The sequence below is a fragment of the Sceloporus occidentalis genome, unplaced genomic scaffold (assembly GCF_023333645.1).
Source record: "Sceloporus occidentalis isolate IW3139 unplaced genomic scaffold, rSceOcc1.0.p SCAF_138, whole genome shotgun sequence".
In the NCBI taxonomy this organism is placed as follows: Eukaryota; Metazoa; Chordata; class Lepidosauria; order Squamata; family Phrynosomatidae; genus Sceloporus; species Sceloporus occidentalis.
Genome location: NW_028317118.1, coordinates 2,503,328 through 2,575,061, shown reverse-complemented (window position 1 = coordinate 2,575,061; position 71,734 = coordinate 2,503,328). Strand labels below are relative to the sequence as shown.

The following is a 71,734-nucleotide window of genomic DNA, read 5'->3' as shown; positions in this document are numbered from 1 at the left end:
CATTAAGAGGAGAGATGCCATCCCTAGTTACTGCATCAGTCGGAGACACAGAGAAAACTATTTGGGTGTCATCAGCGTACTGATAACACCGCACCCCGTGTCTCCGGATGATCTCTCCCAGCAGCTTCATGTAAATGTTAAATAGCATAGGGGACAAAATCGCTCCCTGAGGGACCCCAGATGTCAGGGCCCTCCTATCGGAGCGACAGTCCCCCAGCTCCACCATCTGGAATCTGCCCGAGAGGTAGGAACGGAACCACTGCAAAGCAGAGCCCCCGATACCCAACTCCCTCAGGCGACCCAGAAGGATACCATGGTCGATGGTATTGAAGGCCGCTGAGATGTCCAAGAGCACTAACAGGGACACGCTCCCCCTGTCCATACCCAGACGGAGATCATCAACTAAGGCGACCATAGCAGTCTCAACTCCATAGCCCACCCAGAAGCCGGTTTGAAATGGGTCCAGATAATCCGTCTCATCCAAGATCCCTTGAAGCTGAAAAGCAACTGCCCTCTCGATCACCTTCCCTAAAAATGGCAGCAGCGAGGCAGGCCGATAATTGTTCCGAATTAGGGGGTCAAGGGAGGGCTTTTTCAACAAAGGTTTAACAATGGCCGTCTTCAAAGTTGATGGAAACTGCCCATCATTGAAGGATGTATTAATAATACGGTGCAACATATTAGTCACAACCATTCCCCCTTGAGCTGTCAGCCATGAAGGACAGGGATCGAGAGAGCAAGTCGTCTTCCTAACACTTCGAAGAATCTTGTCCACATCCTCAGTACAGACAGACTCAAAGTGATCCAGTTTAACCAAGTCCATGGAGGCTCTGGACACCTCTTCTCTAGATTCTGAACTAATAATGGAGTCGAGATCAACCCTTATCCGAGAGATTTTATCCGCGAAGAAGTTGTTAAACTCGTCACAGCAGGCTTTCAATGGTTCCAAAATAGGGTTCAGGGGAGGAGGGAGTTGAGTAAGCTCCCTCACTACCCTGAACAGCTCTGCCGGATGCGACTCCGCAGACGCGATACGTGCAGAAAAGAACGAGTTCTTTGCTGCGATTATCGCCACCCCGTAGTCCTTCAAAAGAGAGTCCAGGAGTGTCTTGTCGGCTAAGGCCTGATGTCTCCGCCATTTGCACTCTAGTTGTCGCAAAACCCGCTTCCTGGCCCGAAGATCTTCCGTATACCAAGGCCGTTTTTTGGAAGCAGGTCTGAGAGGACGCTTGGGAGCGATACTGTATATAGCCCTGGAGAGATCAATATCCCAGATGTTAGTCAGGGCATCAACAGAATCGCAGTCAGTTCCAACCATAAACCCCTCTAGGGCTTCTTGGAACCTTTTGGGTTCCATCAGCCTTCGAGGGTGGACCATCCGAATAGGTCCGCCATCCCTGGGAGGGATCCGGGTAGAAGCCTTGATATTAGCCTCGACCAGGAAATGGTCCGTCCATGACAAGGGAGAGACATTAGAAACCTCTGACCACGGCGTCTCCATATCCGTACAGAAGAAAACATCAAGTGTATTACCAGCCGAATGTGTAGGTTCTGAGAGTAATTGGGACAGGCCCATGGCTGTCATGGTAGCCATGAACTCCCAAGCCGCACCAGTTGGATCACGACTGGTCTCGAAAGGGATGCTGAGGTCCCCCAAGACTAAAAGTCTAGGGGACTCCAACACCAGTTCCGAGACCAGCTGTGTCAGCTCGGTCAGGGAGTCTGTTAGCGCATGGGGTGGCCGGTAGACAAACAAAATCCCCAAACTGTCCTTGTCCTTCAGGGTCAGGTAAATACACTCAATGTAATCTGTCTGACGTAAATGGTTCCTGGTCAAGGAAAGGGTGTTCTTATGGATCAAGGCAACACCCCCCCTCGCCCACCTAACCTGCACTGATCCTTAACTGAGTACCCAGCTGGGAGGGCCTGAGTCCACACTGCTTCGCTTTCAGGCCCAAGCCAGGTCTCAGTAATGCATGCCAGGTCACAACACTTTTCCTCCAACAAATCATACAAGATATGAGTCTTGTTCTTTACAGACCTGGCATTGCACAGGAGCAGAGACAGGGTTTGTGGTACAGTTGGACTGACCCACAGATCTTTTTGGCTAGGAGAGAGAACATGGCTACAGAGCCCGAAAAACCCACAAGAAAATCTATGGATGCCGGCCATGAAAGCCTTCGACTTCTTATAGGTTAGTCTAAGCAAGGAAGCGAGAAAAGGCCAGTCAGTCTACAAGGTGAACAGGGGCGAGCCGAAAAGGTTAGGCGCCTGACCAAATAATGTGATGGCATTTATTTGCACTGTTCATTTGGAAATGGCCTATGAGCTAGACAGAATAAAAATCCTTGTCCTCAGTCCAATTGCTGGTCCCAGCTAGAATAGACCTGTTGAATCCTTTGCTGAGTGGTAAACCAACATTTACATACATCCCATTGCTTTTGTGCATCTACTCTAGTTAGGACCAGCAATTTGATGGGGGTTAGGTGTTCAACTCAACTTCAACTTCATATTTCTGAAGCAAAACTCAAAGCTGGGCAGAATACAGTAGCCTTTCTTATTGGCCCCTGGACATTTGTTTCCATGCTTCTGCATCCTCCAATCCCTCCATAAATTACCAAGAAATCTTCAAGATGTATTCTTATTATTTTAGGAATGAACATAACAGGTCGACTAGAGGGTTGCTCGGGAAGCTCCGTTCCTGGGTGCGTGTTTAGCAAGGATGGGTACCATATATCCCATGAGCCACATATGGCTCTGTGGGAAAGCTGGTGGCGGCCATACCAGTGGGACAACGAATTCACTCCCAGGTTTTTAGCTGAACGTTGAAGGATCTCTCTAGCCAGAGAACTTGGGAGGAAAAGCCAAAGGACAGTCTTTGCTGTCCGTCCTTCCATACTGCCTGAAGGTAACTGTCTTATGGCAAAGTCTGATGGAGATCAGATTTGCTTTCACAGGGATAAGCTTCACTTTTGAGCCGGGGGACGGTGGGGGAAGAAGGCTGGACCAGGACACCTGTCTTGGGACAATGCAGAGCTCGGGTTTAGTCCTACAACCCTGAGGCTAGAATTCCCTTGGTGGTTTATGAAGGTGTAATGAGAACCAGTGGTTTTGAGTGCTGAGTCTAAGGCTCTGGGGGAAGAAGCATTTGAATCCACACTAGGCCATGGAAACTCGGGGCCTGAACAGACAGGCCAAAATAAAGCTGCTTTGGGTCACTTTGGAGGTATGCTGTTTAAACAACACACGCATCTGAAGAGTTCAGAAGCTGCGCCAAAGCTGCGCTCCAGTCCTTAGGACTGGAGTGTGGCTTTGGCATGGCTTAGGACCTCTTAGGACGTGTGCATCATTTAAACAGCACACTTCCAGTGGCCCATAGCAGCTTTATTTTGGCCTGTCTGTTTGGGCCCTCGGTGACCCTGGGCAAGTTCCGCTCTCTCAACTTCAGAGGAAGGCAAAGGCAAACCCCCTCGGAACCAATCTTACCAAGAAAACCTTGTTTTGGGTTCCTCCCCTCAATGACTCGAAGGCCAATAACAACAACCCCCTGGTGAGCACATTAAGAGATGCTGCCGAAGGAGGTATGCTGTACCGGCTTGTGCAATCCTGTTACCCCTGTGGGGACATAGACAGCCAAAGCCTCCCAGACACAACGGTTTCCTTTCAACCAGTGGCCAATGTGGGAGTCTTTGGCTGCCAACAACCAGCAGAAGCGGTGATGGCTTCAGCATTCATCGAAGTACGGCTTCGGAGAAGATGCTGCCATCCCTTGGACTACCAGTGGAGCTTTACCAGCAGAGTTTGAGATGTGCACTAGGCACTTCTTCTGTTGCAATGAACTAAAGTGAATATGGCTGCTCCTCTCCTGGTTGGAATATGTTGGCTCTTGTTCTGGTAAAATATAAAAAATCAAACCTTCCGCAAAGGGGGACAAGCCCTAGCCCCCTTCCCCAACTGAGTCATAAGGTTTGGGAGGCCTTGACTCTTTTCTGTCTGGTTGCCAAAATGCCAAAAGGAGAAGGAGAAGGGATGAAGCAAGAAGTGGCTGCGTTATTTTTCCCCTCAAAGGCTTTCACACACATAAATTCATTAATGAATTATAATGGGCTGTGGGGGGGGGGGGAGGAAAGGGAGTGAAAGTGTGAGGCAAGGCGCAGAGGAGCGCTGTCTGCGTGAAGACATATTACTACTGTTTTCCTCGAAAATCAAGTCCTAACAAGACATAGCTTTGATACAGGGACTGAGAAGCAGCCAGGGATGGGGTGTCTGCATTGCAAAGTACTCCTCTGAACTGCTTTCACCATCGCTTGCTACCTATGGCAGTTTTGCACACCATCGTTCAATTAGCTTGGCCATACGATATGCTGCTGGATATTAGGAATGAGGCAAGGCGAGTGCACCGCATTTTTAAAAAGGCAGCGGCTTGCAGGAATTTTTGTTGCGTGGCAATGTGGTAATATGTGAACCCTATCTCCCAGAATCCCTCAGTGACATGGTGATGCTTGCGGAGGGATGCGGGGACCTGGCGTCCAAGCATGAGACTTTTGCCAGCTCTAAGGAGGCCCAGTCTTCCTTACATAAGGGAACGGTCCATTTATTGCTGTAGTGTAGGCTGTTTGTTTGGGTTTTTAAAAGCTTCAGCAAGTGATGAATTCAAACCCCTGGGAAATGCTACTATCAGCGCTCCTACATTGAGGAGATAGAATGTGACTCTGCTCTTTACATGTGGAAGACCACCTTGTGAGTGAATTGCAATGTTATCCAACTGCATGCACCGCCAAATGTGGGCATGCTGCACAGGGAATGCTGTTTTCACATCTTTGGACTGAATACGGCCATTCTGCCCCAGGAAAAAAAATCCATTCTCTTCCATAAGGAAACTTATGCATATGTAAGATACCAATAGGATTGTGGCTATTGTTCCTGGAAGAGGGACATAAGGACGCGGTTAATTTAACCATGGTCACCTCTGGTTTATAATAACATGCCACCTGTGTTCCAGGCCTTGTTTATTGATGCAAGCAGTCGCAGGCGACTGTAGCGAGCACCAAAGAGGCCAGAGCTGTGAGAACACAAAAACAAGAGAAGTTCAAGAACAACCTTAGATCCTGCTAAACCAAGAGCAGGACATGTCTAGATGTTGTTGCACTGAAACTCCCATCAGCCTTAGCAGCATGGTCTTGTGACATCTGGAGGGCCGCTGTTTCCTGTGCCTGGTCTAAATATGATTGCAAAGGGCAGATTTATGCTTGAGAAGCTTTGCATGGCAGCGTGAAGCAACTCCAAACTAGTTTTTATTGGAAGAGATAATAGTTTTCTATTAATAATACGGTGCGGGTGCCTGAGTGTCTGTGAAGGCCATAGCCACCAATGTTATTGCTAATTGAAAAACAGAGCTAATATATGTGTGATAAATAGTTATTTCTCTCAAAATATATGCACCCTTTAATTGAGGAGCACTGCTTTATCCATGATGACTTGGCAATAACATAATATGCCATGGAATCCCTTCTTGTCTTCTACGCTTGTCGCCTATGCTCTTTAACATCTACATTAAACCACTGGGAGAGGTGGTCTGGAGTTTTAGAGTCAGGTGTCACCAGTATGCCAATGATATCCACCTCTATCAGTCCTTTCCACCTAATTCCAAGGAAGCTCTTCCTGTCCTAAACCAGTGTCTGGCAGCTTTGATTGACTGGATGAGGGCAAACAAGATGACACTTAATCCAAACAAGGCAGAGGTGCTCCTGGTCAGTTGAAAGGCAGATTTGGGATTAGAGATTCAGCCTGTGTTAGATGGGGATATACTCCCCCTGAAAACCCAGGTTAGCAGTTTGGGGGTACTCCTGAATTCAGCACTGAGCCTGAAGGCCCAGGTATCAGTGGTGACCAGGAGTGCTTTTGCACAGCTCATTAGTGCGGCAACAGCACCCATTCCTGGAGACATCAGATCTGGTCATGCCTTGGTTGCATCCCGTTTGGATTACTGTAATGCATTCTATGTGGGGCTGCCTTTGGAAAGTGATCAGAAACTTCAGTTAGTCCAAAGAGATGCAGCCACATTGTCAACCGAATGAGACAGATTATCTAGATCCATGTCAGTCTGGTTTTAGGCCTGGCTATGGGACAGAAACAGCTTTGGCCCCCTTACTTGACCTGTGCAGAGAACTAAATGGGGGAGTGTGTTCCTGTTGGTTTTGCTCTACCTCTCAGCAGCTTTCGATACCATCGATCATGGTATCATTCTAGGTCGCCGCTCTGGGATGAGGCTTGGAGGTACTGTTCTACAGTGGCTCTTCTTTCCTGGAGGGGCGCTCTGAGAAGGTGTTGCTGGGGGATTCCTGTTTGACTCAACTGTAGCTGGAGAAAAGTAAAGACGCTCCTGCAGTGGTCATCTGGTTGTCTCTGGGAAGCCCACAAGTAAGTTAAACAATCCTCCAGCATTGGAGATAAGGCATAGTCATCATGACTTTTAATCATTCGTAGTGTATGAAGTTCTCAAGATGTTTAATGAGAGATGGCCTCTGATGTGATGCACTCTGGTCTGCAGAAGCTTGATACAATCAAAATACTCCTGACAGATGGCCATCCAGCCACTGTTTCAAAACCTCCAAAGAAGGTGCTCCACTATTGAACAGCTCTTATCATCAAGACATTCTTCCTAATGTTTGAACCCATTGCTCCGGGTGCTATTCTCCGGAGCAGCAGAAAACAAGCTTGCTCCATCCTCAATATGACATCCCTTCAAATATTTAAATACTGTATTTTCCAGCGTATAAGACGACTGGGCGTATAAGATGACCCCCAACTTTTCCTTTTAAAATATAGAGTTTGGGATATACTCGCCATATAAGACTACCCCTCTTCCAACGCACACCAAATAAAAATTTTAAAAAACATCAGATTTGATTTCAATATGGTAATTTTAATTCAAATGCTTATGACATGCAGGTACTTAGCAGGAAACCTTGTGGTATAGAAAGCCTGCTTGGACTGGTCAGCTCTCCCTGCCTGTCCAGCCCTCCCTGTCTCCAAGACTATCAGAGTGGTAGCTGCTTTCATACGATTGCCGCATATGGCAGGGATGTGCCCATGGCCGTTTTTGAGCTCCCCACACCATATGCGGCAACTGCAGATTCTCCAGTCTGCCCTATAAGATGACACCAGACGTATAAGACGACCCCCAACTTTTTAGATGATTTTCCTGGGTTAAAAAGTAGTCTTATACACCAGAAAATACAGTAGGTCTATCATATCACCTCTTAACCTTCTCTTCTCCAGGCTAAACATCCCCAGCTCCCTGAATCTCTCCACATAAGGCATAGTTTCCAGACCCTTCACCATTTTGGTCACCCTCTTCTGGATACACTCCAGTTTGTTGACATCCTTCTTGAATTTTGGTGCCCAGAAGTGAACACAATATTCCAGGTGAGGTCTGGCCAAAGCAGAATAGAGAGCCTTTGTATCAATGTGCCTTTGCATTGTGCATGGTTGCCCTTGTACATGAACATACATTGACTTTGTAGATGGCTGTATATTGCACTTGGGACTAACAATACGATTCAGTTATTTCCCTAACACTGCAGGCCTTTCCACACTGTTACAACTCTCATCATCAACACTTTTTTTCCCCTTCTCACCCTGAAACCAAAATTGCATCTCCTTGATTAATAGCGAATCATTTTATGAAATTAAACCCCAGGCCAGGATTTTATTTGCTTTCCCTATTAACTTATTTGCATGAGTGGCTTTGCTCAATTTGCATAAGTCTTCCGAAGCTATTTCTTTCCTTTCCAGGCTCCAGCTCTCTCCATTAGATCTGCTTTCTCAATCTCATGTATGCCAATCTGTCTTTGATGGCTGGTTCCTGACTTTGGGCAGGGGACAGGATTGCTAGGCTTGGCCAAGGATCTGAATTTCTGAACATTCATGGGGTATATTTGTACCACTGTAAGGCGCAAGTGGAGGAACATTCCAGATGTTGTCCGGTGGTTGGTCAAGCTCAATTCCTTTTTGCTTATATTAGGAGTCACAAATCTGTAGCCTTCCAGGTGTTGCTGAGCTATAACTCCTGTCCCTGTCATTATCATCACTATTATTATTCTTACCTGACTGTAGTACTCAGTGTTTCTTAAAAGAATCATAATTAATGACCATTCAGTTTCGATGGTGTGCCTAGCTCTTTGGATGTTCAGCTGTTCTTTACATTGCACATCAGTCTCAATTGCCCTTAGAAGAACTGGTGTCCCTTGATCAGCTAGCAAACACATTACTCTGTACGGATGAAAAAATAATTGAGGGGGGAAAGCTGTCATTCAGATATCATTGATCGATCTCTAAAACGAAAAACATTTTCAATGGTGATGCTGCCTAGAGTGCAAGAACATCTGGAAGCTCATGCGTTCTTCAGCTGGGATGCACATAATGCTGTCCTACCATAACCAAGAGTCTAATCCAGTGGCTTCAACCAACATCCCCTTAGCATAATGTAAATACCCGCGTGTGGACATGTACCACGGCAGCACTATGCAACCCCCCTGCAGAATAGCTACATTTGCAACACATGCCAATGACTGGGTGCCATGATGCAGTGCACAATACATGATGCACAACCGTGATGCAAAGTAGAGGCTGCACAACCACAGTGCAAAGAACAGGATGCACAGCCACAGTGCACAATGCACAACTTGCAAAGGCAAAGTACAGACGGACATGTTCTCTGCACAACTCCACTTCAGCTGCTATTAGCAGAATATGACCATTGTAGGATGGTGACTTTTGGGCCCCGCGAGTGTAGCGTGACTTACATGTGTATATATGTCCCTAAGTGAATTCCAGCCAACATGAAGCTTTCTGTGAAACCATTTGAGATTCCACCGCAACATTAGGAAGACCATCCTGACAATAAGAGCTGTTTGACAGTGGAATACACTCCTTTGGAGAGTGGTGGGGTCTCCTTCTTTGGAGGTTTTTAAATAGAGGATGGATGGCCATCTGTCAGGGGTGCTTTCACGGTGTATTCCTGCATGGTCACTTGGTGGCCCTTGAAATTTCCTCCAGCTCTATGGTTCTATGATGCTATGATTTTGGACCAACTGTGTGCATTACTGTCATTCAAAGTGCTGCTTTCTGCTCTCGGTGGGCGATTACTATGTATAACATTCAGACAGAAAGATGATAGACTCATCAGAAAGTGAGACAACCGAAGAAATGAATCAGATTGTCTCCGGGGCAAATTTTCACAATTGGGAGCTTGAGTATGGCAAGGACACAATGACCTGAGCGGTGTTTACAATCAGAACTGCTGATCAGTGAAGTTCAGCCTCTTTCTCAGCCGCATGAGGTTCATAAATCCCTGCCCCGCCCTTGCAAAGTGTGCTATAATCCATACATGAAAGAACTCTGGGAATGTATTAGTGATGCTATAGTCATATCGAAGGGGTTTTTTTTGGTTTGGTTTTTCGCCTTGACATGTTGAGGGGTAGGATGGGGATACCTCTTGGCACAGGCAGGGAAGTTTGTCTGGGAGAAATAAATATGTGGGATTCCCTCCGCTAGCTGTGCTCCAAAAGGATGGAACGGCAGTTTGCAAATGATAAGAATGCAAGAATTGCTTTCCTCCATCAGACCCAAAGCAGAGCTTGCAGAAAGTCATCTTATGGGCTACAGCTTCCTGAATCCCTCACTAGCTGTGTCTGTGTTGGTTGGGGGATTCTGGGAGTTACAGTGGCTAACCAGATGCCTATGGAAAGCCTCCAACCTGAATATGAGGGCCATGCCCTATATGAGCCTACTCAAGGTTTTAAATCCTCGGGGGAAGCCTTTCTCTTGGTCCCACCACCATCACAGACATGCTTGGTATAGGCATGGGAGAGGGCCTTCTGGGTGGTTGCTCCTGGGTTGTGGAACCTCCTCCAACAGGAGAGTAGCTCTTCTTCCACCTTCAGACAAAGACTGACCCTAAGAAGTCCAAACGTCTGCAAACGTATTGTGAGGAGATAGGAAACATGAGCCCTGTAAGCACAACTATTCTGGTCATATATATAAAAACATAGGTGAATAGGGTTTCTAATGGAGGAATGCAAAAGAGTGACTGTATGAATGCTACACAGCTAAGATCTGTAGCTTGGAAAACTAAGCAAGCTCAAATAAATTTCCTTCGAGTCACAAGCGCAACACATTTTTCTTTTCTCTCGTGTTGCACTTATCACAGTATCTCTGGGGTTGAACGATCTATATAATCTCATAATATGATCATTCTCATAATCATATTTGCTAGCTCCAAGCAGCAACTAGCAAGAAAGAACAGTATATTTTAAAAAGGTCCAGAAGTGAAGCACAACCAGCTAAGAATTTGGAGAGGACCAGAAGCTTGTTCCCTGATGCTCCACTAGATGGTGCTATATAGCCCCTGCAGGGAAAGCACAGTCTGTATTATGCGCCTAGCAGGAAAGGTTCACTACATATTCATGATGCCACCCTCTTTAATTTTTATCATTTTATATTTTAGAATTTTTAAAACCATCTAAAAGCAGTCAAAACAATGTTTTTAAAAAATCTAAACACATAGTTTTTTGTGGGTTTTTAGGGCTGTGGGGCTGGAAGACTTTATTCCTGATGTTCCCCCTGCAAGTGTGGCTGGCATCTTCAGAGGGTGGTGGCATGGAAGTGAGTGGGGTATATATATACCTGTAGGACTCTTGTTTGGGAGGAAGTTCAATGGTCCCGATTTGGCAGGGACAGTCCCAATTCATCCTCTGCCGTCCCAGGTTTTCAACCGTTTCTAAAATGTCCTGGTTTTTCTCACCACCTCCCACTTTCCCCTTTTGTCATTGGCTTACTTCCATTGGAACATACTATGTTCCAAGTGCAAAAGCAGTTTACATTCCATTAACTCAGCAAAAGGGAGAGTGGACAGTGCATTTTAACTCAGTTTGCAGCAACCAAATTAAGCTGACAACAAAAGGTGAAAGTGGGAGGAAGCAGGAGAAACTGGGACATTTTAAAAGTAGCCGGAAAAGTGGGAGGGCAAAGGCTTAGCCCAGACTGTCCCTGCCAAACTTGGACGATTGAGAGTGGTATGTTATCTCTCTCTGTGTGTGTGCCTTCAAGTCACCTGTTGACTTGTGGCAGCCCCATGAATTTCATTGGGTTTTCTTAGGCGAGGAATATTCAAATCTATGGCATGAAAATTTGCAAGTAATATACAGGAATTATTTCTGGCCCTGCACTCCTCCCTTAACTACGTCATGCTCTTCTCTTGTAAAATGGAAATATTAATTGAAATGCTGCTGACTTTGCACAGCTCTGCTGGGTGGTTTTTAGCCAGAGTACCTAGTAAGTCAGATATCAATGTCTTGCTGTGTAGACTTGTAGATGTAGATTTATAGTTGTTGTATGCTGTCAAGTCACATCTGACTTATGGCAACCTTAAGGTGAAATGATCATGGGGTCCCCTTGGCAAGTTGCTTCAGAGAGGGTTTGCCATGGCCATCCTTGGAGGCTGAGAGTGTGAGTTGTCCAAGGTCACCCAGTGGCTGAGCAGGGATTCGAACCCTGGTCTGCCCTAGTCCAAAACTCAACCTCTCTAGATCTTTTTAGGAAGAATCTGAAGACCTTTCTTTTCCGTCAAGCCTTCCCCCATGTGCCTTGATGTTATCATTTCTCTCCCCTGTGCATTTTGTTCGATCAAGCTAATTTGTTATACGGGTTTTAATTGGTTTTAGATTGAATGATTGTATGGAATGTTTTTAGAAGTTTTTTGTATTGCTTTTAAATGGTATGGGTGGGCTTTTGCATTGCTGGGCTATGGGTTGTCACTTTGTATTGTGTTCTGATGGTGCTTTTTGTAAACCACTGTGATTTGCAAGGAACAGCGGTCTAGAAATAAATTTTCGTTCATTCATTCATTCAACCCTTACACCATGCTGTCTCTCAGAGATGCAGATATATGCCGTTTATTCCATTGGGACCCAGTAGGGAGGAGGAGAGAGAAACGGGGACATCTGAAAAGCAACTGAAAAAAAATGGGGGAAGAGAGAATTAATTGGGACTATCCCTGCCAAATCCAGACAGTTGGACAGTATGGAGTAGATATGCTGGCCTTCGACATGGTCTAATGGATGATATGAGCTGGGACTTCCAGCCCCCAACCACTCCTCCCAACACGCAAAAAACTAACCAATTTGGGGACCTATCCAGGAACTCTTATCATCTCCTTTCTGGCTTCTGTATCCATTTAGATCAGTAGTTCTCAACCTTGCTAATGCCGCAACCCTATTATACAGTTCCCCATGTTGTGGTGACTCCCAACCATAAAATTGCAGCATCTCGGTTCCTAAGACCGTCGGAAATATGCCTTTCCCGATCATCTTGCTATTCAACCCCCAAAGGGGCCACGACCTACAGGTTGAGAAACGCTGCTTTAGAATCCTCGAATCCTTGAGTTGGAAGAGACCACAAAGGCCGTCCAGGAAGACCCAAAACCTTTAGGGGAAAGATGCCAGACTTCGTGCCAAGGGGGCCTAGTTTGCTAAATCTTGGGGAAGGTATCCTGGAGCTCAGGTTGGGAAACATCATGTGGCTGGCCTCTGTTCACCCCAGCAGGCCCCCGTGTTTTCACGGCCGCCCTGACCCCCTCTCACCCTTTGGACCGCTTTGCATTCAGCCCTCCTTGCTTCTTCCCCTAATTAATTTTCTTCCTGAAGAAGCCAGAGTCTGGCTCAAGTGGTTGTCGAGGGTGACCTCGCCTTCATAGGCCATGGCCCTCTTCTGAGCCCAGGCCTGGAATAATGGGCTTGGCTTTCTTCGGCAATTTCCGCTTGGCAAATAGCTTCTTCTCGAGGAGGAAGGGAGAATAAAAACACGGCCTCAGCCGCTCTTGGTTTTTCAGGGGCGCCTTTCCCTCTCCTTTGTTGGCCCCAAAGACCTGCCCAGCCTGGAGTGCTTCTTCTGCTCTCCTCATCTAATTAGCTGATGGCTCTGTGCAAAGGAAGCGGGCCTGGTTTCCCCCCCTTGGCAACCTCCTTTTCTTCCTTGACCTCAGCTCTTCATTTTTACAGACTCGATGGGGTGCAATTTGGGGACGGGGGGGGCATGGAAGGCGACGGGAGGCGAAGGGCGAACCAGGGGTGAGGAGAGAGCATGGGGGGAAATGGGGACATCAGTACCACCAAGGTGCCTAACCAAGGGTAGGAAGACCTAAAAGCAAAAGCACTAGTCTTTTCAAAGCTACCTAGAGGTCATATTGGCTCCTGATGCCACAATCACCCTTATCTCTGAGTTCCTTGCCTTCCTGCCCTTCTTAGGAGATAAGGGGCATTTTAGTTTGCTCCTCCAGCACATCCTGTTTTCTTCTCTCAAGATCACAGAATCATAGAGTTGGAAGAGACCCCAAGGGCCATCCAGTCCAACTCCCCACCATGCAAGAATACACAGTCAAAGCATCCTCAACAGATGGCCATCCAGCCTCTGCTTAAAGACCTCCAAAGAAGGAGAGTCCACCACTCTCCAAGGGAGTATCTTCCACCTTCAAACAGCTCTTACTGTCTGGAAGTTCCTCTAATGTTGAGGTGGAATCTCTTTTCCTGGAGCTTGGATCTATTGTTCTGGGTCCTGTTCTCTGGAACAGCGGAAAACAAGCTTGCTCCAGCCTCACTATGGCATCCCTTCGAATACTTATACAGGGCTATCATATCACCTCTTACTTAGTCTCTTCTCTAGGCTAAACATACCCAGCTCCCTAAGTCTCTCCACATAAGGCATGGTTTCCAGACCCTTCACCATTTTGGTCGCCCTCCTTTGGACATGCTCCAGCTTCTCCGCATCCTTTTTGAATTGTGGTGCCCAGAACTGGATGCAATATATTCCAGGTGAGGCCTGACCAAAGCCAAATAGAGTGGCACTATTACTTTCCTTGATCTAGACACTACGCTTCTATTGATGCAGCCTAAAATTGGTCCGATCAGGTCTGCTCAGCACCCAGAGAATTCCAAGCGGTGAGTTTGAGACACCTCCAGCTAATCTCTTGACTTTGGATGTCCTGCATTCCCTCTGAGGCTTCCCTGGGAAAGACCCTAACAAGGTTTGGGGAGAACAAATCTCTTTTTTGTGGGGGGACACAAGAAATCTGGCATCCTCTGCCTGCCTCCCGCGTCTTCTTCCCAAAAAAGTAAAATGCTGCACCGAGAGCATCTCTAACCCTTTCATCCGTAAAGAAAGAATGAAGGGGGATGGAATCGGGATCTTTCTAAGGCCTGCGGCATAGGTCTTGCCCCCCTGAAAAGCAGCAGTTTTCCCCTTTATGGTCCCCCCCCCCCCCCATTCCCACAAACAATCCCCTTAATGAGCGCATGCCCCTGTGCAACCAGAACAATGGGACTTTCTAGTGAATAACTGGGACAGGGGCAGTTGAGAGAAAGTAGGACAACTGTTTCCTTTTCGGATTCCCCTGGGCCCATCTTTGAACGGAGAAACTGCATGCGCTGTGACTCATGCCTCCTGCCTCCACAGTTTCTCTGGGCTTCCCACAGGTGTTTCAAGGGAGGCAGAAGGCGCTTTCTGCCTTAATTAATGCTCCTCTTTATTTGTGCGAGAACATGAGCGTGCATGCTGTTTTACAAGGGATCAGGAGACAGAGAGTGTGAGAGAGAGATTTGGAAGGTGTAAACAAACTAACCCCAAACACCATTGGAAACAATGGAAGGGAAGGTGTAGGGCTTAGGGAGATTGAAGTCGGTGTGGTTCAAGCTTGGCTTCTCCCAATGTTTTTGCATGGCTGTGGGCCATCGACATGTGCACACATGTCCAGGAGTGGTGCCTAAGATATTTTGCCACCTGGGGTTGCCAGAGCAAAAACAGGAGCAGCCTCCTGTACCTTTTAGGGCTGTGTAGAAGAGGGAGTTTGAGCAGGTGTTGCTGGTTACCTGATAACTTGAGAAACAGCACCTGCTGAAATGGCCTTTTTTTGTGTGCATGCATTCAATGCATAGGAGCCCTCTCCATTTTTAAATCTGGCAACTCTAGGCCTGAGCAATCCATTCTGAGTACAAATGTGAAGCAGGCCAACAGGTGAATGCTTCATTACTGATGATGGAACAGCATCCATGCAACCATTCCCAAAGACAGCAGGCTAACTGGAGCATCTACACCATTGGCTTTCAAACTCTGGTCCTCTGGGTGTTTTGGATTTCAGCCCCCAGAAGCCTCGGCCATCTTGGCCAATGATCTGGGATTTTGAGAGCTAAAGTCCAAAACACCAAGAAGGCCAGAGTTTGAGAAGCACTGATCTACACTGTAGAAATAATGCAATTTATACCCTGTGAATGTTGTTGTTGTTGTTATTATTATTATTATTAACCTTTATTTATGAAGCGCTGTAAATTTACATAGCGCTGTACATACAATCTTTTTAGTTAGACGGTTCCCTGCCCTCGGGCTTACAATCTAAAAAGACATGACACAGAAGGAGAAGGGAGTGGTGGAGGGAAAGGGTAAGAGGTCCAGCAGTTCCTCTCTACCTCCGAGGCCTGGACCAAGGCAGATGGACTGGAGGGAGGGCTTGGCTTCATAATGGAAGGTTAATCTTCTTCCAGGGAAAATACATACTCTCAAGTAGGATAATACATATACAGTACATAGCAGTACAGGAAATGGTTTGAAGGTTCCAGGAGTGAGGGGCAGCGAGTGAAAAGGGGCGAATCCGGGATGGGGCAGAGGAAATCCTGGGCTGAGACAGCAGACCTTGACTACCAGAATGGAGGGCCCGAGTGGCCGAGTGGGAAGGTGAGGAGAAAGAAGGTCTGATAAGTAAGAAGGGGCTCCCTTCTGTGGAATCCTGGGATTCGTAGTTTGGTGAGGCACCAGCACTCTATGGCAGAGATGGCTAAAAAGACATTGTAAAAACTACTCAGCGGTTGTTTGGTACATTTAGTCTAGCGCCTAAACAAAAGTCTGTCTGACACGGGAGATGCTACCAGCAGCACTGATGCCATCAGCATAACCTTTTGCATCACAGGAGCATCTAACCACCATAGGAAGGGTCATTGGTGGGTTGATGGTGATGACATTGTACATGGGCAAAATTGGAATGGTGCTGCGGTTTGCATCTGTGCACGTCAGGCTTACTATTGGCAACTTCGCTCTTGTGTCCAAAGACAGCCATGGGCCATGTAAATGGGGTCCAAGGCTCCACAGCTGAGTCACCTGAAATCTCCTGGTGGAAGGAGAGATGGGAGAGTGATGGTCTGCATTGATTTCCCAGTCTTTACATAGCATAGCCAGTAGGTGGCAATCGAAGAACACATTGCATGTGGCCATTGGTGGTGGGGGGCATCACTTGTGTTGTGCTGCACTTTACTTTTTTTGCGGCTGGAACAGTAGCACTGAGATTTTGGTGAACCTTGGCTATTTTGGAAGGGTACAAGGAGGCGAGATGTGCAATCCACTTCTATTCATTCTTTGGGGTAGGGATGAGGGGTAAGCACCATGTAGGGCTTTGGACCATCCTCTCTGAAGTACATTTCACAGGCTCCGTGCATTACACATAACTTCCAGGTCCTTTCCTAATCCCATTTCCCAATGCACCCGGAGGCCATAAGACTGGGAAAAGCTGTTCCTCTTCTGTCAAGTGGCAGTCCTCCTATCCCCAGTTACCCGAGATAGCCGATCCCATTTACTATAATGGGACTTACTTGTATACATGTACTGAATTGCTGTGCCATTCGGTATTCAGTTACTTGGACAGAAATACATTTAGAGTTACCTAGTGTGTTAGTGATGTTTCTTTCTCATCTTTTCTCCAGTGAGCTCATGGTAACATAAGACGCTCTCTACTATATACTTTATCTTCAGAACAACCCTGTGAGGCAGGTCAGTCTAGAGAGTGACTGATCCAGGGTTGCTCAGTGCATGCAATGGCTCAAAAGAGACTAGAACCTAGATCTCCCAGGTGTTAGCGCAGCATTGTAAGCCCTGCATCAGACTGGCTCTGTAGTACACCTACTATAACTACATACCCTCTATTCATTTCCAAGAATCGTAGAGTTGGACGGTGCTTGGAACAGGGACCGGACCTTTGCTTACATGACTCTGAAAGGATCCATCTACAGTGGGTGAATAAATATGACAAATAAGACTTCAACATTCCTTGTTTCTAAACATTTTGATGGGTTAAAAAGTTGCCCCGATTCATCAGCCAAAGGAGTTCTGTTGCAAGAGAAAATAATGGTTGTCATTACTTTTGACAGTGCTTGTTCTGAAAACTGGAGATAGCAAGCGCTGCCTCATAAGAGGCCTTCAGCCCTGCGGGAAAGAGCCAAAATAATTGTGTCATTATCAGTATTACTATCATTACGGCTATCGGTTTTTGATCTGGCTTTTCTCCTAAAAGTGGCACTTCGGAGAGATGGAGATTGTAATGATTATGATTTTGCTCTGCGTTTCGGAACTATTTTCTCGTACGCTGTTGTATAAGGAGTAGGTCTGCAAGCTTATGTATCGTATGTCAGCAACCCATGACCGCAACCCACCTTTAGAGGCCTTCACCTTGTGCCACCTTTGATAAAGCCCTCTTCCGGCACCCAGTATCTGCCCTTACAAATCATACAACCACAGTCCTACCAAAGAGCTGCAGAGTCATATAAGGGAGAAAACCCCATAGGGAGACGAATCCATGCACCCTAGTACACAATTCCCTAAGAGCAGATAAAGGTTGCATCTGCACTGTAGAAATCACACAGTTTGGCGCCACTTTAAGTGCTGTAGGCCCATCCTATGGAATCCTAGGATTTGCAGTTTTACAAAACCTTTCGCCTTCTCTGCCAAAGCGTGCTGCCGCCTCACGAAACTACAGATCCAAGGATTCTGGAAGATGGTGCCATGGCAGTTCAAGTGGTGTCAAACGGCATTTATTTCTACAATGTGGCTGCACCCATAGATAATACAATACTAGAGGAGACTATGGGCCCATACAGACAGGCCAAAATAAAGCTGCTTTGGGTCACTTTGGAGGTATGCTGTTTAAATAATGCATGCGTCCTAAGAGTCCAGAAGCCGTGCCAAAGCCAAGCGCATAATAATAATAAATAATAATAAAATCTTTATTTCTATACCGCTTTTCCAAAAAAGATCAAAGCGGTTTACAGCGTTTCATCAAATTACAAAACAATATACAATCAATAATACACTTACATAAAACATTATATAAAAACAGGTTAATAATAAGCATGGCTTATGCACAGCAGACTCTTAGGATGCATGCATCATTTAAACAGCATACCTCAAAGTGACCTGAAGCAGCTTTATTTTGGCCTGTCTGTATGGGACCTATAATATCTCACAGGTGGGAAATGAGTGGCCCACTCCCAGAAGGGACGGTTGTGAGGAACGCTGGGAGCTGCAGTTCAACAGCATCTGGAAGGCTACTCAGTTGTCTCCGCTAGAAACTTTCGCTCTTTCAGTCTTGATTTTTCTGCTAACCGGCCAACTGGCCAACCGTTCCCCATGCGCCAAGCTTTTGATGCATGACTGTCTCTGGGCCCAGTGAACACCGCAAGAGCCAATCTCCCATCAATTAGGCCTCTCTGCCCCACTAGCTTTGCCTTGTTGCCAGCTGAAAGCTACTTAAACCAAACTCAGGGCTCCGCAACCACTTGAGTCTCCTTTCGGAAGAGAAAAGTGGGGTGTAAGCTGCTTCCAATTGCCTCGCATCCCAGTAGGCCTTCTCTTTCTCCTCCTGCTTCAATGCCTTTCCTTCTTCTTTTCATCCAAAGGACTGGAGGCAATGTCTACCTTGAATGCAATGTTTTTGTCCCACCCAGGGCTTAGAAAGGTGGGCCTGAGCCTTTCTTCCTATGCTTTTGTTAAGAAGGTTGCCTTCCTCCCGCCCCAGATCTCAAGGCGGGCGTGCCACAAAATCCAATGCTACAAATAATCCAATAAAAATAAAATAGACATGTTAAAAGAGGATGCTTGGAAACAGCCTTCAATGGATTTGAGCCCAACTAAGGTCGAGGCACCAGATCCTGCCTGATCCTGGAAGCTAAGCAGCATCAGCCTTGGTTAGTACTTGGATGGTTGTCTGCAAACCAATACTGGGTGCTGGAGGCTCTATTTCAGAGGCTGGCAAAACCACCCCTGAGGAGTAGGCCTAAGAAAACCCTAGGAAACTCTGAGCCTAAGAAAACCCTAGGAAATGCATGGGGTTGCCCTAAGTCGACAGGCAACTTGAAGGTACATAGACACACAAAGGTAAGGCCTGGGTTTAGGTATAGGGTGGTAGTAAAATGGGAGTATTTCCCCCACCCCACAATAATTCTGCTTTTGCCGTGAAATTTTCCTTCATTTCCCCAACATTTCGGAGAATGAGACTTGGAAATGCCTTCACACTTCGAACCCCCTTCTATGTGCTGGGTTTGCATTTGCATTCCCTGGGTCTCTTTGCCTGCCCCTCTTCTCTGGGTTCCATAAAGTGGATTTCTAAAGACTCAGCTGAAGATTATTTAGTATTATTATGTAGAGAGGTCTTGTAGCACCTTTGAGACTCACAGAAATAAAGACATTGGCAGCAGGAGCTTTCCTAGACTTCAGCCTACTTCCTCAGATGCATTTGGTGGAGTATATGTCTGTATCTGGCTTGCACTCCACCAAATGCAATTGTTATGTTTTAAATTGATATGTTTTAAATTGCAAATATAAATATATATATTAAAAAAACACTCTTTTTGGAGGATGCAGGCGTTCCTTGCAAACATACAGAGGATCAGGGCAGCACACTCTCATGAATCTCAGTGGGACAGACAGGGACGTAGCTAGGATTTTAGGAAGGGGGGGGGTCCAGACTAAGTGCCATCATTATAATGGGGCTTGGGTGTGGCGGCGCAGCAGCACACACCATTCATTTTTCTAATGGAAGGGGGGGTCCGGACCCCAAGAACCCCCTCCTTGGCTAAGTCCCTGGGACAGAGCTATATAGGCTGCATCCTCACTGCAAAAATAATCCGGTTTGACACCACTTGAACTGCCCCCCAGCTCCATGCTTGGGAATCCTGGGAATTGTCATTTGTTGCTATTGTTGGTGGTGTTGTTGGTTCAGCTATTGAACCAGGAAATCAGCTGTTTAGCTGGGTTTTACTAAAGCTGGAGAAAAATATTGTTTCAACTTATTTTTTAAAAATAAATTATTTTAAAGAGATTTCTATATTTCAATTTAATTTTCTTTTTTAATAGTATTTTTTAAAAATAGTATTTTAAAAAATAGTATTTTAAAAATAGTATTTTAAAAATACTATTTTAAATAGTATTTTAAAAATTCTATTTTTAAAATACTATTTCAAAAATTCTATTTTTTAAAATACAATTTTAAAAATTCTATTTTTAAAATACTATTTCAAAAATTCTATTTTTAAAATACTATTTTTAAAATTCTATTTTTAAAAAAACAGTATTTTAAAAATTCTATTTTTAAAAAACAATATTTTAAAAATACTATTTAAAAATACTACTTTATAAATAGTGTTTAAAAATCCTATTTTAATAGTATTTAAAAATACTATTTTTGAAATAGTATTTTAAAAATACTATTTTAATAGTATTTAAAAATACAGTTTTTAAAACATCCTCAATCATCATCAGCAGCAGCACTCTTACCACCAATTAATAATAATAATAAATTTTATTTATATGCCGCCTCTTCCAGAGGATGGAGGTGGCTTACAATCACCATAAAAATACAAAGTAAATCGCAGTATACATTAAAATACAACCATTTAAAAGCACTCCCAAGCCAGAGGAGCATTAATCCCAAATAACTCGGCCTGGCCTCATGGCCCTTATTATGTACATATTACATTAGATTATATTAGTTTTGGTTATTAGAAGTAACAGCAGCAGTAGTTTCCCCTATAATTATTAACCTCAGCCTGACATAAATGATGCATTGCCTTGGTTGGCAATGGGAGCTGCAGAGTTTCAGTCTTTTGACTATGCCTTTCACTGAGCTAGGCATTATTTGCAACCAGACCTACTCCCTCTTCGTTCTCAGTATATGGTTTGTATGGTTTTCTGTGGACTATTGCTATTTCTGCGGACTATAACAATGGTTGTAAAAGGAATATGAGCATACACCCTTTTATTCTTCTAATATTTCCCATGGCCTTGATCACCATGGCTATTAGGATTATTAGTCCAAAGCGGCCTTTAAAATCGGAAGAGGAGAAGGCGTCTCCTGATAGGGAAGATCAATGAAAAAGAAGAGGAGCAAACAAAGTCCCATTTACTCAGGTTTCTTATCAGTTTGGGATGACCATTTCATGAAGGAAAAGAGGATGGGAAGGGAAAATATAGAGACAACCCACCTCCCAATAAAAATCAGGGTTTTTCTTCCCCTTTTTTAAAAATAGGGGACATACTAAAACAAATGACAGGACTTGCCCATAGGGAAACCATACTTACCCACAAAGAATCATTGCAGAATGCTTACCCATAGGCAAACATTGAATACTTGACCCTATGTTTCCCTATGATCAAGTATTCCTCAATGTATCCCTCTGGGCAAGCATTCCCCAATGATTCTCTATGGGCAACTATTCCCCAATGATTCCCTATGGGCAAGCATTCCCTGATGATTCCCTATGGGCAAGTCTTCCCCAATGTTTCCCTATGTGCAACGATTCCCCAATGATTCCCTATGGGCAACTATTCCCCAATGATTCCCTATGGGCAAGTATCTCCCAATGATTCCCTATGTGCAAGTCTTCTCCAAGGATTCCCTAGGGGCAAGTCTTCCCCAAGGATTCCCTATGGGCAAGTATCTCCCAATGATTCCCTATGGGCAAGTATCTCCCAATGATTCCCTATGGGCAAGTATCTCCCAATGATTCCCTAAGTGCAAGTCTTCTCCAAGGATTCCCTATGGGCAAGTCTTCCCCAAGGATTCCCTATGGGCAAGTATCTCCCAATGATTCCCTAAGTGCAAGTCTTCTCCAAGGATTCCCTATGGGCAAGTCTTCCCCAAGGATTCCCTATGGGCAAATCTTCCCCAATGCTTCCCTATGGGCAAGTCTTCCCCAATGCTTCCCTATGGGCAAGTCTTCCCCAATGTTTCCCTATGGGCAAGTCTTCCCCAATGCTTCCCTATGGGCATGTCTTCCCCAATGCTTCCCTATGGGCAAGTCTTCCCCAATGCTTCCTTATGGGCAAATCTTCCCCAATGCTTCCCTATGGGCAAGTCTTCCCCAATGCTTCCCTATGGGCAAGTCTTCCCCAATGCTTCCCTATGGGCAAGTCTTCCCCAATGCTTCCCTATGGGCAAGTCTTCCCCAATGCTTCCCTATGGGCAAATCTTCCCCAATGCTTCCCTATGGGCAAGTCTTCCCCAATGCTTCCCTATGGGCAAGTCTTCCCCAATGCTTCCCTATGGGCAAGTCTTCCCCAATGTTTCCCTATGGGCAAGTCTTCCCCAATGCTTCCCTATGGGCAAGTCTTCCCCAATGTTTCCCTATGGGCAAGTCTTCCCCAATGCTTCCCTATGGGCAAGTCTTCCCCAATGCTTCCCTATGGGCAAGTCTTCCCCAATGTTTCCCTATGGGCAAGTCTTCCCCAATGCTTCCCTATGGGCAAGTCTTCCCCAATGCTTCCCTATGGGCAAGTCTTCCCCAATGTTTCCCTATGGGCAAGTCTTCCCCAAGGCTTCCCTATGGGCAAGTCTTCCCCGATGCTTCCCTATGGGCAAGTCTTCCCCAATGCTTCCCTATGGGCAAGTCTTCCCCAAGGCTTCCCTATGGGCAAGTCTTCCCCAATGCTTCCCTATGGGCAAGTCTTCCCCAATGTTTCCCTATGGGCAAGTCTTCCCCAATGCTTCCCTATGGGCAAGTCTTCCCCAATGCTTCCCTATGGGCAAGTCTTCCCCAAGGCTTCCCTATGGGCAAGTCTTCCCCAATGCTTCCCTATGGGCAAGTCTTCCCCAATGTTTCCCTATGGGCAAGTCTTCCCCAATGCTTCCCTATGGGCAAGTCTTCCCCAATGCTTCCCTATGGGCAAGTCTTCCCCAATGTTTCCCTATGGGCAAGTCTTCCCCAATGCTTCCCTATGGGCAAGTCTTCCCCAATGCTTCCCTATGGGCAAGTCTTCCCCAATGTTACCCTATGGGCAAGTCTTCCCCAATGTTACCCTATGGGCAAGTCTTCCCCAATGTTTCCCTATGGGCAAGCATTCCCCTGTGGGCGAGTCCTGTCCTTTGTTTCAGCATGCCCTTTCATAGAGCACTGACCCAGTCCAGGAAGCCTTCCCTTCCCTTCCCTCGCCAGGGAAGCAAGGTGTGGTTGTTTTCTTGTGTGCCTGAGAAAGAAAAGAAGAAGAAGAAACCCATCGAGGACTTGCATTGTTTGCTCTTGGGCTGCAAAACCAACACACTCTTGTGGCGCCTTAAAGATTAACCGGTTTATGGAGTCAGGCGGAGAGTCTCCTTTCAAGGTGGACTCTGTTCCAGACCCCCAACCGGCAACAGAGACCCGCAGGGGGCACCAAAGCCCCCCCTCCAAAAGTCTTGTCTATAGAGAAAGGCCAGGAGAAGAAAGAACATGCAGAAAGGGCCGCTCTCTTTTGAATTGGAGCCCTTGCGTTCCCGGCGCGGGGCGCTAGGTGGCGCTGCTGCCTATGGGACTGGGCGAGGCTGCGCCCGCGCCGCCCAGGCCGCCTTGTCCCGGCTTGCAGAGCCATAAAACCATTGGGGATATCAACGGAGGCGCCAGGTGAGTAATAGACAGGATAATCCAGGGCGATTGCGAGCTGTTTGCCTCCCCCAACAAGCGCCCCAAGAGTTACTCATTAACCTCCCGATGATGGCAGAGAGGCAGCAGAAGCCAAGGCAGAGGCAGAGGCAGGCAGAGCGCCCGCTGCCGAGCTGCAGATGCTTGGCTTGCTTTGCCTTGCCTTGCCTTTGCATGGCTTGGCTTTCCTCTGCTGCTGCTTTGCTTTCCTGCAAAACACCACGACAGCACAACACTTGCCTTTGCAAACTTGGTTTGCCAAACTGTTTCCCCAAAGATCCCAGAGATGGCATGGATTGGGACAGGAGCATGGATGGATTTGGTGCCTGGGAATAGATGCGTATACATACATACATATATATCATATCCATCAGATATACATATATATATATTTGGCATATTCATCAAATGAAGATATAGATATAGATATGGCATATTCATCAGATATATATTTCACCTGCACCATCTCCATATATATATATATATATATATATATATAATTCTCATATTCATCATATATATATATATATATAAATAAATATTCACATGCACCACCTCCATATATATATATATATATATATGGAGGTGGTGCATGTGAGATATATATATATATATATTCATCTGATGAATATGACTATATATATATATATATATATGGAAGTGGTACATGTGACATGTATGAATGTGTGTGTATATATCTGATGACTATGACAATTATATATATATATATATATATATATATATATATATATGGAGATGGTGCAGGTGAAATATATTTCTGATGAATATGACAATATTATATATATATATATATATATATATATATACACACACACGCACCACATTCATCCGATGAAAATCTATATGGGGGGAGAGATATATAAGATAGATTAGATAGATAGATAGATAGATAGATAGATAGATAGATAGATGCATAGATTGATTGATTGATGGATGGATAGAGAGAGAGAGAGAGAGAGAAATAGACAGATGGATAGAAGATGGATGGGTGATACTTCAGTTCCTTGGAGAGGTGGACTCCTTAGGGCACCACTTTCTTCCCTGCCAGGGAGGTGGGCAGAAGGCCAGTCCCTATCTCAGCAAATCTCTGGGTGATTTACAGGAGACGGGTCAAGGTTTTTCGACCTTTTCGCCCCTTGGCATCAGGTTGCTTGAAGGGAAGAAACCTTGGGGTGACCAGGAAAACGTACTCAACACATATCCCTGGACTCACCATCTTCTTTTGCTCCTCCTTGGAGGCCCAGGTCTTTTTGTACCTGGCTGGGAATCTCATCTTGGGATGTGTGTGTGTGTACCATATACACTCGACTATAAGTTGACCTCATGTATAAGTCGAAGGCAGGTTTGGGGGCCAGAACAATGGATTTTGATACGACTCATGGATACGTCGAGGGTGAAACTTAGGGGCATGTCATGAATGATGCAAAGGAGGATGCAAAGGAAAACAATGCCAAACTTGGTGCTCCTCCTAAGGCTGGATGGGTGAGAGAGTAAGAGGCATCCATGCTTCTTTTTTGGTGCTCCCAGGATGGACTAAGCCAGTGATGGTGAACTTTTTAGAGGCCGAGTGCCCAAAGTGTAACCCAAAACCCACTTATTTATTGCAAAGCGCCATGTCCCTCTGGCTTTCTAGTAACAAACTCTGTGCTGGGGCAATGGCACATGTGCCCACAGAGAGGGGTCTGAGTGCCACCTCTGGCACACGTGCCATAGGTTCGCTATCACTGGACTAAGTTCTCGCCTTTTGCCACATCAGAGACAAGGGATGGCTCCGTGTGTGTGTGTGTGTGTGTGTGTGTGTGTGTGTGTGTGTGTGTATCCCCCTCGATAGATGGGTGTGAATTTGGCATGGGAGGGGAGAGAATGTGTGTTGTTGTTGTTGCTGTTGTTGTTGTTTTGCCTTCAAGTCCTTTCTGACTTAAAAGGAACCCGTCCCAGGGTTTTCTTAGCAAGTTTCTTCAGTGGGGACTCAGCCATGGCCACCCTCTGAGGCCGAGAGAGAGTGACCCTGGCCTCCAGAGGTGTAGTCCAAGGCTATGGGCCACAACAACCACGCTGGCTCTCCCTTGCGGTTGTGGTGGACCTTCGAGCGGTTTCCCATTTCGGGCGACCAAGCTATGCTGGGCTTTTCTTGGCCAGTTGCTTGGAAGTGGGGGTTTGCCATGGCCATCCTCTGAGGCTGAGAGAGTGTGACCCAGGAGGAGTCAATGCAGCTGGGCTTTGAAAGCCTGGGATCCTACAACTTTCTCTCTGAGCAGGCAACAGTTCTTTCCTCCTATTTCATGAATGAATCCCAAATGAATGAAAGAAGGAAGGAAAGGCCAAGGCTTTGCAAGGCTTGGCAAGAAGAAGAAGAGCAACCCCAAGCCCAACGCCAACCCCCCTCCTTGAAACTCCCAAGAGAGGGAAAGGGGCCAGGGATTCTATATAAACTTGGAACATTTTAGGGAAGGGGGAGTTGATTTTAATGACCAGATGTGCTTCAAAAGCACACCAAAAAACATGCCCCTAGAATTGGATTTCCCTTCCATCTCTCCCTCCCCTAAGTCTCCTCTCTGGGGACCCAAGCCTGGCTGGCTGGGAAGGGCTACAGAGATGTGTGTGTTGTGTGTGTGTGTGTGTGATTTGTTTTACATTGTGTTTTGCATTTTAACATGTTGCACCCCTCTTGGAGCCTTGAAGGGGGGGAGATAAATTATTATTATTATTATTATTATTATTATTATTATTATTATTATTTCTCCCCCCTTCAAGACTCCAGGAGGGGTTCAACATCATCAATAATGTCGGTAATGAAAGTATTATTATTATTATTGTTATTATTATTATTTCTTTCCCCCTTCAAGAGTCCAGGTGGGATGCAACAACATCAATATTCATGATGATATTATTATTGTTATTATTGTTATTGTTATTGTTATTTCTCCCCCTTCAAGGCTCCAGGCAGGAAGCAAGATCATCAATAATAATGATAATGTATGCTGATGATGTATATATAATGTTTTTAATCCGTGAGCCGCCTTGAGTCCTTTCTGGGAGCGATGAAATAAATAAACAAATAAATTTTAATCCCCAATTTTAATCGTATTATGTTTAATTCCGTGTTAAGAGCGGGGAGGGGGAATCTGAGATATGATATCGAATGTGGTTGTGAGCAGCTTTGCAGAAAAGCGGGATAAAAACATAAAAGTTTTCTTTCTTTTTATTATTCATAAATACATCGTTGGCCCCAGAAGCAGAAAGCGAGGGAAGGGGGCCACCGAGGCCATATAGTCCAGCCCCGGAGTTGGACAGCTTGCCTCCCTGAGGATCTCCTCTCTCCTGGACTCACAGGTTCCTTTTAGTTAGTCCCGAGAAGCCTTTTTATCTACAAGGGGAGTCAGATAGATCGATACATAGACAGACGAGTGGACAGATAGATGAATAGATGGATGGATGGATGGATGGATGGATGAATAGTTAGATGGACAGTTAGATTGATAGATGATAGATAGACAGACGAACAGACGGATGGATAGGTAGGCAGGCAGGCAGGCAGGCAGATAGATAGATAGATAGACAGACAGACAGGGGATAGATAGATGATAGAGGGATAGATGGGGGAGAGAGAGAGAGATGGTTAGATGGATGGACAGATGGGTAGATAGATGGATGGATGGATGGATGGATGGATGGATGGATGGATGGATGGATGGATGGACGGACGGACGGACGGACGGACGGACGGACGGACGGACGGACGGACGGACAGATGGGCGAACAGGTGAGTGGACAGATAGATGGATAAATATATAGATAGATGGATGGTTAGATGGATAGATAGGTAGGAAGATAGGTAGACGAACAGAGGGATGTGCAGATAGATGACAGATAGATGAATGGATAGATAGATAGATACTTAAATTGTTAAACGCTAAAAGCCTTCACGCTTCAAAAAACCACCAATATCAATAAAATACCCACAAACACAACCGATTTGTAGAGGGTGCGGTGGGATATTGACCCGCAGACCAGGCTTTTCTCCGTCTCGAAGGGGAACAAAAATGAAATGCATCTCCCCGCCTAGGGAGAGCTAAAGCCCACGGAGTTCAATGGGGTTGGTGATCCTGATATACGATTATTATTATTATTATTATTATTATTATTAATCGCCTTTCCCCCAGTCTGGGAGTCAAAATATCTCACCAAAGTTCCAGCACGGCCAGCTAAAAGATTTGCAGATACAGCGATAGATAGATAGATAGATAGATAGATAGATAGATAGATAGATAGAGATATACACACACACACACACACACACACACACACACATATTAAGCTGTATCTGCAAATCTTTTAGCCGGCCCTGTTGGAACTTTGGTGAGATGTTTCCAGTCCCAGACTGGGGGAAAGGCGAATAATAATAATAATAATAATAATAGAATACTATACAGGGTTCACTGGGAGCAAATCCCATTGAACAGTACTGCTACTCCCATGTATACTCACACACACATACACACATGCATAGAATATATATATATACACACACACACATGCACACACACACATATATACAGCATATATATATATATATATACACACACATACACACATGCATAGAATATATATATATATATACACGCATGCACACACACATATATAGAATATATATATATATATATACACACATGCACACATACATAATATCTATCTATCTATATAGACGTGCACACACATATATGTAGAATATATATATATATATATATACACATACATATATACACAGAGAGACAGACATGCACACACACACACACACACACGTATGTATATATATATATATATATAAACATACTCACTCACACACACACACACACATATATTATTCCACAGTCACAGACCCAACAAAACCCATAAAAGATGTAAAGACAGTTAAAAACATCGAATATATATGGTATTATTTTAATCTGTCTTATTAAAATAGACAGGAATGCCTATAAACGGCCGGCCTCTTATTGGTGAAGCCCTCCTTTAGGAGGGAAAGAAAAATTATTTTATTTATTTATTTAATAATAAACTAATAATCATAATAATAATAAATTATAAATAATAAAATTTAATAATAAACATTATTATTATTATTATTATTATTATTATTAAGCAGGTTTATTTATATAGCACTGTAAATGTACACAGCACTCTCCCTACAATCAATTAAAAGAGATAAATTGTTCCAAATTAGTCTAAATATAATTGCTTCCATAGGGTCTACCCTATATATTACTTTATTGCCCTGGAACAGGTCTGAAGCCAAACTTTCCAGTTTCTTTCCTCTGGGGAGGAGACTTGACTCCAAAACACACCGCAGATATAATCCAGTTTGAGACCGCTTTGAACTGCCCAGGCTCAGAGCTAGGGAATCCTGGGAACTGGAGTTGATCGTGGTCCCCAGAACTCTCTGCCAAAGAAAGCTCCATGCCTCCCTAAGCTATAGTTCCCAGAATCCCCTAGCATGGAGTCAGGCCAATTCAAGCATTCTGAAACTGGGTGATTTCTGCAGTGGGTTTGGAACCTTTGAGGAGCTGGCCAAGGAGAACTTCTCTTGAAGGCCAAGGCAAGCTGAAATCTCTCACCCAGAACCCTATATTGGCAAAGGAAGGGGACCCCCATGGAAACTGGAGGGCTGTTTCAAGGTATGGCTGTGTCAGTCTGTAGAGTCGAGGGTCTTGGTAGCACCTTTGAGACTGGAAGGAAGAAGATGGCAGCATAGTCAGATGCATATGGACTTTGCATAGATGCATATGGCCTTTCCATTGTCAGATGCATATGGCCTTTGCATAGTCAGATGCATATGGACTATGCATTTAGGGCTATGTTGTTCTTCTTTTTCTTGTTGCTGCTGCTGTTGCTGCAAAGAGGGACCCAGACCCCAGACTTTCCTTGTTGCTGTTGCCTTGTTTGCTGTGACCTTTTTGGGGAGGAACAAATCCCACTGGAGCCAAAGCTGGTCTTTCCTTAACATCTTTATTGAATCAATTTCTCCCCGTGGCGGCGGTAGCAGTACTCCAGAAGAAGGAAGAGGTGCCACAAGAACACAGTTATGGTACAGTCCTCGGATGGAGGTCCAGGTTGTCCCACACGACCCCAACCCCGGGTTGTCTTCTGCATGCTCGACCCCCCAAAACCCACCCTAGATCCCCCCCTCCAAAACACAATAAAACCCCAATGGAACGATATCTTATCCCCCTTTTCCTTTGCCCTGCGATGATACGGTGAACCAAAACAAAAACACAGAGGATGCCAATGCTATCTTTTTCCTTTTCCTTTTCCTTTTCCCCTTGTTTTCTTTTCAGGATGGAGTTCGGTTTTTGGAGGAGTCCTACGACTCTTTTTGGTCTTCCTTTTCCGAGGTTTCGCTCTTTTCGAAGAAGGGATCCGCAACTTTTGAAATGAAACTGACTTCAAAACCAGATGTCCTTATTTACAGACATATATATATATATATGTATAATATATACACACACACACATACACACAGAGGAATCAATAAATTAAAAACATTAATTTCGAGTATTCATACGTCCCTTATTTACAAGTCATCCATTCATTATATAAATACTTTCTTTTCTTAGAGGGTCCACTTTTTCTTTTCCTCTTTTTCTCCTTCTCTTGTTTCTCATAATACATAGCCAAAGAAAATCGAGAGTGGCGGGTTTTCTGGGCCGAAAACACACTGCAAGAAACCAGACTGGAGACTAGAGATATGTAGTTCCGCGAGGCGCACTACAACTCCCAAAGTCCCTCTGCCACGAAGCCCAGGCAGCGAAAGCGGTCTCAAGCTGGATTGTTTCTCTGGTGTGTTTTGGACCTGCGCTTCCGCAAAAATAAAATAGAAATAGAATTAGAAATAGAAATAATTAGAATAGAGTAGAATAGAATATAAATAAAATAAGATAAGATAAAAATAGAAATGGAAATAATAAGAATAGAATAGAATGGAAAAATAATAGAAATAATAAAATAGAATAGAATAGAATGAAATGAAATGAAATAGAAATAATAAAATAAAATAGAAATAGAAATAAAAAATAAAATAAAAATAAAATAGAAATAGAAATAAAATAAAATAAGATAAAATAAAAATAGAATAGAATAAAATAAAATAAAATGGAAATAGAACTAATAAAAATAAAATAAAATAGAAATAGAAATAAAAATAAAATAGAAATAGAATAGAATAGAATAGAATAAAATAAAATGAAATAGAAATGGGGGGAGAGAAGTGGAGCAGGAAGGTGGCCTGATGGATCTGTTTAAAATATATATCTATATATATCTATCTCTCTCTATATCTCTATATATCTATATATATGTACGTCCCTGTTCAGCAAGCTTTTCACAACGACGACAACGACGACGACAAACGACAGCCACAACCAAGTCCACACCAAAAACAGAAGGCGACTTCGACCAAACGTTTTAAAAAAGAGAGGCATGCAAAAGCCCAGCCTTCCTAGGGGCCCCACAGGAGCGTTACAAAAGACCCCCCAAAGACCCTTTCTTCCCCTCCAAAAAAACCCAAGAGTTTTCTCTCGCCTCTGCTTCGTTTTTGGGAGGAGAAGCCAAATTCAAGCCAAGAGCTTCCTCCTAAGAAAACCAGCCTCTTCTTGGGTTGGAAAGCAGGGCAAGGAGAGGAGGCCTGGCTTTTCCAGGACTGGTGGGGGGGTCCCCACTCTTCCAGTAGCCCCCCAAAGTCTAGTCAATAGCAGCTTCCAAGAAGACCCCACTTCTTTTCCCCCCTCTTCTCCTTTTCTTCCACTTGAAGGAGAAAGAGAGTTGGGGGTCACAAAAGGTGGTGAAGGGAGGAGACCCCTGTCCTTAAAGGAGGGAGAAGGTCAGGAAGGGGGTCCCCTTTTCATCCCATCATGGTTGGGATTTCTTTCTTTCTTTTTCTCTTTCTTTCTTTCTTTCTTTCTTTCTTCCTTAAGGCGACCCACTCCGGTCTCTGTCCTGCTTGGCTTCCAAGCCACTCACGAGGCGCTGGATGTTCTGGAGTTCGCTGGTTGCCTCCTTGTCGCCGGAGGGGACCTTGGGGGACAAGGTGGAACCGGTGGAAAGGGTCGAGGAGCGGCTGTTCAGCTCGGAACCGGAGTCCAAAGCCGCCGCGGCCGCTACAGCCACCGAGCTGGAGGTCAAGGCGGCTCCGGCTTTGCCTCCTTCTCCCATGGCCACCATCGAAGGCAAAGCGGTGGCCAAGAGGCTGCTGCTGCTGCTGTCCGGCAAAGGCACCGGGAGCGAGTAGGGGCTGTAACGGAGGCGCGGGCGGACGGCGCTGAGGAAGGGGTGCCGGTGGACCGGGCTGCTGCTGGCCGCGGCCGAGGAAGCGGCGGCCGCCGCGGCCATGTAAGTGTAAGGATACGGGAAAAGGCTTCCGAAGGGAGACATGGCCAAGCCCTGCGAGGCAAAGGAGAAGAAGGAAATCCATTACTATTATGATTATGATTAGTCTCATTACTGACTCTTGGGATCGCTTCGCTCGCTTTCCTTTGCAGGCCGCCTGTCCCAAAGCGGCCCGCAGAAGGAAACATTGACAATCCCAGGACAAGGCAAGGCAACTCAAAACATCGGTTTGCACCCCGCTTCGGTATCTATTTGCACCCCGCTTTGGTACCTATTTGCACCTCGATTTGATATCTGTTTGAACCCCGCTTTGATATCTGTTGGCACCCCACTTTTTATCTAGTTGCACTCCGCTTTTATATCTATTTGCATCCCGTTTTTATATCTTTTTGCACCCCCTTTAAAACTATTTGCACTCCACTTTGATATCCATTTGTACCTGGTTTTGATATCTGTGTTTGCACCCCACTTTGATATCTGTTTGCACCCCACTTTTAAATCTATTTGCACCCTGCTCTTATATCTATTTGCACCCCGTTTTGATATCCATTTGCACCCCACTTTAATATCTATTTGCACCCCACTTTTATATCTATTTGCACCCCACTTTAATACATATTTGCACACACACCCCCAAAAAAACCTGGGGACTCAAAGAGGTCTTCAAAAACGCAGCGCGATTCCAAACTTAGCAGAAACCGAGAACCCAGATGGAGGTCCTGTAGAAGGGTCCCAAACACACTGGAGGAACCATCCAGCCCTTCAGTGGACATAACCCCCAAAGTCTGGTCAAGGGCAGCTTCCAACAACAAGGACACCCCCTTTTGCCCCCTTCTTCTCCTTCCCTCCCACTTCTTGCTGAAGGAGAAAGAGGGAGACCTCTTGGCAAGGGGTCAGAAATGGGCAAAAGGAAGGCCTTCAGTGGCGACTGGGGTCGTGGGTTGTCTTAGGTTGGGACAAGACACCAGCCCTAAGGGTTTTAAACAAGTTCCTTTGCCTCCAGGAGGCCAGGCCTCCCAACTGGAGTGGACTGCACCTCCCAGGTTGGCCTAGCCAAGGCTGAAGAATGCTGGGAGTTGCAGTCCAACACCTGGCCGCTCCCCAGTCCCTCAATTCAGATAGACCCACCTAGGGATTAAATCAACACTTGGGGGGATTCTACAGGCCCCCATGGCCTAAGCCTTCCTAGGCTTAGCATGTTGAGAGATCTTGTAGCCCATTTGACTCACTGAAAGAAAGAAGTTGGCAGCAGGAGCTTTCCTAGACAGAAGTCTTGGAAAGCTGATGCTGCCAACTTCTTTCTTCCAGTGAGTCTCAAAGGTGCTACAAAATAAATAAACCATTTATCTCTCGAATCCCCAGATCAGCCTTCCACCTTCAAGTCAAGTGGCTTCAGAGGGGGTTTGCCCTTGCCATCCCCTGAGGCTGAGAGCCTGTCACTCGGCCAAGGTCACCCAGAGCCAGGATAGGATTCGAACTCTGGTCCCCTAGAGTCCTAGTCCAACGCTCAAACCAATGGCCACCAGATTGGAAAGGATCCTCTTTTGGACCCCATCTTCCAGCACTTTGGAGGCTGGTGGGAGAAAAGGTGGGAGAGAGGAGAAAGTAATTTCTCTGAGCTCTGCCTTTGGCCAAGAGCAGCCCAGAGGCTCCCTTCCCATTGGTTATGTGGACCAGCCTGGAAGCCTCAGGGTGCCAGCCAAAGCCTCTTGCATTCCCTTGGCATGGGAAGCCCCAGGGAGGCTCCCTTGCCAGCCCTTTCCATCATTCCATCTCAAGGTGCTGAGCACCCTCAGATGCCATTCCCACCGCAGCAGTCAACACCTCTCTTCTCTCTTGGCTTGGCTTGAGGCAAGCCAAGCTGATCCGGAGCAAGAGGGAGATAGGCTCCTCTGGGCAAGCCTTGGTCCAGGAGGCCTTCTCTTTGCCACCCCTCATGCCATGGTCCCATCCCTCCTTCATCCCAGCTGGACCTTTGCTATGAAAATACCCCCATGCTGGTATGCACTGATGCCAAAACAAAGGAACTTGATCTTGTAGCACCTTTGAGACTCACTGAAAGAAAGAAGTTGGCAGCAGGAGCTTTCCTAGAGAGGGTGTCACTGCTTCCATTTGCCAGCCCTAGCCTACCTTGCAAGGCTGTTGGAAGGTGCTAAGAAAAGACAGTAGATTCACTCCTGCTGCCCTGAGGAGGAGTGGTTTTTAAAAGATGCCAGAAAGAGAGAGGAGAAGACAACAACTGAAGGAGAAGGTGTCTCTTTGCTTCTCCCAAAACACTTCTGCTTACGTTTGAAACCTCTCTCTTGTTTTGTCCTTCCCTTGCATAAAGGAAGCAGTCAGGAGCAAGCAAAGCAAGAGGGAAAGGGAGCCTTTTCCAGTCTAACCAAGTAGCCCAAATCCAGTCTGGGAAATCAGGAGGCAAAGGGGACGTGGGTAGGGCCTTGGAGACAGGGTGACCAGAGGTCCTCCTTGGCCAGGACATGTCCTACATTCCCGGCTCCTGTCCAGGAGGAATGTCAAAATGTCCTCCATTTGGAGCAGAACTAAGGATTTGTATTTATACTGGAGGCTCAGGCGGGGGAAAGAAGGGTCCCAACCAAGGCCAGAGAGGAGGGGGCATTTCAGTACCAGTCCCAGAAGTCCCAGCAGTCCCAGTCCCACCAGTCCTAGCCTCAGAAGTCCCAGTAGTCTCCAGCGCCAGCAGTCCCAATCCCAGAAGTGCCAGCAGATCCAGTCCCAGAAGTCCTAGCAATCCCACTCCCAGCAGCCCCAGTCCCAGTTAACGGGTTATATTAGAAAACTTGGTCAGCACTGATGCCAGTCCCAGCAGTCGCCAGCCCCAGTCGTCCCCAGTCAGAGCAGACCCTAGTCCCAGTCCCAGTCCAAGGGTTATATGAGACAATTTGTTCTGCATACTCCAAGAGTCCCAGTTAGAGAGCTATATTAGAAACTTGGGTCTGCATTGATCCCATGCTCCAAGAGTGCCAGTCCCAGCAGTCCTAGTTAGAGAGCTATATTAGAAACTTGGGTCTGCATTGATGCCATGCTCCAAGAGTGCCAGTCCCAGCAGTCCCAGTTAGAGAGCTATATTAGAAACTTGGGTCTGCATTGATACCATGCTCCAAGAGTGCCAGTCCCAGCAGTCCCAGTTAGAGGGCTATATTAGAAACTTGGGTCTGCATTGATGCCATGCTCCAAGAGTGCCAGTCCCAGCAGTCCCAGTTAGAGAGCTATATTAGAAACTTGAGTCTGCATTGATGCCATGCTCCAAGAGTGCCAGTCCCAGCAGTCCCAGTTAGAGGGCTATATTAGAAACTTGGGTCTGCATTGATACCATGCTCCAAGAGTGCCAGTCCCAGCAGTCCCAGTTAGAGAGCTATATTAGAAACTTGGGTCTGCATTGATGCCATGCTCCAAGAGTGCCAGTCCCAGCAGTCCCAGTTAGAGAGCTATATTAGAAACTTGGGTCTGCATTGATGCCATGCTCCAAGAGTGCCAGTCCCAGCAGTCCCAGTTAGAGAGCTATATTAGAAACTTGGGTCTGCATTGATGCCATGCTCCAAGAGTGCCAGTCCCAGCAGTCCCAGTTAGAGAGCTATATTAGAAACTTGGGTCTGCATTGATGCGCTCCTCCAAGAGTCCCAGTCGGAGGGTCCGAGCAAGAGCTTTGCTCTGCCCGGATGCCCTCCTGCCAGAGTGCCAGCCGTGCCAGGGCCTTCTTACCTGGGAGGCGAGGACGTGCTGCTGGAGGTGGAAGGGCAGGGCAGCGGCTGCAGCGGCGGCGGCGGAGGCTCCGCTCAAGCCCTGGGCGGCGGCTGCAGCGGCGGCGGCGGTGGCCATGACGCTGCCGTCGAGGCCGGTGACTCCGGCCGAGGCCCCGGAGACGGTGGCCAGGAGAGGTCCCATGCCAGCCATGCCGGAGAAGGCGCCCCCCATGGCGAACTGTCCCGGGTGGAGCAGCAGCGGGGGTCCGTTGCCCAAAGGGCTGAAGAACTGCTGGCCGGCCAGGCTGGGAGGGAAGGCGGCCAGGCTGGGCAGGTGGCCCGGGGCCAAGGTGGCCGAGGGCTCGGTCTGGACGCTGAGCGGGACGTAGGGCTCCTTGGCCAAGGCTGTCCCTCCTCCGCGGCAGTCCTCCTTGGCCTCCTCGACCCCCAGGCTCCGGGTGCTGGAGGAGATGGTGGCCGGGCTTTGCCGGGAGCTGCTCTCTCGGTTGCTCCGGAGCCCTCCGGCGGAGTCTGGCGGGAAGAAGCTCCCTTTGGAGGGGCTGCTTTTCTCCCGGGGATCGCCCCCTCCGGCTCCCCCGGAGGAGCTACTGCTGCTGCTGCTACTACTGCTGCTACTGCTGTTGGCCGCCGCGGTGATGGAGACGGTGGTGGTGGAGATCTTCCCGGCGTCGCTGGCCTCCGAGGGGTCCTCCTTGCTCTCCGAGTCGCTTTCCCCGTCGCTCAGGCACAAGTCTGAAAGGGGGGGAAGAGGGGGTCAGTGTTTTGGGGGACTCCCACAGCCCTTTCTCCTGGAGCTTGGTCAAATTCCAAGGGAGGACTTGGAGCTGGACCTAAGACCTGGTGGACCTAAGGCAGCCCCGCACAACTTGGCATTGGCAGGAGGTAGGGACCCAAATGAAAATATCACTGAGGCACACCTTTGAAAGGGAAAGAAGGTCAGCATTTTTTAAGAAGGTAAGGTTGGGGGAGGCTCCTGCCTTGCCTCCCCACAGCCTTTTCTCCTAGAGCTTGTTCAACCGCCAAGGTAGAACTTGAAGTTGAACCTAAGGCCTGGTTGACCTAGGTTTTGAGGTCTGCACACACTTGTCATGGGGTAAGTTACTTCAAAGAGGGGTTGCCCTTGCCACCCTCTGAGGCTGAGAGAGTGGGACTTGCCCAAGGTGCACCCAATGGGTTTCCAGTGCCCAGCCAGAAATGGAACCCTAGTCTCCAGAGTCATGGCCTTCTGTATGGCTGCAGATGACAGGCGTCTTTCAAGTAAGGCCAGAGAGACTAACCTAATTCTAGGGAGGCCAGAGACCCTAGTCTAGGTGGCCCACCTCACTCTGCATCACTAGGGGTTCACTTGACTGAATCCTCAGCCCCCCAGAAATGGAGGCTCCACAGAAAACATAGTGGATATTTGTGGTCCAAAGGGTTGGTCTTGGTTGATTTCCCCACATCCCATTGTGTCTCTCCTCTGGCCCAGAGATACACTCTCTCCTCAGAAATTTGGGACTACCACACCCATCAGCCCCACCCGAGGGGCAATGATAAGCGTTATGGGACTTGTAGTCCCCTCCTTCTGGAAAGTGGCAGGTTGCAGTGGTCTCTCCCCACAAGCTGGCCTTCAAGCTTTTTCTAAAACCACACTAAGGCAGGCCTTTCCGAGAACACAAGCTTTCCATTGAAATGGAGGAAAGGTAAGGGGCAGAGGAAGGATACTATTAATTTCACCACTTCTTAAAAATAAATATTTATCCCAGATTTTTAATTTATCCTCTCTCTTCTTGGAACGGTTCGCCGCCTTTCCCTGGAAGCAAAGCAAAGAGGAGGGCCTGGCTTGTCTCTAGTGTTGGACCCAGTGCTTGCTAAGGACAGACTGGGCCCAGAAAGCCAGAGTTGAACATTTTTGTAAAGGAAAGGAAGGTGTCGAAGTAAACTGTGAACTCTCTACCAGCAACAGGGCTCCAGATGTATGAGGGCACCATTCTTTTATCCACGCTTCTGGAGCAGGAGTGTAGCTAGGAGGTGAGATGTAAGAACCCTGCACCCCCAAAGAAGTTGTCCTTCGGTCCCCAAATTTCTAGCACTGCAGAGAGTGAGACTGAGCATCCTTCAACTCTTCTGTTTGCTGTATTTGCAACCCCAGGCTCTCTTGGCCTGCTATTTTGCTTTGGGTTCTCAAGCAATGTTTCCAAAGGCTGGACTCCAGGTTGAAATGACTGTAGTGCTAAAAATGTAGGGACCAAAGGGAGATTTCATAGAGAATTCTTATTTTATTTTACTTTATTTGGAGTGGGGAAATACCTTCATTCTGGCCCCCTTCCAATCCCAGGTGCTGGAGGCTCTGTTTCAGAGGAAGGAACAGGCAAAACCACCTCTGAGGAGCTCTTGCCAAAAAAAACCCTATGAAAAATTCATAGGGTTGCCACAAGGGACTTGAAGGCACATGGACATACACACACACACACACACACACACACACACCACACAACTCCACGCCTGCCTGGGAGTAAATCCCAATGAACTCAATGGGGCTCCTGAGCAGATAGTAATGCTTTCAGGGAAAATGCAAAGAGAGAGGCCCAAGAGATGAAGCCTTCTGTGCAGCCCTATGGGAAAAGTGCCCTACAAAGGTTCAGGGAAGGCAGGGAAACAAGCGAGACAGATGATGGCCCCATTGATTGGTAAAATTAATTTGACTCCAGGATTGATCTGCTTTATGCTTTTCCTTCCTGGGAGGTGGAGAAGGAGGGGGGGGGGGACTCTTTAACAAGACATTCCAGTATGAATATTAATGGAGTGGTCCCCCTTCTGAACTTTTGCCCTGGAGTCTGTTTCTCCTCCTCTCCTTCAGTCAGCCTTGACTGACTTTGTTCAAATTACACTTCAAATACAGATACTGGAGGGGGGGGGGGTGAGATTTGGGTTTTAAACGTCTGGGCGTTTTCAAGCAGATCTTTTTTCAGAAGGGAGGCAAATGCTTTGGTTCTCCCGCCTACATTCCGACGCATGACCCCCCCCCCAGCACCCCCTGCAACCAGCCAGAAGTCTCCCAGCCAAAAAATCATGTCTACAAAGGATGGGAAAGATGATCATCCAGAAACAGGAGGGGCAGGGCCTTGCAAGGGGGAAGCCTGAAGTGGAGGAAGGGAATGGGAAGCCAGCTCTCACCTTTCAGGTTGGAGGTGCCCACGGCAGAGACAGCAGGAGAAGTGGACTGAGCAAAGCACTTGAAAGCTGTCTGCTCGCTGGATGATTCGTCCGAGGTCCCGGCCTCCTTTTTCTGCCTCTCCTCGTACACTCGCATGGACTGAAGGGTCAGTTGTTTCCTGGGGAGAAAAGGTGGGTTTGAAAGTCCTTCCAAGGTGAGGAGAACCTCAAAGGGGAGAAGAACCAAAGATGAGGAGAACCTCAACAGCCGGAGAACCTCAAAGGCCAGGAGAACCTCAAAGGTGAGAAGAAGCAAAGGTGAGGAGAACCCCCCTGTCCTTTGCTGTCTACCAACCACCACCACCACCTTCCAATCCACAGGACTTGAAAAACGGGGTCACTCCATTTTCTAAACCTTGGGGTTCCCAACTCAAATTAGGCTCCTAAGGGTCATGGCCTGGGGAGAAAGGTCGTATGGATGTTCCTCCTTGTTATGTGCCTTCAAGTTGTTTCCCAGGTCACCCAGGGGGCTTCAATGGCTGATCAGGGATCTGAACCCTGGTCTCCAGAGTCATAGTCCAATGCTCAAACCACTCAAATCATGTGGACTCTGTGTATGTCTCATAACTCTAAGTAATGTTACTCGAATATACTTAGGGTTAAGTGTAACTATGCCTGCAACCAGGTGAAAAAGTCTGAGGATCTAAGCTTGCTTGCTTAGGGAAACTCAAAGGAGATCTCCATTGCTGGATCACCTTTCTTCATAGAAGTCTAAAGAGTCTCCCTCAGGTATAGGGGGAAGAAGACTAACTCCTGCCTAAGCAAGGAAGTTCCAGTTTAGTGAACTCCCAAAGAAATCCCTTGAAGAACCAACTTCAAGCTATGGACTTCCAAGAGCAACAGGTTATGGTCAGGTACAAGGACCACTTTCCACCTCTCCCTCAACTCCCTAGGCCTATGATCTCCCTCTTCTCACATGGACAAAGTCTGACATCTCTGATACAGAAAGGTCAATCAGATCAAGCACTTGAAGGTGGAACAGTTGATATCCCTAGAATCCAGGAGAGGACCTAAGCTAAGCGGTGGACAGAACTTTAAAAAAAAACACCATAGTTTATGGGGCTGGGGGAAGGAAATAATGTCATTTCCAAGTGAACAGTTGTCTCAAATATTTGGGAGCTCCTGGGCAATTTGTCCCCCCCCCCCCCGAAACCATTGCTAAGACTTTTTAGGCTTTTTGTGGCTTTTTAGGAAGAAAAGATGTCTGCTTCCTAGTTTATCCTCATGTCTCTGCGGAATGGAGGGCATCTCAACCACTTGTTGAAAATGAAGATGTGGAGCACGGTCCAACCAAAACAAGGTGCTTTATTTTTTATGTATTTTTCTTAAAAATATTAAATGGGAGGGGGAAAATAAACTCCCTTAGATGTCTCCCACTTAACTATAAAGGATGTAGGAGGACAGGTTGACTCTGGATGGGTCCCACCAAAGTTCTTTTTTCAACCCCAAAAGTCTAATCTGCTCAAAACACTTAAACTTTTGCATTGGAAAGGTTGCTTTCGAAACCCCTACTTTCCTCACTGGATAGGCAAAGACAGTGCATAATAATAATAATAATAATAATAATAATAATAATAATAATAATAATAATAATCAGATTTCTGTCCTCTGTTTCACTGAAGGCTGCACTGGTTTTGCAATGCCACATTCCCTTCTCAGTTCATCTTTGCAAGGCACTGGACCCAAAGCTGTGCATTTACAACTTGTTGCAACTTTCTCATGCAAAGGCAACCTTTCAAACACAGAGCCTTGGGTGAGGGCAAAACAAAGACCTGCCTCCTAATAAGAATTCTGCTCCCCACAAATATTTCCCCCCTTTCCTTTCAGTCCCTGGATTCCTAGCATGGCAGTAATTCCACATCTCAGCCTAGAAAATGAGCAAGCAAAGTTACTCAGAGGATACAACCAAGAGAAGATGTCTAGGTGGGAACGATTGCCACCGTTGTCCTGTCTGCAAAAATGCTGAAGAAAGGAGGAACATTTCAGGGAGGAGGCATAATTCTTATTTGGGATGCAATAATAATAATAATAATAATAATAATAATAATAATAATTATTATTATTATTATTATTATTATTATTATTATTATTATTATTATTATTATTTATATCCTGCCTCTCCAATTGGATCGAGGCAGCTTACAACATTAAAACAGCCTTAAAATCCATTATAATACAAATATTAATATCATAAAAACCCTATAACCCAGTGCCTTCATTTATATGGTCCTCCTTTAACCACCTTGGAGTAAATCTATGGAACCCAATGGGACTCAGTGTCCTATTATTATTATTATTATTATTATTATTAAAAAATAAAAAGGATGCAATTTCTTTACCTTTTCTCTCGTCTTCCATTCCCTGTGTCTCGAAAGCCTTTGGCGAAGGGGTTGTTGTCAATTTTTAACTGGGTGATCTATTGGGGGGGGGGGGAGGAGGAAAGGGGGGAAACAACACAGAGAAGAAAGTTGTTTTGAAAAGGCTGAGAAGGATTATTATTGTTATTGTTATTATTCAAAGATATAGCCGTGTTAGTCTGTAGACTCAGTTCATAGAGAGATCTTGCAGCACTTTTGAGACTCGCAGAAAGAAAGAAGTTGGCAGCAGAAGCTTCCTAGACTCTACTTTCTCAAAAGGAGACTTCAGTCTAGGGAAGCTCCTGCTGCCAACTTCTTTCTTTCGGTGAGTCTCAAAGGTGCTACAAGATCCCTCTACATTATTATTATTATTATTATTATTATTATTATTATTATTATTCACAGTTTACATACATAGCACTATCTAAAGTCTATGGCGCTACAGAAAGAAACATAATAATAATAATAATAATAATAATAATAATAATAATAATAATGAAAAACGCCTTTTGAGCCAATCCGACTGCGAACAGAAGGGCCGCAGCGTTGGCCCAGGATTCGCACCCAGAGCCTGGCGTGACCTTAGTTTTCTGTTTTCTCTCCTCTTTGGTCTGAAGGTCTGGGAGAAAAGTGGGTGACAGCCAGGCTAGTTAACTCCAGCGCCACTGTTGGGAAGGAAAATAATAATAATAATAATAATAATAATAATAATAATAATAATAAATGGTTTGGGGTTTTGGTTTTCTTTCCTTTTCCGCTTCCTAAACCCGCTCCTAAAGCAAAACCCTTGTAAAAATGAAGAGCCAAGCCAGAGGGTGGCTCTACTGAGCCATGCAAGGCAGGAGCCAGCTTGCTGGCTTTTCCAAGGAGGGCTTCTCCATCTCCATACCCCTCAAAGCCCCCCTAGAGCAAAACCCTAGAGCAAAAAGGAATCCCAAGAGGCAAGACCCCTTTAGCCACCTCAGCCCCCTCCAATCACTCCAAGCCTGGCATCTGGGCATCGCCTGTGCCAGCCATCTCCCCCCCCCACCTCTTCCCTCTCTTCTCCCCCTTCCTCTCTGCCCAAGAATGAATGGAACGCGTGGCCCTGCGATCCATTAAAGTTATGTTTCAGTTTAAACTCTTTACCTGCCATAATGAAACCGCAGAGGAATGGTGGTCACCCGCTTGCTATAATAAAATGTTTTATGTAATTACCTTCTCTCTCTCTCTCTCTCTCTCTCTCTTTCTTTCTTTCTCCCCCTCTGCCACCCCCAGCTGGCATGTGTCGAAGGCAAGGGCGAAGGGGGGCAAAATATATCCCCCGAGAGGCCAGAGATCTCTGGCTGGGCCTCTCTTTGCCTGCATCCACACCGCAGAAACGATCCAGTTTGACACCGCTCCAACTGCCTATGGAATTCAGCGGATATCCTACTTTGTTGCGGCTCCAGAGTTAGGCCTCCCATAGGGTTACCATAATTCTCTCCCCCCCCCCAAATCCAGGGGAAATGTAGCACCAAATGTAGGACATTAAAAAAACAGAGGACACAAGCAACTCAAACCAAAAGCCAAAAACATTAATCAAATTTGAAAAAAATACATTAATATACATTCTGGGACTGTCCCATCAAAAAGCGGGAAATGGCAACCCTAGCCTCGCAGCATCCATCTTTGTGGACTAAGTCTCCAGACCATTTCCAAAGAAGGCCTGGCAAAACGACCTGAATTCCCTAACACTCAGCCAGAGCAGTTGAAATTTCCCAGAATTCCTTAACCTTGAGCCAGAGCAGTTGAAGTCTCCCAGAATTCCCTAACCTTGAGCCAGAGCGATTGAAGCGGTCTCAGACTGGATTATTTCCGCAGCGGGTTTGGGACCTCCAAGGTCGGGAACAACTACTAGAATCCATCAAGGCGCCCGATTTGATGTCAGTACCCAGAATTCCACAGCACTCAGCCAGGGCTGCTTTTGCTGCCTTGGCTCAATGCTAGGGAAGCCTTGTAGTAGTTCATTGCGGGCCCCAGAGCTCTCTGACCGAGAAGGCTGGCGAAACTACAACTCCCAGAATTGTAATCTTGAGCTAGATGAGTTCTGCAGCGTGTTTTAGCATGAAGTCTCTTGGAAGAGTTTTGGTTTGGGAAAGCAAAACTGGCCCTGGTTCCTTTGGAAAAGAAGGCCAGCCAAGGGAAAGCAAGTCAAGATAGTTTAATCACATTTGAATTGTCCCTTTTGTACGTTTTTAATTGCACTGTGTTTTTAGACTGTAAGCCGCTTTGGGCCCCGATTCTGGACGGAAAGCGGGATAATACTACAATTACTACTATTACTACTACTAATAATAATACTAATAATAAAGATGCCAACGGAGTTGGGGGCTGAAAAGATTCGCTTCCTGCACAAAGAGATCTCACTTCGTTTGCATTCTCTCCCCCAACTCCACCGTCGATCAGAGTTGATTCGGATTAATACTGGGACTCAATGCAGGGCCTGCTTCCCCAGTCAACCTTTTCCTAACTTCGGATATCCCCCCCAAAGACCCAAAGGAGGGCTGGGATGTGGCTCCTCTGACTTCTTCTTTGAGGGGAAGAAGCAAAATCCCCAAAGAAAAGCAGAGGAGGACGAGGACGAGGACGCAAGACCAACCCGACACGGGTGGTTTGGCTTTGAGAGAGAAGCCAGAGCCTAGATTCCCCCCAGCAGTTGCTTCAATCTCTCCCTTGGGAGTTCTAGTCCGGCCTAGCCCTTAGTGAGCCCTTTGTCTCCCGACCTCGGGCTCTTTTTTTCCCCTGCCGAGGAGAGTGCGACTTCGGGCGGCTGCTTTTGAGCCCGGCTCCAAAGAGGAGGAAATTTTGGGATCCCTCCTAAAAGAGGAAGGTGAACTGGAGGGGGCAGGTCCGGGAAAAGGAGGACGGTGCCCAGTTTCAACGCCAGGGAAGCCAGCCGTGGATTTAACGTGGCTGTTTAGCGATTTCTTACAAACTTGAACCCCAAAATGCCAAAACCACTGCAGAGTAGCAATTTTTTAATACCCCCCTTTCCTATTATTATTATTATTATTATTATTATTATTATTATTATTATTTTCACCAGCCTCCATCATCATCATCATTTAACTTTATTAATTCCCCTGCCCTTCAAATAATACAAAGTTTTAAAAAACAGAGAGAGGGGGGGAAAGAACTAAGGAAGGAAGGAAGGAAGGAAGGAAGGAAGGAAGGAAGATAAAACCCCAAATCCTCCCTTTGAGGCCTTTGAACCGGGCCGACCCCAATCGGGCTCGTACCTTGTCGTTCTGGTAGGCGGTCACTGCGATGAACTCGGTCTCTGGGAAAACGTAGGTCCGGAAGGTGCTGTAGGGGAGCTTGAGGATGTCGTTGGCCCGGACGATGTGGAACCGCGGCTGGTACTTGTGCATGGAGTTCAGGATGGTCTGCGGGGGAGAGAGGGATCGCAGCAGGGGGAGGAAAGAAGAGAGGAGAGCCGACGCGGTCAGAGCAGGTCCGAGAGCCACAACGCATCGCCAGAAGGCTTCCTTGGGGCACCCCACTTTCTTAGCACCCCCCCCCCCTACACGTCCTTCTTCTCTCTCTTTCTCTCCCTTCCTTCCTTCCTTCCTTCCTCTCCCTCACCTTCCTCTCCCCCCCTCTCTCTGCCCCCCTCTTGCTCTCCTTCCTTCCTCTCCTTCACCTCCCTCTTCTTCCTTTCTTCCCTTCTTCACCTTTCCCTCTTTCACTCCTTCCTTCCTTCCTTCCCCTTTCTCTCTCTCTCTCTCTCTTCTTCCTTCCCTCTTTCCTTTCTTCCTCTCCCTAACCTCCCTCTCCCACTCTTCCTCTCTCTCTCCTTCCTTCTTTCCTTTCTCCTTCCTTCTTTCCTTCCTTCCTCTCCCTAACCTTCCTCTCCCTCTTTCTCTCCTTCCTTCCTTCCCTCTTTCTTTCCTTCCTTCCCTCCTTCCTCTCCCTCACCATCCTCTCTCTCTCTCTCTCTCTTTCGATTGTCATGGACAGAGAGGCAGGATATAAATAAAGTTTTATTATTTTATTTTATTATTCTCTCCCTCCCTTCTTCCTTCCTCTCCCTCACCTTCCTCTCCTTCCTTCCTTCCTTCCTTCCTTCCTTCCTTCCTTCCTTCCTCCTAGACAACAAGGAGGCGTCTGAGAAAGTCCAGAAGCTCAGCCAAGGCCAGCGAAGTCAATGAGAAGGTCTCCCCCCCCCCCCCAAAAAAAAGCCCCTTCCTCCCAAAGCAACCAGGGGCCGGGAGTGGCGACCCCATTTCGCCCCTTCTCCGGCCTTCTCTTTGCTGGGGGGGGGGGGGGTTTCCTTTTCTTTTCTCAAGAGACTGCGCTTGTGAAAGGAGTCCTTTAGAAAAACGAAAAGGAAAGGAAAACAATAGCCAGGCTGGAAAGGAAGATATGGGATTGTTGTTGTTGTTATCATTATTATTATTATTATTCAGGCCAGGGATGGCAAAGGAAGGCCTGGGCAACCCAAAGAGTGTGGTCTACTGAAACCTTTGGCCTGGGGAGGGATCTTTGCACTTCTCTCTCTCTCTCTTTCCTCCACATTTGGGTTCGGGGCCTCCATTTGCAGAGGCTTGGCTGCCATTTTGCAATTGCAACCTGGAGACTTTCGTGGCGGAACTTTCCAGTCCGAATGGAGGAGGGGGCAATGGTTCTAATAGTGAGAGCATGGTTTCTGCAGACTGCCTTTCTCTGTCCAATCTCATTTGGGGTCACTACTCTTTCCCTTCTCTTCAGTTACTATAGCCTCCTGTTCGTGCTGCCTTCAAGTCGACTTCATTTTTTCGTCTAGGTTCAGCTCTGCTCCTTTCGTTCTCTCTCCTTTTTGGTGTCTCTCCAACTCCCTGCAACTTTTGCACCAAGGCCCAGCCACGTTCAGGCTGGGCTCAGGAAAGGGGCTTGGAACATTTCAGAACCCATTGCCCTGAGTTCAAGTCCGCAGAGTTTTCTCCAGCCCAACTCCAACAGAGGAGCAAATCCTGCCTCGTTCAACCCTGCTCCTGTCTCTTCTCTGAGAGCAGGGAAAACACATACATACATACATACATACATGCTTTCCCCCCTTTCTTGCCTCCCTTTTGGATTTTTTAAACTCTAAGAGAGAAGAAGCTGAACTGAAGAAGAGTTAAAAGGATTCGCATCAGAGGAACTCCGGCCGAATTCGAATTCAATTTGCATCCGAGAGAAAAGATCCAGGCACCGAAGTAGGAAGGCTTTGGGGATTTTTGATTTTTGCACCCCTTTCTCTCTAAAGCCCCCGTCTCCTCCAATAGATAGATAGATAGATAGATAGATAGATTTTGCCCCCTTCTTTCTAAAGTCTCTTCTCATCCTATATTATTATTATTATTAAGATTTATTTATAAAGCGCTGTAGGTTTATGATGTAGGCATATATATATTTGGATTTCCCCCCCCCCCTTTCTAAAGTCCCTCTCTCGTCCAATATGTGTGTGTATATTATTATTATTATTATTACTAAATTTATTTCTATCCCGCTATTTTCCCAGGACTGGGACTCAGAGCGACATATATATATATATATATATATATATATATATATATATTTGCCCCCTTCTCTCTAAAGTCCCCCTCTCGTCCAATATATATGTGTGTGTGCGTGTATATATATATATATATATGGATTTTTGCCCCCTTCTCTCTAAAGTCCCCCTCTCGTCCAATATGTGTGTGTGTGTGTGTGTGTATTTTTACCCCTTCTCTCTAAAGTCCTCCTCTTGTCATATATATATATATATATATATATATATATATATATATATTTGCCCCCCTTCTTTCTAAAGTCCCTCTCTCGTCCAACACACACACACACACACACACACACACACATGTATTTCCCCCTCCTTCTCTCTTAAGTCCCCCTCTCGTCCAATATATATATATATATATAAAATATACACACACACACACACACACACACAGACACATTTGGATTTTTGCCCCCATTCTCTCTAAAGTCCTTCTCTTGTCCAATATACATACATATATTTGGAATTTTGCCCCCTCCACTCCAAAGTCCCCCTCTTGTCTCTGAAGTCCTCTCTCGTCCTATATATATATATGTATGTATGTATGTATGTATAGGACGAGAAGGGGACTTTAGGGGGGGGGGCAAAAATCCAAAAAGCATTCCTACTTAGCTGCATGAGTCTTTCCCACGGCTGTAATATATATATATATATATATATATATATATAGAGAGAGAGAGAGAGAGAGAGAGAGAGAGAGAGAGAGATCAGGAAAACAAAGATGACCCTACAAAACCCCTGCTCCCCTTCCTTCAACCTCTCCAACGATCCAGTTCTTTTTTGGAAACAACTTTCCAAAAAGCCCCGCTTCGCTTAGGCCAAACTCGCTCCAAACACCCGCCGAAGCCAAAAAAGCCAAACACAACGGATCCCCCCTTTGCAAAAAATATCATCATCATCATCATCATCATCATCATCATCATCATCATCAGTTGAGCAAAATGCCCAAGATGCAACCTCGCGCGTTGCAAAAGCTAAGCAAGGGCATCTTTCCGAGGGAAGCAAGCACTTACGAATCCGTGTTTGTCCGAAATGTTGTTGGTCAGCTTGAGTTTGTGGAAAGTCACCACTTTGGACATCCACTGCTCGCCGGTGGCCGGACTGTCGGGATGGATGTACATCCTCTTGGGCATCTCCGGGTCGGCTTTCCCGGCCACCATCCACCGGGAATTGTGGAACTTGTAGCGACAATCGTCGGCCGCCACGATGTCCATCAGTAAGATGTACTTGGCCTTTTTGTCCAGCCCTGTGCACCTGACTTTAAAAGGGGGGAACATTCTCCTGCAGAGAGACAGACAGACAGACCAGGGAAAGGAGGAAGAAGAAGCCAACAAGGAGAAGGTGAAAAATGCACGTCTTTTTAATGCACGTCTTTTATTTCTCGCACATCGAAAATATCGACAACGGTTGCAAGGCGAGCCGTTTCCCTTGACCTCCCTCTCCTTTTGCATTTGCATTTGTATATGGCTCTATGTGTTTGTGTGTATACATATATACAGAAAATCACTTTATTTGACATACATACAGTTATACCTACATAGATGTGTACATGCAGCTGTATATAAAATAAAGCGACTTTCTATATATATCTAGAAAGTCACTTTATTTTGTATACATACAGAGATACCTAGGCATACACATATGTATATGTATATCTGTATGCATATAAAATAAAGTGACTTTCTAGATATATATAGGGGCCAAAGGTGTTGGAAGGATATATCGAGAAAGTCGCTTTATTTTATATACATCCACATATGTATATTCATATCTGTATGCTTATAAAATAGACTTTCTCTCTCTATATATATCTATATACATATATATCTAGAAAGTCACTTTATTTTATATACTTACAGATATACATATGTGTGTATATATAATGAAGTGACTTTATATATGTATGTATATATCTAGAAAGCCACTTTATTTTCTATACATACAGATATACATATGTGTGCATATAAAATGAAGTGACTTTATATGTGTATGTATATACCTAGAAAGTCACTTTATTTTATATGCTTACAGATATACACATACATACATATATATGTGTATGTATGTACTGTATATAAAATAATGTCACTTTAGAAAGTCACTTTCTTTTATACACATACAGATATACATAAGTGTATGTATATAAAATAAAATGACTTTCTATATGTGTGTGTGTGTGTGTGTGTGTGTGTGTGTATATATATATATATACACACACACATATACAAATAAAGTGACTTTCTATATATATGTATATACAATAATCCCCTCCTCTCTTGGGCTGCGGAGGCTGCAGGACCAAAACATAAAGCGATTTCGGTCCAGTAAATGATTTGAAGCCATGCAACAACAACAACAACAACAACCCACACAAGGATCGCAAAGAAATGCCTAGCCTTAAAGCGATTCCCAAGCGAACAGAAGAGGGGTGATTTGTTTCAGAAAAGAGTTCTTTGAAGACACGATAACAACAACAACAACAACAACAACAACAACAAACAGAAGAGATCTTCTCTCTGGAGCCTTCTTGGGAAACTTTGCCCGGGGATCCAAAGTCTCCTGCGCTGCTGCAAAACACTCTCAGACAGTTGGGAGTCATTGTATTTTTGTGTATGTATTATATTTGTTCCTCTCTCTCTCTCTCTCTCTCTCTATCTATCTATATGTAATTTATAGTCTATGTAGATAGATAGATAGATAGATAGATAGATAGATAGATAGATAGATAGATAAGCAATTTATCCTCTGACTTGATTTGCGATCTCGGCCTTTTTAATTTCGGCGTCTATTTTCCTCCAGCGATCCTGTTTTTGTTTTGGCCTCTTGTCTTATGACTGAATGCGAACGGGAGAAGCCCATTCAAAAACATACCCTCGGCCTATGGTTTTTCAATAAATCCCTGCTTTAAATACTGCTTGCAAACTTTTATGGGGTTTTTTGGTTTTTGCAAGGGAGAGAGAGAACAAAAAACAAGCCCTTGCCTTGCGAATTCTGGATCTGGATCAAGTGCAGGACCGGGAGAGTTTCCTAAAACCTTGCAAAGCGTCCCAGATCCTGCATCTGCTCCGAAGTCCGCAAAAAGAACACCAGGATCCTAAACAGACACTGAAGGGTTTTCCCTTTCCTTTTAGGGGGCAGTGGAGTATTTTGCCCCAGACTTCAATGGCTGAGCAGGTTTCTTTGGGCAAGCCACCGACCTCGACCTTGTTCCTAGCCATTTGCAGGACAGGCCTGGCTTGGAAAGAGTTGGAGGAACCTGCAGTGGGCGCCTCAGTCTTTTGCCTTGGTTTCTTGGAGGTCAGCCCTCCATTCATTTCTATGGGACTGACTTGTGTGCAGAGGATTACAGAGAGCCAGGAAGAGAAAGAGCTGGCCCCCTGAATATATACGCATCCAAATCTGGAGTTTTGATATCCTCCAAATCTGGAGTTTTGATATAATCCAAATCCGGAGTTTTTATATCATCCAAATCTGAAATTTTCATATAGCACAAACATTGGCGCTTTTTAGACGGGTAAAAATGGGTGCTTTTTTTAGGTGCATAAAAAGGGGGTGCTTTTTCAGAGGCATAAAAATCTGGCGATTCGATTGCGCACGCATAAAATCTGGAGCGTTTATCTGTTTCCAATCTGGAGTTTTTGTATGCGTAAAAAATCGGAAGATTGGTGCAGAAAATCCGGAGTCTTTAAACACATGAAACGCTGGAGATTTTAGAGGCCTAAAAATCCAGAGACTGTGTATGCATAAAAATCTGGAGTTTTTATATGCATGCAACTCTGGAGTTTTTATAGGCATAAAAATCTGGAGATGGCATATGCATAAAAACGTGAATATATTATAAGCATAAAATCTGGAGGTGGTGTATGCAGAAAAATGTGGATATTGCATATGCATAAAATTATGGAGTTTTTCTATGCATAAAACTCTGGAGTTTTTCTATGCATCAAAACCTAGAGATGGCATATGCATGAAAATGTGAATATTTTATATGCATAAAGCTCTGGAGATGGCATATGCATAAAAATCTGGCATTTTACTGTGCATCAAAATCTGAAGGTTGCATTTGCAGACAACTCTGGAGATGCTATCTGTATACAAATCTGAAGATTTGATATGCATAAAAATCTGACTATGCTATATGCATAAGAATCTGAAGCTTTTATATGCATTAAAAATCTGGATATTATTATTATTATTTGCAAATAACTCTGGAGATGGTATATGCCTAAAATTCTGGCCTGTTTATATGCATTAAAAATCTGGATATTATTATTATTATTATTATTATTATTATTATTATTATTATTATTTGTAAATAACTCTGGAGATGGTATATGTCTAAAATTCTGGCCTGTTTATATGCATTAAAATCTGGATATTGTTATTATTATTATTGTTATTATTATTATTATTTGCAAATAACTCTGGAGATGGTATATGCCTAAAATTCTGGCCTGTTTATATGCATTAAAAATCTGGATATTGTTATTATTATTATTATTATTATTATTATTATTTGCAAATAACTCTGGAGATGGCATATGCCTAAAATTCTGGCCTGTTTATATGCATTAAAAATCTGGATATTGTTATTATTATTATTATTATTATTATTATTATTATTATTTGCAAATAACTCTGGAGATGGTATATGCCTAAAATTCTGGCCTGTTTATATGCATTAAAAATCTGGATATTGTTGTTGTTGTTATTATTATTATTATTATTATTATTATTTGCAAATAACTCTGGAGATGGTATATGCCTAAAATTCTGGCCTGTTTATATGCATTAAAAATCTGGCGATTTTAATGTGCATTAAAAGTCTGGAATGTTTATACGTCTCAGACCTGGAGTTCTCATATGTATAAAAGCTGGAGATCGTATCGGTATAAAATCTGGAGGACTAGTCAGTCCTCTCTCTCTCTGAATGTTTGTGTGGGGAACTGTGAAAACATTTCTCCTGTCTAGCTATCGCTTTCCTCTGCCTAACTTTTGGACAGAACGGGGTTGGATTGGCCCTCTCCGATGCCACCGGAAATGTTCTAGGAGGAGATCCATGTTCCTGTTCAAACATTTCCGGTGGCAATGGAGGGGGACAACCCAACGCTGTTCTGTCCAACAGAAGGAGAAGTTGGGCAGATCGCAGACCAATGGTCTCCTGGCACTTCGATACAACTGGGCTGTGTGTGTGTGTGTGTGTGTGTGTGTGTGTGTGTTGTGCATGCAGACCTCTCTCTCTCTCTCTCTCTCTCTCTGTCTTTCCTTTTCCTAGGTCACACCCCCCCCCCTCGATCTTGGCAATCTCTTTTAGAGGAGGAAGGGCTTGCAAGCTCCCACCAAGCTCTCCAACTCCTGGATCATTCCTGTTCCCCCAATCCCTTAGGAATCCTTCCCTTCCCCACCCCCATAACAGAAGAAGACTATGTTTGGTGGACATCCCCATAGAAAGAGGAAAGAGATCTCTGGGGAGGTGGGATGGGTGAAGGTTGGCCAAGCCAAGCCAACACCTATCTCCCTTACCTTCCAGACTTGGTGATGACCATCTCGGTGCCCCGCTTGTGGAACTGCTCCCAGAGGTCCTTGGCTTCCAGGTGGACTTTGGGGTCATCGTCCACTTCTTCCTCGGGCTCCAGGGTCTTCAGAGGCCGCAGGTGAGCGGTAGCTTGGTGTCCCAAGGAGGAGAAAGGGAGGCCTCCATCGGCGGCCCCAACTAATTGGTCCATAATGGGTTTGGCCAACGCTCCGGGCAAGGAAAGGGCTGCTGCCCCGTTGGGGGGCAAGGCCAAAGCTGGGAAGAAAGGGGGCTGGTGCCCCAAGACGGCGCTCATGGCAAAGTCCGGGGCCCGGTGAGGTAGGAAAGGGTGATAAGCCATGCTGGACCCAGGCAGCAGAGGTTCTCTCATGGAGATGTGCCTCCTCAAGAGGCTTCCTTGCCACCCAAAGTCCCGGAATCCTGGAGCGGCCTTTAGGAGTTCATCTTGAGGTTCCTCAAGTCCCAGGAGAGGAGGAGAAAGAGGAGGAGGAGAAGGAAGAGGAAAGAGAAGGGCAGAAGAGGAGGAGAGAGGGAGCCTTCAGGGAAGGAGGCGTGCAACCAGCGCCAAAGCTTGACCTAAGCAAACCTCATCACCAACAGCCCAAGCTAGGAGCCATGCTGCTGCTGGTGGTGTTGACCTCCTGGAAAGGAGGAGAAGAGAGCTCAGGAGCTTTGGGGCTCCTGGGTTGGCTTCTCCCCAGTGGAAGCCTCAGCTCTCGCTCTGCTTTGAAAAACACAAACACAAAACTCACAACAAGGAGGAGGAGGAAGAGAACAAAGAAACCAAGCCAAGGGTTCAGGAGGTTTCTTCTGACCAGGAGCGACTTCGAAGGTGGCAAGTAGAAGTAACTTGGCTGGGAGAGGGATGGGGAGAAGAAGGTGAGAGCTTCTGTCTTGGAGAAAAGGTTCAAAGTGGGAGGAGATCCTTCCTTCCTTCCTTCCTTCCTTTGGTTTCTTACCTCTCCGATTCTGCTTGATTGTTGTTATTATTTTGTGGCTGTTCTTCTCATCGAAAAGAGTAAAAAATCAGCTGAGCTAGAAGAGGAGGAAGCCTCTGTTTGTGTGCGAGTGAAAAAAAGATCAATCTCGGAGAGAAAGCAAGAGAAGACAAGGAAGGGGATATATATATATATATATATATATATATATATATATATATATATATGAATCAGACCCTTCTCTTGTTTTTAGAAGCTCCCAAAGTTCCTCTCCTCTCCCTCCCCCCCTTTTTTCCCTGCTCGCCTTTTCCCCCAAACTTTGCTCCGACTCTTTGCTCTCTCTCTCACTCTTTTTTTCCTTCCTTTCCTTCTCTCTTTCTCTTCTTTTTCTCGCCGCCGGTCTTCTTCTCTTCTCTCTTTTTCCACTCCTTGGCTGGCTTTTCTTCTTCTTCTGCTTCTTCTTTTTAAGTTTTGGTCGGTCGCGAAAACAATATTAAAAAATGGAAATTAAACAAATTAAAAAAAACATAAAACACACACACACAAAAAAACCTCACAATGTCTTTCTTTGTTGAAAAAGAAACAAAAACACACAGAGGAGGAGGCTGGGTTCAGGCCGGCGATCGGGAAACTTGGAGACCTCCGGCGGCTTTCTCAGCTGAAGGCAGAAAAAGGGGGGATGGGAAGGGAAGAGAAGAGAAAGCGAGGGAGCGAGGGAAGGAGAGAAAGGAGGAGAGGGAAGGAAGGAAGGAAGGAAGGAAGGAAGGAAGGAAGGAAGGAAGGAAAGAGGGATCGGGCCAGCCAGCCCGGAACGCAACCTCCGTCCGGGCTGCCTTCCTTGGCTCCGGCGTTGTGTCGGTGAGTGGTGTGCGGCGTTGTGTGTTGTGTTGTGTGTGTGTCGGAGCGGAGCTGCTGGCTGAGTGTATGGCGGCGGCGGCGGCGTGTGAGCTGGCAGGGCAGCTGCGGCATCCTTGATTGGCTCTTTGACGCTTCCCGGACCAATTGTGTGGCTCCATAGGCGTGGTTTTGACAGGTCGAGTGGAGGGGGACCCCGGCGAGTTATAAAAAGAAAGGTGTCGGACGTCGGAACTCCGGAGCCAAGCATCCCCCGCTGCCTTCGGGGCCGTGCGAAGATGTCAACAGGATCAGAGGCCGGGAGGGGAGGGGAGGGGAGGGGAGGGGCAGCAGCAGATGAAGGAGGAGGAGGAGGCAAAGGCAAAGGGGGGAGGCAAGGAAAGAAACACCCCCCTCCTTTACTGCTGCTGCTGCCGCTGTTGGAGGAGGCGAGAAAGGCAGCAGCGAGGACGCCAGGCGCCTCTAGGGGGCTTCTCTGAGACGATCATCGGACCCCCCCCCCCCCCAAAAAAAAGAAAAAGCCCACGAAGTCAAGCCCTGGGGGGGGTCTCTCTATTATGGGGGGAAGAGTTGGAGAGGTTGCTTTCCTTCACCCAACCCTGGGACGGGTCCCATTTGGACTTCTCAACAGCTTCGGTTTTCATCGCCTCTCTCATTCTCTTTCTTTCTTTCTTTCTTTCTTGAGCCTCCCTGGAGAAAGAAGAGAAGAGGCGTTTGCACACAACACACACACACACACACACACACACACACAGAGGGGTTACACCTGGGGAGAAGTCGTCTTCTTCTCCCCCCCACGCGTGTCCAGACCCACTCTCCCCACGTGTCCCACTCTGATGTTTCCCACTGTAGGAATAAACTTCATTTCCACATTGATTTCTCCCCCCAAGGGAATGAATGTCATGTCCACACTTATTTTTATCCCAAGGGAATAAACTTCATTTCCACATTGATTTCTCCAACCAAAGGAATGAACTTCATTTCCATCCTTATTCCTCTCCCCCAAGAGAATGAATCTATTTCCACACTTATTCCTCCCACCAAGAAAATGAATCTACTGTATTTCCACACTTATTTCTCCCACCAAAGGAATAAACTTCATTTCCACACTGATTCCTCCCACCAAGGGAATGAATCTATTTCCACACTTATCCCCCCCCCCCCAGGGAATAAATCTCATTCCCACCCTTATTTCTCCCACCAAGGTCTGGAAAACTGGGCTTGGTTCTTCGTGTCCCAACAAACCCACCCACCCTCTGCACTACAGATAAACCTCCCCTCCCCTCTCCCTTCCAAGGGAATGTTTTTTTTTTATCTTGTGAGCCGCCTTGGGTCCCTTTCTGGGGGAAAGGCGGCATAAATAAATGCAGTAATCAATCCAACAATTAATCAAGGGGGATAAACTTCGTTTCCACACTTACGTCTCCCACCAAGGGGGGGGGGGAACCTGGGCTTTGGTTCTTCGTGTCCCAACAACAACACCCCATCCTAGAGATGCACCCTCTCCTCGTCCCACTCCAAGGGAACAAACTTTATTTCCACCCTGATTTCTCCCCCCAAGGGAATACATTTCATTTCCATGTTTATTTCTCCCCCAAGGGTGGGGGGATAGGGCTTTGGTCCTTCGTGTCCCAACAATCCCCCCCCCCAGGTCCTACAGATGCACCCCTCCACTCCCCACTCCAAGGGGAGAAACTTCATTTCCACACTTAGTTCTCCCCCCAAAGGAATACATTTCTTTGCCACTCTCATTTCTCCCCACTTCAGCACCCCAAATGCACCCTTCCACTCCCCACTCCAGCACCCCTATTCCTCCCAGGGATCGCAGGGACGAGAGATCAGACATGGACACGCGGGGATGCTGGGGACCATTTGTGTCCCCAGCCAGCCAGCCAAGAAGACCCTTGTCTCAGAGCTGCCTCCGGCTGGGGCTCCCCCTCCCCTTCCTGGAGGATGAAGGCTGGGTCTCCCCCCCCCCCCCCCCTCAGCAGCCCCTTCTTGCCCAGTTTCCCAAAGGGTTGCGCCGGAGAGCAGAAGGAGGCTCCGCTGCGGGAGCCACGGCTCTGGAGGTGAGTGACAAGGAGGAGGCCCTGGCTATCCAGGGATGCTTGGGACACCTTGACCCCCCCCCCCAATTCAAGGTGGACCCCTGAGTTTCTGGAATCAGGGCCCCCTAGCTTTCTTTCTTTCCTTCCTCCCTTCCCTTCCCCAGTATCTCTCTCCTTGATCTTGTCCTCACCTGGCTGGAGAAAAGGTGAGCTCTAGGGATGTCGCAAGGGGCTGGGGGGTCGAGGGGGAGGCTATCTCTCTGGGGCATCGCCTTTTTTACGACCCGCCTGGGGCCTAGCCGTCTGCTCCCCCTTCCCTCTCTCTCTCCCTCTGCCCGATTCTATCCTTCCCCCTTTCCTCGATTCTTTCTTTCCTTTAATCGGCAGCGGGCTCCGAGGAGTCTCTCTTTGCAAGCCTTTGAAAGACAGCGCCGACTGCCCCCCTCCCCCTTGCTATCTGAGTGACCAGGCGTCCTCTTTTTTTCCCAGGACACGTCCTACATTCCTCTTGTCCGGGAGGAACCCCCCAACACTTCCTCCTTCCCTTTGGAGCAGCCCGCTTGTCTAGTTCTAGGCGTGTGTTGGCCTTTTCTGGCGTGTCCTCCATTGGGAGGTGCCTTGTCCTCCTTGGTGGTCAGGAGGTCTAGTCTTCCTGGCTTCGGATAGGTCACACTGCATTCTTGCCCCCTTCTCCAACAACCCTCTAACAAATGCGCAATCTCCTTGTTGCAAGCTTTCCAAGCTCCACTGGCTTCTTCGTCAGGCAAGACGTTAAAAACACACACAGGAAAGGAGAGAAAATGGAAGATGTTAGTCCTAGGCCTGCCCTTTGGCTGTTTCGGTTCTCAGTTCAGGTGGTTTGGAGGGGTATCTCTTGCAGGCTTGCATCGCCTCCTTAACATGTATGTTGGCTGGGGCTTAACATGTATATTGGACGTGCTTGACATGTGTATTGGCTGGGGCTTAACATGTATATTGGACATGTATATTGGCTTCAGCTTAACATGTATATTGGACATGTATATTGGATTGATATATGTATTGGCTCCTTAACATGTATATTGGCTTGGGCTTAACATGTATATTGGACATGTATATTGATTTGGCATGTGTATTGACTCCTTAACTTGTACATTGGTTGGGGCTTAACATGTACATTGGACAGGTATGTTGGCTTGACGTGTGTATTGGCTCCTTAACATGTATATTGGCTGGGGCTTAACATATATACTGGACAGGTATGTTGGCTTGACATGTGTATTGGTTCCTTAACATGCATATCGACAATGCATACTAGCCATGCGACATGTACCTTGTGCATTTTGACTGGCCAATAAAGGTATCCCTGTTTTGGGTGGATTTGGGGTTGGATTTGCTCTATGGCCAACAGGGCTAGCTCCTCCCCCCCCCCCCCCCAAAAAAAAAAATGTTGACCCCTTTCCTTCTGGGTTTTGGAGGCTTGGCCTCTGGAGCCTTTTCAACTGAGAGAAAAGCCAAGCAGTTTCTAGTCGGGGACGTTTTCTGGTGGTGCCTCCCTTCTGTTCTTTCAAGGAAGGGATGCTGCCCCCAAAGAGGAGCCGCCCTACAAGAAAAAGACCCCCCAAAAGTCCCTGCTTACATGTTTACAATCTCTAGGAGGAGGAGGAGGAGGAGAAAGGTTGGAGAGCAAGGAAGGCAACTAGATGAAAAGTCAACATAAGTCGCCTTTCCGCGATAATGGGTTCTGTGGCCCATCATCCCCTGTTTCCCCCTTCTTGGAGTATACGATCTCCCAGTTTTTTGGGGGTCCGTGGAGCAGGGGTCCCCCTCTTTGAAGGGGACCCCAAAAAAGCCGACCCAGTTTGGAGCTGGGGAGGCATAGGGAAACCCGACAAACGACGGGGAAACCGTCTTCTGACTTAATAACCCAAAGAGACACTTTTGGAAATGTCCAAAGTTTGTACGTTTCCCCAAGTTTGGAACTTTCCAAAGTTTGGGGGAAAATTCAAACTGGTTGAAAGGGTTCAGGGGGACCCCCCTCAACCCCGCTCCTCTTTGCAGACGAGGGTTTCCCAATGCCAGCTTTTCTTAAAGCTTTTCCTGGAGGATGAGCCGCTTGCAGCCAAAAAAGCAAACCTGCTCCGTTTGCACCGAGCACTTGCCACGGTGCGAGGTGTTTTTTCGGAGGACTACTAGCCCTGTGAACCCTAGATCTCCGGGGGTGGGAAGCTGAGCCCTCTTTCTCCCCGAAATCATCTGGGATTAATAAAAGAAATACCCTGGCAGTTGGGCATTATGTGGCATGGCCCTAAGACATGTCCCTAAGCCATCAAACAGGAGTAAATCTGCAACTAGAAGGAGTATGCAGAGAGAGAGAGATCTTGCAAGACCTTTGAGACTGACGGAAAGAAAGCAGTTGGCAGCAGGAGTTTCCCTAGGCTTCAGTCTATGCATTTGGATGCTGAGCAAATGGACTGAAGCCTAGGAAAGTTCCTGCTGCCAACCTCATTCTTTCAGGGAGTCCCAAAGGCACTACAAGATCTCTTTACATCATCATCATCATAATCATCATCATCATCATCATCATCATCATCCAAAGATATAGCCGTGTTAGCCCGTAGAATCAGTCTGTAGAGGGATCTTGCAACACCTTTGAGACTCCCTGAAAGAAAGAAGTTGGCAGCAGGCTTAGCCTCAGTTTTCCTGCTCCAGAGGGAAGCCCATTTGATGGAGCAGCCCTGATGCCAAGGTTTTCAGTGCGGAATCGGATTGGGCCCGATTGCTGCGGACTTCCCTTGGAATAAAAGGCACCAAGTCTCATGAGGACTTATGTGTGTCAAGTCTCCTGTGGACCTTTGGAGATCCCTCGAATTTCAGAGGGTTTTCTGGTGGAGTCTCCTTCCTTGGAGGTCTTTAAGCAGAGGCTGGATGGCCATCTGTCAAAGGGGGAGGCTTTGGTTGAGAGTTCCTGCATGGCAGAAGGGGGTTGGACTGCACAGCCCTTGGGGTCTCTTCCAACTCTAGGATTCTAGGCCAGGAGTCCTCAGAGGTGGCTTGGCCAGTTCCTTTCTCCGGAACAGAGCCTGTGCCAACTGAATGGGGCTGGGCTGCCAAGGCTGGCGCTCTCGGTTGAGGGAAGAAACCACAGCGCTTAACCTTGTCACAGTTACTTAAAGGCGACCACAAAGATCAGGGCAGAAGCTTTCAGAAGGAGATGTGACCTTAGAAAATGTGTGTTTGCTTTTGAGGTGTTAACAGCCCTCCCTTGGTGGTTCCTTCTTTCTTTCTTTCCCACTTCCTTCCTCTCTCTCTCTCTCTCTCTCTCTCTCTCTCTCTCTCTCTTATTTTCTTTCTTTCTTTCTTTCTTTCTTTCTTTCTTTCTTTCTCATTGGGCTGGCTTCCGAGGAAAACGTGCCTCTCGGGTGGGGACCTTTTTTTCCTCCTTGGTTGGAGAGAATATTTCGGGCCTGATTTCCTTTTGGGTCTAATTTTCATTGGAAGGAAGGAAGGAAGGAAGGAAGGAGAAGGGGTTGGGAAGGAAAGGGGAAGGGGAAAGGAACATGGGAAAGAAGGATGAAGGACAAGAAAGGGAAAGGAAAGAAGGAAGGAGGTTAAAAAAGAGAGGGCGATGGGGAACGGAGAAAGAAAGGGAAAAGGGAAGGAAGGAAGGAAGGAAGGAAGGGAGGGAGGGAGGGAGGGAGGGAGGGAGGGTGTGGAGAGGAGGTTAAGAAAGCGAGAGGCACGGAGGGGGGAAGGAGAAAAATGGAAGAAGAAAGGAAGTAAAAGGGGAAAGTGCAAGAAAGGGCAATGGAAGAGGAAGAAAGAGGGAAGACGAGAAGAAAAAAGAGGAAGGACGGAAAGGAAGGAAGAAGGGAAGGAAGAAAAGATAAGGATAGGGAAAGGGAAAGAAAAGAGAGGAAAGAAGGGGGAAAAGAAATTGAGAGAGAAAGTGGGAAAGAAAGAAAGAAAGAAAGAAAGAAAGAAAGAAAGAAAGAAAGAATTAATTAAAAAAGAAAGGGAGAGAGAGAGAGAGAGAAAGGACGGAAGAAAGTGGGGGGGAAGAAAGAGAGAGAGAGAGAAAGGAAGAAACAAAGAAAGTGGGAAAGAAAGGAGGAGAGCGAGAGAGAAAAAAAAGAAAGAAAGTCGGAAAGAAAGAAGTAAATTGAGAGAGAGAGAAAGTGGGGAAAAAGAAGGAAAGAAGAGGGAGAGAGAGCGAAAGTGGGGGGAAAGAAGAAAATAAAGGGGTAAGGAAAGATAGAGAGAGAGAAAGTGGGAAAAAAGAAGAAAGAGAGAAGGAAAGAAAGAGGAAGAGAGAGAAAGTGGGAAAGAAGGAGAAGAGAAAGAGAGAAAGCAAGCCAGTGGCCAGAGGTTGTGCTTGGGGGCTGTGGGGAGGGTCGGGGGCCCTTGCCTTTGGGCCTGCGCTGAGGGCCTAAGCCCCTAAGCTGGGATCAAAGGCGGCAAGGTGCCAAGGCGCTTTGCCTCTTGCCCTGCGGAGCCTCCTGCCCCCTTCCTGCCTGCCTTGCTTTGCCTTGCCTTGCCTTCCTTGCCTGCCCCCCGCGTGGGATCCCTCTCCCTTGGCGCCGACTCTGCACTGGCTGATTCAGTTGCAAGCGCTTTTGGGGGGAGAGAAGGCAAGAAGGGAGGAGGAGCTCCGAGGCCAAGGCATCTGGCTGCATCCAGACTGCAGGGATGATCCGGTTTGACATCGCTTTCACGAAGCCCTGGCTCAATGCCCTTAGGAGCCCTTAAGAGAATAGCTGAGGATGTCACATCTGCTTGTAGAAGAAGGGGGACAAGAAGTCTCAGCCTTCTTGGTATCTTGCTTACTTCGAGTTACTTCCCCCGTGGAATAATAATAATAATAATAATAATAATAATAATAATAATTATTATTATTATTATTATTATTATTATTATTACATTTTGAAAAGTTGATGGAACCTTCTGATAAACCCATTCCACAGACAACGGGGTAAAGGTTGAGGCCCACAACCTGTTGCTGTTTTCTGAGAGTGGAAGAGGAGGAGAACCTGAGCTTTCTGGCCTTCCTCCCAGTTGCAGATCAAGCCCTCCTTCAAGTTGCCAGGAAGAAGTCCATCTGTGGAGCTTTAAGTAGTCTCTTTCCAAAGCTGGTGGACCAAGGGTCCAAGCCAGGAGGTGTCCAGGAAAGATATGGTTTGAACCTCTGGGATCTTCCCCTTCTGCCCCCTCTGGAGGTGTCCAAGGCTTTAGATAATCCCAGAGCGGATGGAGGAACTCCTCCAGGACTTTCCTCCATGAGCAGCTGGCTTGTTTTTGGCTGGAGGGAAGGAGATGCCCTTCTGTCAACAGGGAGGGCTACTTAGTAATGCCCCCCTTCTGTCAGCCCTGCAAATGGGGGGTGGAAGTTGATGTTGGAAAGAGCGTGTAATTGCCAAGCTGGCCAGACCTCACATATATTTACACCAGGGAGGCCAAAGTCTCTAGATCAAGCCTGCCCTCTCTAAAGGAGAGACATTCTAGGCCTGTGTCAGCCTCAAAGGCACCAGGTCCCATCTGATCTTGGGAGCTAAGCAGGGTCAACCCTGGTGAGGACTTGGCAGGGAGACTGACAGCAAGTATAAGGTGCCTTTCAAAGGAAGGGGCTGGCAAAACCACTTCGGAGTATTCATTGCCTGAGAAAACCCGATGCAAGTCAGTCTGTAGAGAGATCTTGCAGCTCCTTTCCTAGTCCATGGGGTCACCATAAATGGTGTGCACAGAAGCACACCAACTCTACCTTTGGCCACACTGCACAAGGTGGCAGGCAGATGGGAGTCCAAAACCTCTGGACAGATCTGTTTCAAGGTGCTCAAGGTGGCTCCCTTGCCTTTATTTTCACAACAGCCCTGCCAGGGAGGTCAATGTGAGAAATAGGACTAGCGTAATGTCACCCAGTGAATTTTAATGCAGATTAAAAGATGCACCTTTTGCAAGCTTAGCCATTGAAACTACTGTGCCACTTACTATCTGCAACAGATGGCCCCACATTGGAGATCAAGGGGCAGGTCAAAAGGGAGATTGCACTTTCGTGGCCCCCGCCTATTAAAAGGCCCACCAACAACATGCATCCCTATCTGAAAGCAGCCAACCCACCACTGCTGGGGCTTTTCCAAGTCAGATTTTTATGAGCTCTGCTGGGAAGAAACAGGTGCTGTTCTTTGGCCTTAGGACAAAGTGTAAGTGAGAGGAGCTGCTTGAAGGTGAGCCTGGGCACTGAACAGATGGAAGGAACCAGCTAGGCCTCATGCTTCTGAGTCTGTAGCGTTGTTGCCCCCTTCCTCCCATGTCCTTCAAGGATCTCAGAGCAAAGGGTCCTTGATCCATGGAACATAGGCTGGGAAGGGAGAGAAAGAGTGAGGCTGACCCAAGGAGACCCACCACTGAACCTTTTGGTCAAGTGGGGATTTGAAACTCAGAATCCTGGACTGGACTTTGCACACCGCCTTGACTCTCAGAAGCAGGAATATGAAGCCAAGGCTGGAATGTCACACCTCATGGTGTCTCTTACCCCCCCCCCATCCCCTTGCAGTCTGGCTTTTTAGTTCGCACATAGCAAGGTCTTGTAGTAAGAGCAGATCTAAATCTGGGTGGGGAAGCGGGTGGCAGGGAGGCATTGCTATATCCAGAAGGACACTCCTGCGCGCCCATGCTTGCTGAAGCAGCATCCTGACTGATGGAAGGACCAACCATTTCGGTTTACCTGAGCATTTCAGTTCACTTGGCTCCAGCTGGGGAAGGTGCTATTGGCCTCACTGTTTCGGTGCGCAAAGGGAAGGGAGTCTGGTTGCACCTTGAAGACTCACCTATTTTATTTTAGGCTGTAGGCCCGGAAAGCTTATGCTGGAATACAATTGCACCCAAAGATGTGGGCTGCAGTGAAAGCTTGGGCTGAAATGAATCTGTCTGTCTTAACCCCCCCCCCCCCCCACACACACACACACTTTTGGAAAAGAAAGAAAATAAATCCTATTAGAGCTGTGCAGAATGCCATAAAGAATTTTACCAGAATGTCAAAATGGTCTTGAGGCCTCCCCTAAAGACATCTCACTGGCATGAGTGGGATGGGTAGCCCAGCTGTCTCCTTTTAGATGGAGGGACCTGTACTTACTGTTCCTTGTGTACTCTCAGCTATCTTTTTGGGCTACCTCTGGCCTTGTGCCACATGATGTGTTCCCTTTGTTGGCTCAGGTGGCGCCATTCTGCTTTTCCTTCAGCTGTATTGGGTGGTGAGGGGAAGGCAGATGTGATCCCTTTGCTTTCAAGATTCATCTTCTGCTACTGGTGACCTCAGGGGAGCATTGCTGTTCTTCTCTAACCAGATCCTCTTGTCAGGCCTGCCCATGCACTGGGCATGCTGAGCATTATTGTGGGGCATCAGTCCTTGGCACAGGGCACTGAAGGAGGCAAGGAGTGGGAGGCCCTACCTGAAAATGGGCTGAAATCAGAGCAGGAAAATAGTGGTCTTTTTGGACTGCAACACCCAATATCTCCTGAAGAGGCATTATTGTGGGCAGCAGTCCATGGCACAAAGTGCTAAAGGATGAAAGGAGTGGGCATCCTGCAGCAGGGAGACCTACCTGAAAATGGGCTGAAATCAGAGCAGGAAAAAATGATCCTTTTGGACTGCAAGTTCCATTATCCTCCCCCTCAAGAGGTTGGGAGAACTCTGGGAAACGTAGTCCAAAGCATACAACTTTTTCAGGTGGAGCCCTCTTGCTCAACCTGGGCCAGCAACTTGAAGGCTGAAGGATGGGTCTGTGAAACTCCAATGCTGGCTTCCAATCTCCAAAGGTGTGCCTTGAGTTCTGCTGAGCTCCAGACCAAGTCTGGACATCTATTATTGATAGGGAATCAGAAGTCCCATTGATTTCAAGAGGGCCCAAGGGAGCATATCATCCTTGGAGTCTCTGGTTCCATTCAATGGAATCACCTTCCAGTCTGGAGCAGCAGACAAAGGGCAGTGGGGAAGTGCTCCAGTGGAAGCCTTATCTCTCGCATGGGATTTGCGCAAAAAGATCTCCAGGTCCCTTGCACAAAACCTTGAGAAGGATCATATTGTCTTCAGGAAGCAGATAACCTTCCATAGAGATGTTTGATCCAGTTTTTTGGGCTCGGTGGCCATGTTCTAGAAGAGCTTCTTCCTGACCTTTCACCAGCCTTTGTGGCTTTGGCATCTTCAGAGAACGCTGGCATGGAAGAGAGTGGGGTATACCGCTTTGACGCTTTCGCAGCATGAAGCCAGGGCAGTTAATGAATTCTGCAGTGCGGATGCAACCCTTTCTTTAGCTCTCTGGCTCACAACCACATGCCTCCCTTCCCCAGAAGAAGATCAAGTCTACAGAAGAGGCACCCCCCCTCCAAAAAAAAAAAAAACCTTTAAAACTTTCTTGTGCCAAACAGCCTGGCCTTCCACTGAGGTGTTTAGGCTGAGGATCCAGCGCCTGACCTGGAAAAGATCCAGCTTGCTTACACCTCCTTGCTAGGTGTTTTTTGTGTGTGTGTGTGTGTGTGTGTGTGTTTGTTGCTTCCAAGCACCAAGTCTGGTAGACCCGGTCCAACAAGGTTGACTAGATTTTGCCTGCTGGAAAGCAGCAAAGGCCTAGCTTATCATCCTTTCCCATCGGGCTGGGGGCCTTGCTGGCCACACTAGGCCTCTTTCCCCCCCCTTCCCTGAGGATGGCAAGTCCAGCAGGACCTCCTTTTCCCTTGCACACTTGGGACCCCCATTGCAAACCCCCACCACTAGTGGACAAGGGAACCAAGCCCTCCTTCCTGCATTGAAGCCAGCTGGAGGGTTGGAGGGACCCAACCTAAAAAAGGGGGGGGGGGGCATTGATCCTCGTTGGTTCAGACATGGTGGCCAGCAACCCTGGGTCTGAGGTCTGCCCCAGTCCAGGCAGGAATGGATTCCTTGGGCAGGGAGATAGGAGTCTATGGGAAGAGGACAGGAGTCTGTAGGAAGTTGTTAGGAGTCTATGGGGAGACGAGTCAATAGGAAAGGGATGGGATTCTACAGGAGAGGAGTCTATGAGAAGAAAGTAAGAGTCTATGGGAAGAGGATAGGAGTCTATAGGAAGTGGGTAGGAAGTTGGTAGGAATCTATAAGAAGTTGATAGGAGTTTATGGGAAGAGGATAGAAGTCTATAGGAAGTTGGTAGGAGTCTATGGGAAGAGGGTAAGAGTTTATGGGAAGAGGATAGAAGTCTATAGGAAGTTGGTAGGAGTCTATGGGAAGAGAGTAGGAGCCTATTATTACACTTATTATTATTATACTTTATATAGCGCTGTAGATTTACACAGCGCTGTGCATACAACGTCTATAGCAAGTTGATAGGAGTCTATGGGAAGAGGGTAGGAGTCTATAGTTTTAATTTATTTTTAATTGCAATATGTTTTTAAAATTGTTATTGTGGGTCGCCTTGGGTCCCTTCCGGGAGAAAGACGGAATAGAAAATAAATGAATGAATGAATGAATGAATATGGGGAGAGGAGAGGAGTCTATAGGAAGTTGGTAGGAGTCTATGGGAAGGCAAATCCCGAAGGAGGGGAGGTCCCCTGCCAGGGGAAGGGCTCTGGCTGTCAATAGAAGGCGAAGGGGGGGGGGTGACAGGCAGGCGCAGGATGCCCCCCCTCCCTTTGGGCTGCAACTAACGCCCCTCCTGTAGCCAGAGACACGTTTTCTCCATTTGAGCTGCCTCTCCATTACCTTCTTGGGTTTCAGTTCGAGAGACAAAAAGCCTGAGTTATTGGAAGGGGGCAGAAAGGGGAAAAGAAAGAGAAGAAGGAAGGAAGGAAGGAAGGAAGGAAGGAAGGAAGGAAGGGAAAGAAAGAAAGAAAGAAAGAAAGAAAGAAAGAGGAAGGAAGGAAGGAAGGAAGGAAGGAAGGAAGGAAGGGGAAGAAAGAGGGAGGGAGGGAAAGAGGGAGGGAGGGAGGGAAAGAAAGAGGAAGGAACGAAGGAAGGAACGAAGGAAAAGAAAGAAAGAAAGAAAGAAAGAAAGAAAGAAAGAAAGAGGAAGGAAGGAAGGAAGGAAGGAAGGAAGGAAGGAAGGAAGGAAGGAAGGAGCTGAGATTCCTCTCCTTCGCCTTGCAACCAGCAGCCTGGGTCTTCAATGCCAGAGGATGGCCCTTCCTCCAAAGCCAAGGAAGGGCTTTGCCAACTCCAGCCCTCGCCTCTCTTGCTCTCCCCTCCTTTCTAACCTCTGCCTCCTTTTTTTCCCCCTCTGCAACTCTTTCTCTTTTCCTTTCCTCTCTCTCGGAGTGGAGTTGGAGTTTCCCCGGCCAAGGACCGAAGCTTCCCAAGACCCGGGCCTTCTCCGCCTTGGTGCTGGGCCAGGAGCAGGCCTTCTCCGGACTCGGCTCCTCTGGCTTTGGGACTGGGACTCTCTCTCTCTTTCCCCCCTTCTTTTTCTTCTCCCCTTCCTTTAAAAAAGAAACCCAGAGAAACCTCCCGAAGCCGAACCCTAGAAGCCGGGAAAAGAAGGCCGAGCGGGGTTTCTTTCAGGCTAGTTGCAAGGAAAGGGAGCTAGCTGGCAAAGAAAGTCGGAGGCAGGAGAACTGGGTTGGTTTTGGCTTTGGCTTTAATTTAATTTAATGTAATTTTTAAAGGAAGAAACCTGTCTGTAATGAAAGCATTTAACTCCCAGGACACCAACTCAGGGACAGGGCTTCCCAAACGCTGACAGCTCTCTCTTTCCCTGCAGAGAGAGTGTGTATATATATATATGTGTGTGTGTGTGTGTGTGTGTGTGAATATATATATATATATGAGAGAGAGAGAATATATATATATATATATATAGAGAGAGAGAGAAAATATGAATATATATATATATTGTCTCTGCAAGAATATATATATATATATATAGAGAGAGAATATGAATATATATGTGTGTGTGTGTGAATATATATATATATATATAGAGAGAGAGAGAGAGAATTTATATATATATATATATATATATATATAGAGAGAGAGAGAGAGAGAGAGAGAGGAAAATATATATATATCCATATTGTCTCTCTCTCTCTCTCTCTCTCTCTATATATATATATATATATATATATATATGTTCATATTGTTTCTGCAAGGATACACACACACACACACACACACACACACACCCTGTGCTGGCACATATATATATGTGTGTGTGTGTGAATATATATATATATATATATAGAGAGAGAGAGAGAGAGAATTAATTTATATATATATATATATATATATATATAGAGAGAGAGAGAGAGAGAGAGAGAGAGGAAAATATATATATATCCATATTGTCTCTCTCTCTCTCTCTCTCTCTCTCTCTCTCTCTCTCTATATATATATATATATATATATATATATATGTTCATATTGTTTCTGCAAGGATACACACACACACACACACACACACCCTGTGCTGGCACATATATATATGTGTGTGTGTGTGTGTGTGTGTGTGTTCTCTCTGCATATTCTCTGAATACTTACAGTATATTCTCTCTGCAGATGTGTGTGTGTGTGTGTATATATATATATATATATATATATATATATATATATTCTCTCTGTATGTTATACACATATTCATATTTCCTCTGCAAGGCCATATATCTATATATATACATTCCATATTCTCTCTGCTGAGAGAGAGAGAGAGAGGGAGAGAGAGATGTAAATATACGTATAACCGAATCCCAGGATTCCTCCCGATTCCAGCAGAGCCACCGAACAACTGGGATTTGCAGAAGCATACCTTCTCTCTGCATATTCACATTCGTGGTTGCATGGAGTGGAAAAGGCCCTTGGGGTTTAGTCCCACAAGGCCAGCACCCCAAAGCCATGCTCCCAAATGCACAGGACTTAGAGATTTGAAAGTCATTCCAGAATTGACTCAGGGATCCCTTTTGATACCTGACTTCTCCCTCCTCGGCTCTACGGATTGCGAGGGAAGAGTTGGCTTGAAAGGGAGTTGGGCTGAAAGAGAGTTTTGGTCCGCCTTGAGCAATAATCATAATCTTCATCATCATCATCATATCATCATCATAATAACGACTTGGAACCTGCGGCGAAATTGCGTGTGGATTTGGCTTGCAAACGATCGCATTTGGCTTGCAAGTCTTCGCTAGTTGCAAAGGAAGTTGGCTTTTGCTCGCAAAAGAAGGGAAAGAGGAGGAAGGAAGGAAAGAAGGAAGGAAAGAAGGAGGAATAGGATTTAGGAGGAACATTATTAGTACCCAGTTAAAAATTACAATTACAATTAAAATGATTAAGGATCTTAGTGGGATGGAAGGAGGTCGATGAAGGCAGCGGGGGTGACACCAGGAGTTGCTGCACCGGGTGGCACCTATGAGAGATTTGGTGCCATACTCCGAGGATACTAACTCTAGGGATGCCACTTGGGTGGCAGGGAAGAGTCTCCTCAGAAGTCAGGCCAGTTTAGGCCAGTAGTACTGACTCTGAGTAAACGCAGCCAGAGGTTTGCTCTTTCTTGCAGTATCCTTCTCTTCTCTTCTCTTCTCTTCTCTTCTCTTCTCTTCTCTTCTGCGGTCTTATAAACCTCCCCCAGGTTTTACACACTGGCAACGAGGACCCATAAAAATGCATACACACACACACACACACACACACGTGTGTGTGTGTGTGTGTGTGTGTGTGTGTGTGTATATATATATATATACATACAAATATAAGCTCACTGAAAGAAAGAAGTTGGCAACAGGAGCTTTCCTAGACCTCAGTCTCCTTCCTCGGATGCATCTCTTTATTCGTTTCAATGGGTCTCAAAGGTGCTGCAAGATCTCTCTGCAGACTGATGCTTGAGATGAACACGGCTATGTCTTTGCATTTTAATAGAATACAAAAATTAAACACATGCAAATAAAAACATCAAACCGAAACCCCAGCTGTGTCAAGAATGCATTGGTTCTTCTCGGGAGTCAATGGTCAACTTTGGGGCTTTTAAGGTGGGAGGGTCTGAATAATATTAATAATAATAATAATAATTATTATTATTAATTTATTATATCTCGCCTTTCTCCCAATACAGGGACTCAAGGCGGCGAACCGCAAGTACAAAACAATGCCATTTGGTGCAATTCAGAATCTGGTGCAATTCCAGAGTTTAGAATTGATGCAATTCGGAATCTAGCTTGGACTAGAGTAGACCCTTTGAGTCCCTGGGGTTTGCCTGCATGCAAAAATAACGCCCCGATCTCTCCTACGTATATCTCGACTCTCTCCTACGTATTTTTCGTATTTTTCGTACTTGTGCTTTGTAGCAACTCGGTGGATTTCTTCTCTTGCTCGGTCTTTGGGTGGTTCGGAAGCTGAGTCTGGAGTAGAAAGCAATCCTTTACTCTTCTTCTTTTTCAGGAGAGGAAGGAACAATGCAGACTTTTCCATTTGTTTGCAAGTTCTTTTCTCTTTCTTTCTTTCTTTCTTTCTTTCTTTCTTTCTTTCTTTCCTTCATGAAGGGAAAGAGCCCGATGACAATGATATTAATAAGAAGACTTTTTCCAATGTATTTGCTCATGAAAGGAAAGAGCCTGATGGCAATATTAATATTGTCCTGAAAAGAAAGAAAGAAAGAAGGAAAGAAAGAAAGAAAGAAAGAAAGGGAAAAGAATTCACAAACAAGCAGAAAAGTTTGCATTAGAAGCTGGGAGGGGAGTTGCTTCGAGTTACTTCCCCCGTTGAATTATTCTTATTATTACTATTATTATTCAAAGGTATAGCCGTGTTAGTCTGTAGACTCAGTTCGTAGAGAGATCTTGTGGCACCTTTGAGACTGACTGAAAGAAAGAAGTTGGCAGCATGAGCTTTCGTTGACTTTAGTCTACTTCCTCAGATGCATTTGAAAATAATAATAATAATAATAATAATAATAATAATAATAATAATGTAGCGAGATCTTGTAGTGCATTTGAGAATCACTGGAAGAAAGAAGTTGGCAGTGTGAGCTTTCATAGCGTCTCCTTCCTCAGATGCATTATTATTATCATCATCATCATCATCATCATCATCATCATCATCATCATCATCGCTCGTGTTATTTTGGTCTTTTATTTTGGGTTTAACCCCAAAAAGGGGGGTGGAGGGTTCGGTGGGAGAACCAAGTCGTCGATCTTGGTGCTAAAAATCTGCCCCCCTCCATCCTTTTATTATTATTTCAAATGCAATACTTCGCCTTGCGCTAGCTCTAGAGGAAAACCAAGCACGGAGGGTCGAGGGGTGGTTTGCATTGGGTTTGCATTGGGTTTGCATTGGTTTGCATTGGGTTTGCATTGGGTTTGCATTGATTTGCATTGGGTTTGCATTGGTTTGCATTGGGTTTGCTGGCCTCTGGAGGAATCAAAATGGCTCCCAGGCCCCTTTCTATAGGACCCCCCCTCCATTGCCTACTCTTCCTCCTCCTCTTACTAATAGGAACCTATCTAAAGTAGTTACCTTGGTAAGGCTCAGGGAAACATCGGATTCCTTTCTCTCCTCCTTCTTTCCTTTCCTTTCCTTTCCTTTTCTTTCTTTTCCTTTTCTTCTCTCTTGCAAGAGGAGGGTCTGGAAGACTGATGAAACCCAGTCCTTGTCTTACTTTCGCAGGTGTCAACGGAACTGAATTATCGATGAACCGAATTATCGATTGACGATCAGACATGCAGGTGTCAGAAAAGTTGCCTTCAAGCTTCCCTTTCCTCCTGAACTCCGATTTCTTTCTTTTTTAATAATAATAATAATAATAATAATAATAATAATAATTATTATTATTATTATTATTATTATTATTATTATTATTAACTTATTAAAAAATAAAGGCAACCATTGTAACATCCGTAAGACACAATACACTGTTACACACCAGCTAAAACGTCAACGTATCTCCTGCTAGTAACCTACACCAGGCCAGAGCTAGGAGGTCTAGGGGAAGGTGGCCTGAACACATTTCACTTTTCTCATTATTATACTATTATTATTAATTATTATTAATTATTAATTATTATTATACTTTTCTTCTTCTTATACACACATATAAACATATCTCCTATTCAAAACTTACATACTCCAACCTAAAATCTTCCCATAGCAATAAATAAATACGTAAATACAAACTTGCCCTTACTCCTATCCAGCCATTTGCACACTCCGCAACTTACAAAAGACCATCCTCACTGACTTACTTTCTCTCTTCCACTTTCTTTCCTTTCCCTTCCCTCCTTTCTCTTTCTCTTCCCTCCCTCTTTCCCTCTCCTTTCTCTTCCTCTTTTCTCTTCTCCCTCTCCTTCCTCTCGCTTCTCCCTGCGTTCTCCCCATACATCCCTTACTCATCCCTTACTCACTTGTTCATACCTGCATTCACCTCCTGGAGCCCGATTTCACGCCACTTTCTTTCAC

General features: G+C 46.1%; 1 protein-coding gene across 1 annotated transcript; it reads right to left on the bottom strand.

The window, feature by feature from the left end:
* Nucleotides 1–29,770: 29,770 nt before the first annotated feature.
* On the bottom strand, nucleotides 29,771–54,592 carry LOC149281174 (T-box transcription factor TBX3-like). The gene is made up of 7 exons (XM_089499729.1): nucleotides 52,508–54,592; nucleotides 47,998–48,265; nucleotides 44,703–44,849; nucleotides 41,425–41,501; nucleotides 39,047–39,204; nucleotides 35,889–36,622; nucleotides 29,771–32,219 (listed from the first exon to the last, which is right to left on the bottom strand). The coding sequence occupies exons 1-7, from the start codon at nucleotides 52,888–52,890 to the stop codon at nucleotides 31,749–31,751; spliced, it is 2,238 nt and encodes a 745-aa protein (XP_089355855.1). The 5' UTR covers nucleotides 52,891–54,592; the 3' UTR covers nucleotides 29,771–31,748.
* Nucleotides 54,593–71,734: the final 17,142 nt, after the last annotated feature.

What these genes read in the sequence shown, in the direction of transcription:
- LOC149281174 (XM_089499729.1), bottom strand. Translation starts at nt 52,890, where the DNA reads ATGAGAGAACCTCTGCTGCCTGGGTCCAGCATGGCTTATCACCCTTTC. An exon ending in GGGCACCTCCAACCTGAAAG is followed by an intron (nt 36,623 to 39,046) that starts GTGAGAGCTGGC and finishes CCCCCCTTTCAG; the next exon opens with ACTTGTGCCTGAGCGACGGG. An exon ending in AGCACGTCCTCGCCTCCCAG is followed by an intron (nt 32,220 to 35,888) that starts GTAAGAAGGCCC and finishes TTTGCCTCGCAG; the next exon opens with GGCTTGGCCATGTCTCCCTT.